The following is a 71,015-nucleotide window of genomic DNA, read 5'->3' on the forward strand; positions in this document are numbered from 1 at the left end:
AAGATAAGCAGAGTCTGAGGCTTCCCTTGTGGCACAGTGGTTAAAAATCCACCTGCCAATGCAGGGGACACGGGTTTGAGCCCTGGTCCGGGAAGATCCCACATGCCACAGAGCAACTAAGCCCGTGCGCCACAACTACTGAGCTTGTGCTCTAGAGCCCGTGAACCACAACTACTGAGCCCATGTGCCACAACTACTGAAGCCCGCGTGCCTAGAGCCCGTGCTCCACAACAAGAGAAGCCACCGCAATGAGAAGCCCACTCACCACAACAAAGAGTAGCCCCCACTCTCCACAACTAGAGAAAGCTCGAGCGCGGCAACAAAGACCCGAAGCAGCCAAAAATAAATAAATTTAAATAAATAAATTTTAAAAAAAGATTAAAATGACTCAAAATTTAAAAAAAAAAAAAAAAGGATAAGCGGAGTCTGAAGTACCCCTGTGAGAATGCTGGCTGACTCCAAGGAGAGTTGTGGCTGGAAACATAGAGCTGGGTGTTACTAGTATATGAGTAGCAGTTGAAGCCCAAGGCTAGATGAAATCATCCAACAACAGAGAATTGGAGGGAGAGAGGAATGAGAACAGAGATTTGGGGCCCAGCAATCATTAAGGAGTAGACAGAGCAGAAGTAACCGTAAAGAAGAAAGAATGAATGGTAGATCAGGAAAGTAGGAGAAAAGTTGGAGAGTATGGCTATCAGAAAGAAGACAAGGAGAAAAATAATTACTCAATGGATTAAGACATATAAAGTATGTCAAATGTATCATATTGATACTAAAAATCTAGTTGCTGTTAGAGGATGCTTGGCAATCAACTCATCATCCTGAAAACTAGTGAATAAAGAGGAAAGAATCTATTTATTTTGCTTTGTCTCTCCCATTCTGCTGATTTAGGTCCCGAAAGGGGAAAAGTCACAATTTTTATTGGACATATCCCAGGCTCAGTGTTATCTTGCCTCCTGGGATAAAAGACAGGAAGAGAGATGCTTTCCTGCCCTGGGCACAAGGGCACAGGGACACAAGCTGTGTTCAGGAGGATGTACTAAGGTGGGCTTTAAGGTGGTCCTGGGCAGGTTGGAGCACCGTAAGGAGTCAGGTGGGCAGGCAGAGCTGCTTACAACAGGGAAGAGGTTCCCTGCTGTCCAAGGCCAGGTCTCCAAGTGGAATCAGTGAGACTGGGCCTGTGGAATTCACTCCGGAGGCCCCCGGGTCTGGGTCAGGATTCTCTGCTCAAGTATGGCATACCGCTGGAGGAGGGCCTCGTAGACCTGGAGGGGTGGAAAGAGCAGTTTAGGATGGCGAAGGGAAGGTGCTCTTACATCTCTTTGCAACTTGCAATTTAAAAAATTCTACATCCCATGTATTTGCAATTTAAAGTTTTTGCTGGGCAGAAAAAAGGAAGTGTCAATTCACAAAAGAAGAAATGCCAGTAGTTCTCAAACCTATAGTTTAAGATCTTTAAAAAAGGCAAATTATGACAAGAAACCAGTTTTTGTTATCAAATCTACAAAATTTTTAAAAATTCTGATGAAGGTACCTGGAAATGGTTGTTTCATTGCACAGTTGGTAGCAGTTGGTGGTGCAATCCTTTTGTAAATCAATTCAACTTTATATTTGTATTAAGGGGCTTGAAAATGCCCATGGCTTTTGACCTAGTTATTCTACTTCTGCAAAGCTCTCCTAAGGAAGTAATCCTAAGTGTAGGGTGCTAGGCCCACCAAAGGTCCTCTTAGACACCACTAAATGTTCAGACTCATAAGACTACCATGGGCCACACCTTGGCCTTAAAAAGGATACACTGGAGAATCATGCGTGTTGGCACAGTGGCTGCAGGAGACCATGAACGGTTTGCACAGGTGTCCAGGAAAGGGTATCTCTGCCTCCCTTCCTCCTTCCCTCCTTGCCCGCCAGGTTACAGCTCAGGTGCAAGGAGATGAAATCCACATCTTACAGGTGCAAGAACCACCCTGGCTTTGAAACCTCACTCCCCACAGGAGTATCCCTTGTTAACAACTCCATAGACAAGAGCCATGCCCGTGAGAAGTCACTGCACTCAGGGAGCCCTGAGTATGACTTCCCCTTAGGTATTTATGTTTTCCCATTTCAGATGCAGTTTCCTAATTCAGGGCCATTTTGACATAGCAATGTTGCCTAGTAACACTGTTGACATTCCACTTTTATTGCAGAGCTAGAACATTAACCAAAAGTCAAATTCTCATGCAGAATAGGGAAAGGTTTTGTTAACCCTTTACCCACATAATGTTAATTATAATAATTGAAAAACTAGAAGCAACTGCTCTAAGACATGGAAAATGCTCGAGAAAATATGGTTCATCAGCCAGATAGAATATTATGCAGTCATTAAAAATAACATGTATGTTCCATGCAAATTGCATGATTAGTGTCTTAGTCCATTCTGGGTGCTATAACAAAAACACCATAGATTGAGTAGCTTATAAACAACAGAAACTTGTTTATCACAGTTTTGAAGGCTGGGAAGTCCAAGTTCAAAATGCCAGTAGATTCTGTCTGGTGAGAGCCTGATTCCTAGACAGTCATCTTCTTGTGTCCTCACATGGGGGAAAGGGCCAGAGATCTCTCTGGGGTCTCTTTTGTAATGACACTAATCCCATCCTGAGTGCTCCAGCCTCATGACCTAATCACATTCATAAATTCCCACCTCCTCATACCATCACTTTGGGGGTAAAGATTTCAATTCATGAATTTTTAAAATTAGTTAAAAAAAAAACAACACAGTGGAGGCTAACACAACATTGTAAAGCAACCATACTCCAATAAAAATTAATTAAAATAAATGAATTTTGGAGAAGCCCAAACAGTCTGTAGCAATTAGGAATTTATCTTTTTTATGTGCCGTTATCTCCCATTATATCCCAAACATACAAGAGATGGTGTGTTTGGATTCCTAGAGCTTAGCACAGTGCTAGGCACACAGTAAGAACTTCATAAATAGCTGTTAAATAAATGACTATGTGCAAACCAAAAAAAAAAAAGTATGTATACCTTTAAGAATATAAATTCTTAGCATAGTAAAAGTCGGTAGTAAAGAAATGTTTAAAAAATAGTAATAATATAACATGTAAAATATGTCAAACATGAAGAATATTTATGACAATGTAAACACAAATAATATAATAAATTGTATACTGTGAAAAAGAAAAGAATATAAATACTTACTCTGTAATGTAGAATATTTAAAGCAGGCTATAAAATTATATATACAGTGTGCTGTGTAATAAGATAAAACCAAAACCAAAAAACCAACAAGGGAAAAAGGACCAGAAAGAAACACAATCCCACGTTTTTCCTCTTCATTCTTTTTGTTTAACGCTGTTTTCATCTGTAGCTCTGTAAGCCTTGCACTTTAGGTCAGCGCATGTGGTCTTACACACAAGGCTGGCCAAGGGACCCAGATTTCCTTGGGACTCACATATACCACCAGGAGGTCATGCCAATCCCATTCCTTCTTTTTTTTTTTTTTTTTTGCGGTACACGGGCCTCTCAGTGCTGTGGCCTCTCCCGTTGCGGAGCACAGGCTCCGGACGCACAGGCTCAGCGGCCATGGCTCACGGGCCGAGCCGCTCCGCGGCATGTGGGATCTTCCCAGACTGGGGCATGAACCCGTGTCTCCTGCATCGGCAGGCAGACTCTCAACCACTGCGCCATCAGGGAAGCCCCCATTTCTTCTTAATTTGGTTTAATTGGCTCCAAAGTCAAGGCCTTTAGTAACTGATTACGCAACTAGGGCCTACTCTTGGTGCAGTTGGAGCAGCTCTGCCTGTGAACTCAGACATAAGAGGGCTGTGATATCCTCTCCAAGGAGGAAATTGTAACATTCAGTAGCGCCTACAGGGAAAACACTGTTACTGTTTTGAGTTTCCACTTGAGCACACAGAGGTGCCACAGGAAACAAACAGAGGATGTTGGCCTGCTCTCAAGGTATTTACAATCCAGTCCTCAAATAGGTCACTTATGCCAACAATCACAGACTGTCACTTCTTGCCACCTGGTGTTGAGAAGGATTCCGAGGTTACACTTGGGTTTAATGGTAAAGAGTTCCACGAGCTATTAGTGACTGGTCATGGGCAAGCCAGGGAGAGTGGCGGTACACACAGAGCATCTGCCGCCTGTAACGAGGCAGCTGCAGCTGTTTGTTGCCCTGCAGCTTACCCTCACTACCTTCTTCCTTGCTGGCCTCCTTCTAGAGAGGATGAAAGAGCCAGACTCCACTTCAGCCTTTCTAACAACCAAGGTTGACAGTATAACCAAGTGGTAGTCTCTTGGGGGAGTTGAGGGAAACAGACCAGTATGTGTCTCCCTGAAAAGCAAGAGTGTGTGAGGAGAGACTCCTTGCCTAATGCCACGCTCTGATTTCTGCCTGTGAATACAGGTGAGGGGGAACATGATGTTAGGAGAAGCTGCATACATCCTGTGGTCCTGTGGAGCATACCTAGTACAGCACTATCCAATATGGTAGCTGCAAGCCACACGCGGTCCTGAGCACTTGAAATGTGACGGGCGCTATCAGGAGGAAATGCACACCAGATTTCAAATCTCAGCCAAAACAAAAAAAGAAGTAAACTATCACATTAGCAACTTTTCTTACTGATCACATGTTGAACTGACAATATTTTGGACATATTGGGTTAAATACAATACATTAAAATTAGCCACTTATTTATTTTTACTTCTTTTTTCAACAATGAGACTACTAGAAAATTTAAATGACGTATGTGGCTCTTATGATGTTCTCACTGTCCACTGCTGATCTGGAGAACTTCAGAAAACCTCACCCGTAGCCCCGACACTGCTGAACCACTGAACCAACACGGCAACACCGTCAGACTTCCGGTTGTATAGTAAAGCCATGATAGGGACTTCCCTGGTGGTCCAATGGTTAAGACTTCGAGCTTCCACTGCAGGGGTCGCAGGTTCAATCCCTGGTTGGGGAGCTAATTAAGATCCCGCATGCTGCGAGGCGTGGCCAAAAAAATAAATAAAGCCATGATAGGCAAGGATTCTCTTTAACCCTCACAATTAGCAGGTTAAAAGTAGGCCAGACAGATGTCCCCACTTCCCAGATGAAGAAACAGAGGTTCAGAGATGAGGAGTGCCGCTCAAGGTCATGTGAAGGTCACATGGAGAGGGAGAGGCACGATAAGAATCAGAACCCAAAGGCCCTTTATCTCAAGGTAGGATCTTTCTACTTCATTGAACTCCCTCTTAAACAGAAGGGCACACAACAGAAAGTAATAGAAGCCTGGGCAGACCCATGTGTGTGGGTTATCTAGTCACCTGGATAGCATGAGCTTCTGCTTCCAAGATAAGCTGTGAGACAATTCTCCAGGGTGTTTCTATATGTCTTGTGACAGCTTTTGTTCCAGACTATCTTTTCAAGGGTGTTTGTATAGCAAACAGCCTTGGAAGATAGGGAGAGGGAAAATTTGTTTGCTGACCAGGATGATAAAGATGTCTCCTTTGGACAGGTTTGCTCGCAGCTCCTTTATAATGCGCAGGGTCCCTCATTTGTGACACAGACACAGGGTGTGCACAGTATCCACCTGGGTCCACTCCACGCCGCCCGATGGCACTTCAGGGCCAAGGAAAACTGAGGCAAACGTGAAGCTTATGCTGCCTGCTGTACTGTGAGTAATAAAGTCCTCTGTCTGTGTCACCCCCTGCTCCTGGACTGCAAGAACCTTGTGCAAACAGGAAGGGTGGTGAAATGGATGCTACGGCATACCACCCGGATTGCCCTGCAGGAACAGAGAACTTATTCTCTCAGCCCTCAGCTGGCAGCCTCCTTTGTGGATTGCTTTGGCTATAGAGAGCTGCCTTACCCCATCCTGGGGTGGCCTGCAGGCAATAACTGATTGACAAGGGGTATAAAGGCCCGTCCCCCTCAACACAACTGGGTAAAACTCCAGAGTCGTCCCAGCTTCAGAACTTCCTGCAGGACTGACTGAGGGCTCCACTGAGATCGCACTGCAGCTCACTTCCTGCCTCTGCCCAGCCCTGCCTCTTCCTTTTTCCTTCAACAGACGCAGATCCCAAGAGTGCCCCCTAATAAACCTCCTGTATCCTAATCAACAACTCAGGGTCTGCTTTCCAGGGAACCCAACCTGTAACAAGTGGGGTCTGCCTTCCCTCTGACTGAGTGAACACACAGTTTTCTTGGATCCAGATTTCAGATCTGAATGGTAGAAACCCAGCACGTCTTATGCTTAAGTGACAGAGTCTTTCAGTGGCCTCTGTAACCCTGTGAATTAGAAGGGCGCACCCCAAGGCATCTGAGCAAGGAAGATATGCCCAGTGAGCCATCTGATCCCTGGGGCTCTAAGATCAGCCGTATCTCTGAATCTCAGAGACAACCTGTCTTCTTTTGCTCTGTTTCCCTGACAATTAAAAAAAAAAGTAGATTTCCCCTTTAGTTGAGCGCATCAGCTATAATGTAGGTGATAAAGAAAAACTTACCTTTTGGAAAAAAGAACGTAGTTGATTTTCACGATGCAAATGCCACGAATGAACTCTGATGGTCTCTTACCTGAGACGCTCCTGGGGTTGGGGCAGCAGCTAATCTGGGATTTGGGGCTAACTTCACAACCTCTGAAAAGGGCACATCTGTTCCAGCTGCAAGGCCTACAAGGGAAAGCTCATTTCACGTCAGTGCCTGTTGCAAATGAAGGTGTTACCCGGAAACAGCATTTTATCTCTGGAGTGATAAAATGTTCTAAAACTGGATTATGGTGATGGTTGTACAACTCAGTAAAGTTAACTGAAAATCACTGAATTGTATGCTTAAGTATGGGTGATTTTTATGTTATATAAATTGGGCCTCCATAAAACCATCTTTAAAAAAAGAGAGAAAGAGAAGAAAAGTTTCAAGTGCAGGCCTCTTCTCAGCAGGGCTTTCTTTGTCTGAAGCGCATGTGGGGAGGCAGCTAACCTCTGACCTCTGACAGAGGGGAGGGCCCGCCTGCCTCTCCTCCCTCACGTGGCTCCACTCTCCGAGTCGATCACTGCATTCCAGCCACCCCAACTGCTCTCAATTCCTTCTGCTCAGAGCCTTTTCACTGTGTGGAATGTTCTTCTCTCTTCTCAGAAAAGCTGCCGCTACGAACACCCCTTCCAGCTCTCAGCACCATCCGCTTTCCTCAGGGCACATCTCACTACTTCTGCCACAGATTTGTTTAAGGTCCCTCCCTTCTCGAGCCGGAAGCTCTCAGAGGCCAGGACTGGGTCTCCACTGGAGCCCTGGTGCCTGGTACACTGCCCGCATACAGGAGGCACTCCATAAATGCCCACCAAGCAAAAGAGTGGCAGGGCTGGAAAAGAGAGAAGGTTGCCATAGGTGGGCAGGAAACAGTAAGGGATTTCCGGGCAATTTAAGGAGCAGTATCAGACTGAAGGGAAACTCAAGACCACCGAGAGGGGAGGAGGGCCCACTGAAGATGTGAGGCCCAGTTTTCTCTCTGAAGGATGCTGGAATATCCCAGCCCACAGTGGGGTGGGGTAGCCACCACAGAGACTACTTGAAAGACTCTTGTCCCCCTCCACTCACTCACAGACTGGCTTTCATCCCTGAACCCAGCTGGAGAGAATGGATGTCCACATGAAGTGGGAATTGGTGTGCTGGGACCTAGCTCAGGTTTTAGTCCTGGAGGGCAGAGCAGGGCAGTACCCCCAGGTAATGTCTGACAACTAAATAGGCATGGAAAAGGAAAAATAAGAGAGAAACACAGTGCCACACAGCGGCGGAGGCCCCGAAGGGTAGTTCCTTTTCTGCTTCGGCAAAAGGAGGCGTATAAAGTAAACCCCAGACTCCTCACGGGCAACGCTGAAGGCTGGAAGCTTATGGAATGGTGTTTTCAAAGTTCTGAGGAAAATATTTTAGAGTCCTTTGTCCAGCCAAGGTAGCGTTCTTTGGGAGGGTGAAACCAAGCCCTTGCTGGACATGCAAGCCCTCAGAAAATTATCACCTACTGAATTTCCTCTTAATTATGTATTCTGGCTGTATATTCCAACAACACCAGCATAGAAATGAAGGAAGAAGAAACTGCAGAGAGTCAGAAAAAAAAGACAAACATACGTAAGTGCAAATAAAAGCCAACATGTTGTAAAGTTTGATTAAAAACATAACAGCCTAGAAATAAACTGCCCGTTCCCTGGTGGCCTAGTGGTTAGGACTCCATGCTTTCACTGCTGTGGCCTGGGTTCAATCCCTGGTCGGAGAACTGAGATCCCACAAGCCGTAAGAAAAAAAGAGAAAGAAAGGAAAGAAAAGAAAAGGAAGGAAGGAAGGAAGGAAGGAAGGAAGGAAAGAAAGAAAGAAAGAAAGAAAGAAAGAAAGAAAGAAAGAAAGAAAGAAAGAAAGAAAGAAAGAAAAAGAAAGAAAGAAAGAAAGAAAGAAAGAAAGAAAGAAAAAGAAAGAAAGAAAGAAAGAAAGAAAGAAAGAAAGAAAGAAAAAGAAAGAAAGAAAAATTGCCCAATGATCTTGATACAGGCACAAGGTGGGGCAAGGTGGATAGGGTGGAGAGGGAGGGGAATGAAAGAGTAAGAGTTTAATTATTAAGAGAAGTCTATGGTCCCTGATTAATTCTCAATGTTGAAAGAAAACATACAAGTTTAAATAGGTGTGTTAAAAAGTTAAGGATAAATGTGTGAAGAATGCAACCGCTAGAGGGAAAGGACAACGCCCTTGAGTTACATGGGTGGCCAGAGGAGTGGCCTGAGCAGGCAGAGGACAGGGCAAGTCGACCACATGGGTGGAAGAATGCCCTCGTGGGCCTGTGTTGCTCCCGCAGTTTCAGGGAGGCCTCCATCAGAGCCTTGGTTCCCCACTGCCCCCAAGGAGCTGTCCAGGGTCCTGGACTGCTTGGCTCGGAAGCCTCCACCTTTGTCTCAACTTCTGCTCTTGTTGAAAAGATGGCTCTGGACTTTATCTACCCCTTCCTGCCCACCAGCTGTCCAGACCCATGCCCAAGTGCCCTCAACCAATGTCCCTGGGCTGAGTCTGACTCTGACCAGGCCTCATTTGGTTAGGACCCTGCCTCTCTTTCCCAGTTTAAGTAAAGCACAGAGGAACAGAGGGTTTGGGTTGGTTCCCCCCTGCTGGGAGGGGAGAAAAGTGAATCTAAAGACCCCAAGCCTCCCATGTCCCTAAAGACTGGGAACATCCCAATCTCCCCTTTCCACTGTCCTCAGCCCAGCCAGTGCCCCCACCGCTTCCAGAGGCATCTGGCGCCATCCACTGACCTACCATGGAAAGCTCGGTAAGCAGAGCCCACACAGGCTGAGTTGGCTGTGTCTATGACATACACTGGGGTGCCAAACACATCTGCCAGCACCTGGAAAGGACAGAAGTTCTTCCTGTGGTGAGTCATTCCTCAGAGGGAGCATGAACACAGACATGCATTTTCTGGGCTCTCTTTTCTAATACGTCTTCTGATACCTTCCATTCCACCTCTACTGCCTTAAAGGAAGTACACTTGGCTATGCCACCCTGGTGATAATAGGGTCAGGGTGACCTGGGAGAAGTCTCTAGTGAAGGGCCACAGCTCTCTGGGTTGTCCCCGCATTGTTTAACCGTTTTATCGAAGACGAGGAGAAGATTTAGAAAGTATGCTTAGCAACAAACAATCAAGGCGGAGATGGCTAGGTCTCAGACTGATATTAACAAGGCCAAACAAACCCACACTAACAAATGCAGGTCTTACAGGAATAAAGATAAAGTTTTCCACGTAGGTCCCCAAAATAAATTGCATAAATTTAGAATAGAGGATGTGTACTAAGGGGAGCTCACATGGAAAAGACTTGGGGGAATTAGTTAACCAGAGATATTGTTGATGCCCCATCTCGATCCCCTTACTGGACCGGTGTGCACCCTCACCCAGATGCTGTTGAGTATTGGCTGCTAATGGCTCACAGCTGCCCCTCCTCAAAAGAATTGCTCTTTACTGAACAGAGGCTGCCTCTCACAGGAGGTTATTCGTATCTCTTCCCACGACAGCCAGTTGGCCCTCTTACCCCAAGGTGGAAGCAAGTCTGCGGCATAGTTCATGGACCATATCTCCCCGTGGGATGGAGCTGAAGCTGACTCCAACCAAAACCACATCCTTGCCTATCCTTCTTCCCCTGCCCTACCTGGATCCCTCACTCCCTCTCTCCTGGGAGCACTCTCCCAACAAATCACTCATAGAATAATTTCCATTGCAGGCTCTGCTTCTAGAGAATCTTACCTAAGACAAGTATACTATTGTACAAGTCAACAGTCAATTCAGTTACTCCAACAGCTAAGGCAGCCTCGGGCTATACCCTAAAATTCTCAGTGTCCCAATAAGACACTAACAGCTCCATGATTTGGGGCTAACAGCTTGATTGTCAGATATCTGCAGGTTGATTCTACTTTGGGTCATATATGTCTAGCATAATGAAGGACCAGAAAGACAGTGACAAATTCTGGCAACTGTATTATAAGAGGAATGGCTGGGAAAATCAGAGATGTTTAAATTGGAAGGGGGAAACCTTGAGGAAGACAAGAACATTGGCATTAGATGTCAGAAGGTTTGCCATGAAGGACAGGCCCTTTCTGTGTGACTACAGAGGCCAGTGCTGGTATCAGAGAGTGGAGTTGTACAGGGCAGTGGTTTTCACTTGAGCGTAAGATAGAATCTGCTTGCCACGTGCGCTGTAAAGAGCTGGCTTCCTGGGAAAGAATGAGCTGTAAGCTCCCCATCCCTGCAGGAGCGGGAACAGAGGCAGTGTTACTGCTGAGTGTCTGGCTCTTAGAAGTATTAGACGTGGAAGAGGCCCTAGCTCAGGGCTTGCTACCGGCACTTACCTGCAAGATGTCTCTGTTGTGAGATGCTCCTCCGGTGGCCAAAATCTTTGTCTTAGGCACTGTAAGGAAAAAGAAAACAAAAAAACGGCTGTGACAATTCCCCCAAGACAGAAAAGGCTGCTTTCCAGAGTTCTTCTACCACAAAGAGCTAGTGTCAGGCCAATGCCTCTTGCTGACCACACAGGACTGCGTGGGAGATCTAAAGCTGGTTCTGTCCACGCATGTCCAACATGAAATTTGCTCGTGAGGCTGCTTCCTCATCCACCTCTTGGGGATGCAACTGCAGAGGGTACACAGGACAGTTCTATTTCTTAACCAGAGTGCTCTGTGAAACGTATTTGATTTATTAATATGTTTCACAATTAGCTGTATGAAGCATATATTCTACTGTATGCTTTTTTTTTTTTTTTTTTGCGGTACGCGGGCCTCTCACTGTTGTGGCCTCTCCCGTTGCGGAGCACAGGCTCCGGACACGCAGGCTCAGCGGCCATGGCTCACGGGCCCAGCCGCTCCGCGGCATGTGGGATCTTCCCGGACGGGGGCGGTGGGGGGGGGCACGAACCCACGTCCCCTGCATCGGCAGGCGGACTCTCAACCACTGCACCACCAGGGAAGTCCCCCAGGTACTCTCTTAATGGCTGAGGGTGAAGATGGGGGAGGCTGAGAGGTGGCAGCAGAGCCTCATAACATTTGTTTTTAAATACCTGCATAATAAATGAATACCTCTTCATTGTAAAAGAGTCCTGTGACACAGGAATATAGGGATCTAAGCGCTATAGATTACAGAGCGCTCTGTTTTTCTGCCCTGCCCCCGGCTTCTGCATCACCCCTTACACGGTCCATGGGGAGAGGTCGGGGCGAGGAGAACTAGCTCTGCCTTTGGGACGCCCCTCCCACACCGACACCACCTAATGCTTGGCCGGTTTTTCTGTGCTGGGAAAGTTTATGTGCCTCTGCAGGATCACTGTGCCATCTATCTTGTACTGCAGGTACAGCAAGTTAGCGCTTAAGGGCTCATCTCATTCTAGGACTTAATTTATTTATACTTCTTTGCATTTACAACTTTTTTTTTTGGCCACGTGGCATGCGGGATCCCCAATTGACCAGGGATCGAACATGTGCCCCCTATAGTGGAAGCAAAGAGTCTTAACCACTGGACTGCCAGGGAAGTCCCTGCATTTACAACTTTTTGATAGCATTAAATAAAAATATGTTTTTGTTTGTTTATTCAGCATTCTCTCCTGGTCACAGCACAGGGGATGTTCTTTCTTGACCATCTCCATTTTAACCCAAAGTGGAACTATGTGTCTTTTACTAGACTGTGGTTTATTATTTTTTATTGTGAAAAATATGCATACAGGACTTCCCTGTTGGTGCAGTGGTTGAGAGTCCACTTGCCAATGCAGGGGACGCGGGTTCAAGCCCTGGTCCAGGAAGATCCCACATGCTGCGGAGCAACTAAGCCCGTGGGCCACAACTACTAAGCCTGCATGCTAATGCCTGTGAGCCACAACTACTGAAGCCCATGTGCCTAGAGCCCGTGCTCTGCAACAAAAGAAGCCACTGCAATGAGAAGCCCGTGCACGGCAACGAAGAGTAACCCCCGCTCGCCGCCAACTAGAGAAAGCCTGCACGCAGCAACAAAGACCAAACGCAGACAAAAATTAATTAATTAATTAATTATTTTAAAAAAGAGAGAGTACCTGGGCCGGGAAAAGGGGAAGGAATGTCAGCGGCTAAGGAGACAATCCAGGACATGGGAAGATGTTCCAGTGTGATTCCATGTTGGAAAATCAAAACACGCTTCATTCACGACTGCAAGAAAAGTCAGCTGGGCATGATGTAAAGCACCATGAAGACTTTGACACACTTTTAGGTTTATATGTCCTCTTTTTTAAAAATTTATTTATTTATTTATTTATTTTTGCGGTACGTGGGCCTCTCACCGTTGTGGCCTCTCCTGTTGCGGAGCACAGGCTCTGGACGTGCAGGCTCAACGGCCATGGTTCAGGGCCTAGGCGCTCTGCAGCATGTGGGATCCTCCCGGATCGGGGCACGAACCCATGTCCCCTGCATCGGCAGGCGGACTCTCAACCACTGCTCCACCAGGGAAGCCCTATATGTCCTCTTTGTAGGTACAAAGGGAATAGGGCCCTGGCTTTATAAAAAATAAACTCATAATGGAGACTGGAAAAAAACAGTCCTAGATGGCAGGAGGGGTTGGGGTGAGGGGATGGGATTATAGGTAGTTTTCTTTCCTTTATTTTCCAAACTTGCTATTATAAGGTTTTTCTGCTCTTATAAGTCAACCTAAACAAAATGAAATATACATCGAAATATAAGCTGAAAAGGGACGATGGCTTTAGCCCCGCCCAGCTGGGTGCATATGTTTCACAGCGTCCAAACATCAAGAAAGTGATCCTTCCTTAAAGAAAGCAGAGGTAACCCCGTGGTTCAGAACCCAGAGTCTGAAACCAGACTGGCTTGGTTCAGAAGCTCTGGGCAGGTGATGTAACACTCTGAGTCTTGATCTCCTACTTTGTGAAGCAGGAGTAATACTGGTACCCACCCTAGAGACACTGTTGTCAAAAAACATAATGTGGGGCTTCCCTGGTGGCGCAGTGGTTGGGCGTCCGCCTGCCGATGCAGGGGACGCGGGTTCGTGCCCCGGTCCGGGAGGATCCCACGTGCCGCGGAGCGGCTGGGCCCGTGAGCCATGGCCGCTGAGCCTGCGCGTCCGGGGCCTGTGCTCCGCAACGGGAGAGGCCGCAACGGTGAGAGGCCCGTGTACCGCAAAAAAAAAAAAAAAACATAATGTGCTTAGGAACCAGGCTGGGCACACAGTACATGCTCAATAAATGTTGGCAGCTATTATTATCATGATCATCAGTTTTACTTCAAATGTCTTTTTATTCTTCTTGGATGTTATTAAAACGAGATTATGACAGTTCAGGAATGAAACTCTAGGGAATTCCCCGGCTGTCCAGTGGTAAGGACTCCACGCTTTCACTGACAGGACCCAGGGTTCAATCCCTGGTCGGGGAACTAAGATCCCGTGATCCCAGACTTCCCTGGTGGCACAGTGGTTAAGAATCCGCCTGCCAATGCAGGGGACACGGATTCGAACCCTGGTCCAGGAAGATCCCACATGCCGCGGAGCAACTAAGCCTGTGAGCCACAACTACTGAGCCTGCTCTCTAGAGGCCACGAGCCACAACTACTGAGCCCACGTGCCACAACTACTGAAGACCGTGCACCTAGAGCCCGTGCTCTGCAATGAGAAGCCACCGCAATGAGAAGCCTGTGCACTGCAACGAAGAGTAGCCCCCGCTCACCACAACTAGAGAAAGCCAGCGCGTAGCAATGAAGACCCAACACAGCTAAAAATAAATAAATAAATTTATTTTTTTAAAAAAGATCCCACGATGCCACAAGCCATGCAGCCACTGGGAGCACGATGCCTACAGTTCGTGCAGCCCTTTTGCCCTTTTAGGTTCAAGCGCATTCGTGCATGTGATCTTGTTTGAGAGGAACCCAGCAGAGCTGGCAGGACAGGTTTGATTCGGCCCTTAAGCTTGCTAAGAGGATAAGTAACCTTATGCTGTTTTGCACAAGAATCGCTTCAGAGGCACACTAGCTCCCTGGAGCCCAGGAGGGCCCCTCCGCCCTCACTGCCTCTCCCCTCACACTGGGCTGGTGGAGACAGCCCCCCAGCCGCCCAAAGTGCCCCCTCCTGATGACCGGAAAACCCTTCGTGCCAGTCATTCACGCCCACCTCAGCACCACCTCTGCCCTGCTCACCTGGGCTCACTTCTCAGGGACCCTGGAAGCCTTTGGAGACCTTGCGGGAATTTCTTTTTACACTCTGGGTGGGGGGATGGAGAGGAGTGGGACTGTTTATAAAGTTCATTCAATTTAAAAAATTCTGTTGAACTAAAACATACATCCTAACAAATGTACATACATACCATAAGCTGACAGCTTGACACATTTTCACAACTAAACACACCTGTGTAACCTAAGAAACAGCGTCTCACCAGCACCCCAGAGGCCCTCCATGCTCCCCAACAGGTAAACTACTAACGATCCAGACTTCCAACGACAGCAGATGGTTTTGTCTGCTTTGGAATCTGACGTCCACGGAACCTGCCACGCGTACTTTTGGGTTTGGCTTCTTCTGCTCAGCGTTTTCATGTGTGAGATTCATCCATTCTGTTGCGCGTGGCTAAGGCCGGTTCATTTTCATTTCTGTGTAGGATCAAGTCGCCTGAACACCCCGCAAGGCATCTATCTCACCATCGATGGGCACTGCGTTGTTTCCAGCATGGCATGCTAAGCACAGGGCCACCAGCAGTGTACTCCTGCACGTCTTTAGTGAACACATGTCCACATCTCTGTCTCGCATCCACCGGGAAGTGAAGCTGCTGGGTGGACGTTTATGCAGCTTTAGTAGATGCTGCCTAACAGGTTTTCAAAAAGGTTTACCTAGTGCTTATTTTTGAAGTATCCTTTTACTTATTTGGTTCAAAGGCATAAAACATATACTACATAGGATTGTCCATAAAAATATCATGAGGAGGCCTTCAAGCTAAGAGGATTCAGGGGTTTTCTACCTTCTCTTGACCACGGCTGGCCCAGAGGGACAATACATCTTGGAAACCTGGACTCCCTGGTCGGCGGGTCCAACCTCCTTCAGACGCCCCCCCTGCCCCCTGCCAGACCACTGCAGCGCCATCAAAAAGGGGAACTCGCTGACCTCCTAAAGCTGCCCACACTCCATAGCTCAAGTTCTTAGAAGTCCCTTCCTTCCCCATGGGCCTCCCCTGGCCCTGGTTCTGCCCTCTCCATTGCAGGTCTCTCAGTTCTGACAGTGGTTCTACATCCCCTCTCTTCCCTGTTCAAGCTGAAATGTCCAGAGCTGTGCCCCACAGGCACATGGGGCCTGCCCAGGCTAGAAGGTGAAGGTCCAGTGATGGCCCCAGCCCAGACCTTTCCCACCTGCGTTGCCCGTGTCCTCAGGATCCAGAGCTTAGGACATTTAGTCTGCAGGTTGGAGCGTAGGGTTACAGAAAGATCTCCCAAGTCCTATAGCTCCTGGACAAGGAGGTGAGGCTCCTGGGGACGCAGCAGAGATGCAGGAACAACCTGCCCCCTAGCCTATGCCTGTCCACAGTGCCAGTCGATCGCTTTCTCACCCCACCACCAGGAGCCAGGCTCCACGTCCCTCCTGCATAAACAGGGCCCTTGTAATGAAGCCTTAACAGACAGTGTCCACTAGGCCTGGCCTGAAGCCCAGGAAGGGCCTCAAGCACCTCAGGGTAGGAGCAGAACCCTTAGCGCCCACCCCAGCACACAGCCCGCCAGCAGCTCACTTACTGACTCGATAGCCCAGGCCCTCGGCATGGATCTTCTTGGCCATGAACTGTCCTTCGATCAGTGCTCGAATCTCCACGTCCCAGGGGAATGCTGAGACCTGATTCCAGGAGAAAGTGGGCAGAGTGAAGAACTCTCATTGTCCACTCACTGTGTGTGTGTGTGTGTGTCTGTGTGTATGTGTGTGGTGCGTATGTATGTGGTGTATGCGTGTGTGTGGTGTCTTTTTAACAGTAGCCCAGATTCAGAGCTCATGACTCAGGCCTCCACTGGAGCTCACCCATAGTTGTGCTCTTGAGCCACTAACTTGTTTGTCACACACTCGCACGCACACACACGTGCTCACGGCCTCACGCGTGTATCACTCTGGGGAGTCAGAGGATGGGAGAGCTCAGTTTCAGGCTGCCGAGGGTTCCAGTTCTGCCTCTGCCATTCAGCTCTATGACCTTGAATAAGTTAATGTAAATCTTATTGAGCCTCACTTTCTTTCTTTTTTTTTTTAACACCTTTATTGGACTATAATTGTTTACAGTGGTGTGTTAGTTTCTGCTTTATAACAAAGCGAATCAGCTATACATATACATATATCCCCATACCTCTTCCCTCTTGAGTCTCTCATTTTGTTAACAGAACTGAGGTAATGGGAGCACCTATGTTTCAGGGTTGTTAAAAAGCAGACAGCAGAGCCTGGTCAATGTAGCTGATGCTCATGAAGGGAGAGCTTGTGCTGAGAACCCACCACTGTGGCGCGCCCTTTGCCCTTCCAGCTAAAACTGAATGGCACCAACTCCAGCCTCAACCTGCTCCCCGGCCCCTGAGACCAGTGACTGACGCCACCGCTCCCTCCCTCAGGAACTGCTCCAACCCAACTCACCTGCTTTCAGTTCCTAAACTTCTCCCTCTGCCAGGACTCCGCCCAAGCTTCCCATGTGGGATCCCTCTCATCCTTCAAGTCTGCACCTAAAGGCCACCTCCTCAGGGAGGCCCACCTGGTCACCCTATCCAAGGCAAGTGCCTGGCACATGCCCTGCTTTCCCGTACTTCGCTTTGTTCCTTCCCGTCTGAGCCACATCACACACCGTAATCATGTGTGTGTTCGTTCACCTGCTTACATCCTCCTAGACACTGGGCTCCGTGGAGCAGGGACCCTGTTTGTCTTGTTTGCACCAATCATACATATCTGTTGATTGAAGAAACGAATGAAGAAAACTCCCTTCTTGATAAACCCAGACAGATTTACACAAAAGAGAACAGGCATGTCTTCTTTCTACGAGCAACAGAAACCAAACTGACCCCCACCAGAAGACTGAGATGAACTCCCTATACTTTAGACAAAGCTTTCCATCTACAATACAATACGTAATACCATCATCGGCATATAATCCAACACCAACTCTGTTACACTGATTAGACAGAGTGACTTACTGAAATTCCCCAGACACCTTTTAGGGTCAGAAAAGTCTCTGAGGTCCAATCCAAAATGTGGTGATGACTCTGGTAACCATCTCACAGAAAAGTCAATTCCAAGCAGCAAGTATCAACCAAATCCCTCCTGGGAAAGGTTGCGTGGTGGAGGGCAAATAAAATAGCGGCTTTAGGGCCAGAAAGGACTGGGTTTGACCACCTCCACCACCCAGGCCCTGGTGCCTTGGGTGAGATATTCAGTTTCTCCATCTGTAAAGGGGATGAAGATACCTAATTCACAGAGTTGCTCTGAGAGGTAAATGAGGAAGATAAAGAAACCCACATACATAGTGCCTGGAACTAAACTGTGCTCAATAAACGTCAGCAAATGTTAGTGTCTCCTGTGCCAGAGGCTCTTTCAATCAGGAGGAAATTCATCCTCTGGAGATGGGAGGTGTAGGATAAGGTTCGCCAAGGAAACAGGCTCCAAGATGCTTAATGACAGTCAGTGGGAGCACACGTCAGCTCAGGGAGAACACTTAGGTGTTCCACACTCCTCTTTGTGAGAAAGTACAGCGTCTGTCTTATATCTTGCTGATGCCCCAGCAATTAGAGTGCACCCTAGCACATCAAAAGTATTGTTTTATTATGACAAACCCACAGTCAACATAATACTCAACAGTGAAAAGGTGAAAGCCTTCCCACTAAATTCAGGAACAATATAAGGATGCCCACTCTCACTACTTCTATTCAACATAGTATTGGAAGTCCTAGCCACAGCAATCAGACAAGAAAAAGAAACAAAACTGGAGGGAAGAGGTAAAACTGTCACTATTTGCAGATGACATGATAATTTATATAGAGAACCCTAAAGTCTCCACACAAAAACTATTAGAACTATGGGCTTCCCTGGTGGCACAGTGGTTGAGAGTCTGCCTGCCGATGCAGGCGACACTGGTTCGTGCCCCGGTCTGGGAAGATCCCACATGCCGCGGAGCAGCTGGGCCCGTGAGCTGTGGCCGCCGAGCCTGCGCGTCCGGAGCCTGTGCTCCGCGACGGGAGAGGCCACAACAGTGAGAGGCCCGTGTACCGCAAAAAGAAAGCAAAAAAAACAAAACAAAAAAACTATTAGAACTAATAAATGAATTCAGCATGGTAGCAGGATACAAGTTTGTTTGTTTTTTGGGGTTTTTTTTTTGGCAGCACACAGGATCTTCATTGCTGCGTGCAGGATCTTTAGTTGCGGCATGTGGAATCTAGTTCCCTGACCAGGGATCAAACCTGGGCCCCCTGCATTGGGAGCGAGGAGTCTTAGCCACTGGACCACCAGGAAAGTCCCAGGATACAAGATTAATACATAGAAATCTGCTACACTAATAATGAAATATCAGAAAGAGAAAGTAAACAAACAATCCCATTTAAAATGGCATAGAAAATAGAACCTAGGAATAAATTTAACCAAGGAGCTTAAAGACCTATATGCTGAGAACTACAAAACATTACTAAAGGAAACCGAAGATGATTCAAAGAAATGGAAAGATATCCCATGCTTTTGGATTGGAAGAATAAATATTGTTGAAATGGCCATACTACCCAAAGCAATCTACAGATTTAATGCAATCCCTATCAAAATACCCATGACATCTTTTCACAAAACTAGAACAGTCTTAAAATTTATATGGAACCACAAAACACCCAAAATTGCCAAAGCAATTTTGAGGAAAAAGAACAAGGGTGGAAGCATAACGCTTCTGGACTTCAGACTATACTACAAAGCTACAGTAAAAGAGCATGGTATTGGCACAAAAACAGACATATAGATCAATGGAACAGAATAGCGAGCCCAGACATAAACCCACTCACCTACAGTAAATTAATCCATGACAAATGAGGCAAGAATATACAATGGAGAAAAGATAGTCTCTTCAACAAGTGGTGCTGGGAAAGCTAGACAGCCATATGTAAATCAATGAAGTTAGAATACTGCCTCACACCATACACAAAAATAAACTCCAAATGGCTTACAGACCTAAATATAAGACATGACACCATAAAACTCCCAGAAGAGAACATAGGCAAAATATTCTCTGACATAAATCATACCAATGTTTTCTCAGCTCGGTCTCCCAAAGCAAAAGAAATAAAAGCAAAAATAAACAAAGGGGATCTAATCAAACTTAAAAGCTTTTGCACAGCACAGAAAACCATCAACAAAATGAAAAGACAACCTGTGGACTGGGAGAAAATATTTACAGATGATGAGACTGACAAGAGGTTAATATCCAAGATATACAAACAGCTCATACAACTCAATATTGAAAAAACACCCAATCAAAAAATGTGTAGAAGACCTAAATAGGCATTTTCCCAAAGAGTACATACAAATGGCCAACAGACACATGAAAAGATGCTCAACATCACTAATTATCACAGGAGTCAGAATGGCCATCATCAAAAAGTCAACAAATAATAAATGCTAGAGAGGGTGTGGAGAAAAGGGAATCCTCCTACTGTTGCTGGGAATGTAAATTGGTGCAGCCACTATGAAGAACAGTATGGAGGGTCCTTAGAGCTACCATGTGATCCAGCAATCCCACTCCTGGGCATATATCAGGGAAAACTCTAATTGGAAAAAATACGTGAAGCCCCAACGTTCACAGCAGCATTATTTACAATAGCCAAGACATGGAAACAACCCAAGTGCCCATCAGCAGATGACTGGCTTAAGAAGATATTGTATATATACAACAGAATATATATTTTTAAAAATATCTTTTGGCCACGCCACACGGCATATGGGATCTTATTCCCCAACCAAGGATCGAACCCATGCACAACTGCGTTGGAAACCGAGAGTCTTAACCACTGGACCCAGGTAGGTCCCTATACAACGGAGTATTAGCCATAAAAAAGAATGAAATGTTGCCATTTGCAGCAACATGGATGGACCTAGAGAGTGGTATACTTAGTGAAGTAAGTCAGAGAAAGATAAATATCATATGATATCATTTATATGAGGAATCTAAAAATACAAATGAATCTATATACAAAACAGAAACAGACTTGCAGACATAGAAAACAAACTAATGGTTACTGGTGGGGGAGGGTGGTGGCAAATTAGGAGTATGGGATTAGATACAAACTACTTACTATACATAAAATAGATAAGCAACAAGGATTTACAGTTTAATTTACAGGGAATTATATTCAATATCTTGTAATAATTTATGATGGAATATAATCTGAAAAAAAACTGAATCATTTTGCTGTACACCTGAAGCTAACACGATATTGTAAATTCACAATATTTCAATTTAAAGAAAAAATTTTTAAATACTTGCTTTATCAATGGCTGAGTAAATGAATGAGGTCCCTAAAATTAGCATAATTTGATAGGCATTTGTTAAATAGTCAAAAATGGAGCCACTGTAGCTCCAATACTAATAACACACGTACCTCATGGTTTTCGGCACTAAACCTATGACGCCCAATAATTTCAGGGGTGATCTCCATTACATCAAAATAAAAACCTGAAACAAGACCAGGAAGAGATTAGTTGTCAGTGGTCAAAAACAAAAGATCAGCTTCTCAATAGCCTTAGAAAAAAGCAGGGTGAAATGACCCTATATCCCTGTTCCCCGGGACCCCCTATCCCCTGGAGACCTGTGAATATTCTCAGGTCCTTCTCTCCAGCAGGACGGAGGGCAAATGGAAAGGCCTAGGCTAGCTTTTCGTGGAGACAGCTCTTCCAGCTCTCATGTGGCCGCCCAGGCCAGGAGACAGCTAGCTGTCCAACTAACCCTAAAATACCAGCATGGGTTTGACCAAGGGAGGCACATCCCCTCCCTGTTCAAAAGGCCTGCCCCAATGCTGGGCACTTTTCCCAACAAGACCTCGTGTCTGGGGCAGAAAGCTGCATGTGGGCATGCACCAGGGCAGAGTGGGCACTGTGGCTGCCATCTCTGATGCTGGCACCAGGGGCTTCGAGGAGCACAGAAGATGCAGCTCTGGCCTGATCTGCCACTCCCCATCTCACTCAGATCATGGGGTCTCACACTAGTTTTAAGGCCCATGGAGCAGAAGTGCAGACAGTCAGGGCTCCCCTTGGCTTCTCCCTGGCCCTGCCCCTCCCCGCAGCAGCTGCTGCCCCTTCACAGACCCCGGCATCCCCAAACAGCCTACCCAGGTTTCCGCAGTTCCCCATCTCTGTGGACTGCAGCGCCTTAGAGAACTCGCTCCAGGAACTGGAAGCCAACTCATCGCGGATCTTCTCTCTCATGAGGGAGCCATTTTTAAAGCTGCAGAAGTGCACACAACCCTGAGGGAGGGACCTGGTGCTTGCTGACTGGACCCACGGGCTTTGGTGAAGAGTCCCAGGTAGAGGGGCTGCAGGTCAGGCTGGACCACAACCCCAGCCAGTGCACAGCAGGGATCTGAGGTTCCTCCTCAGGTATCAGACCCAGCGCATGTTCCTGGGAGTCACCAGGAAATGCACTTGTCGTGGGCTCTGTTTATAGGGGAGGTTGCCACAAAGGAGCCCCAGGGAGAGACACAGCTGTGGTTTCAGCACGTTGTACCACCTGGACAAGGGGCAGGGCTAGCCAGATTTACTAGACCTCCATATTCTCCAGTGGTTCTTGGAATTTCAAGGCCAAAAACTCTCCCTTAGTAGCTTCCAGCAGGTCCCCAAGTGCCTGTTTGGAGGGTGCAGAACAGACCCCTTCCATGAGAACCGTCAGGAAGCAGGATGTCCTTGCTACCATCGGTTGAAGGTCCACCATGTGCCAGACATAGCGTAACAACACTATGAAATAAACCTCTTATTCTCCGCATTTTATGAGCAAAGTGTGGCTCAGATATGCTACGGCGTCTGCCTCAGGCCACACAGGATACAGGTGTTGGGGGTGGGATCTGTATCTGGGTTTGGGAGAGACTTCCCCACCCAGCTCTGCTCTCAGCAAGACCCAGTGAGTCCCTGGGGTCTCAGCTGCCCCCAGAGCCTGCGCAGTGGAACGACCTGGGGGGCTCCACGTGGTGCCAGACCTGCCCGCACCTCCTCCGCCCCACCCGACCTACCACAGGAGCGCCATGTAGTGCTGGGGGTCAACCGGGTTGCAGAAGATGTGGCCTTCCAGGGTGGGCGTGGGCTCCTGGAGCCAGAGAAATAGGGTGTCGCTGGTGCCCAGGCTGACCTGCAGAGAGACGGGCAGAGGTGAAGCGGCACCGTCTCGCCAGCTCCACGCGCCCTGACCCCCATCGCTTCACTCCTCAGGCTGCTGACCTCGGATTAAACGCCACCTCCTCAGAGGAACCTCTGCTGACCCTCCCACACCAAAGTCCAAAGTCAGCTCCCCAGATTCAGGCTCCCATGGATCCTGCGGGCCGATTCTCTAGAACTTACTACAACTACCTCTAACTCGTGGTTCGGGTGACAACGGGTTTCCCACTAGAAGCAGAAGGGTCTGGGTTATGTCGTCATCGCCTAGGGAGCTCACAGTCCTCTAGCCCGAGGTCTGACCCTTCTGCCACTGTGCCCACCACGACCGGCCACTGTCAAGGCAGGCGGGGGGCCTGTCTGCTCAGCAAAGGCAACTGACCTTCTAAGAGAGGACCTGTGGGCAGGTCCTGGGGCCTGGGTCTCCCTATCCCCTCTCTCAGCTGCCTTTTGACCCTGGAAGCCCCTCTGATAGGCAGCAAAGATGCTGCTGAGACCCAGCACCCTCGTCCCCTGGGGCAGAAAGCTGACCCTGCCTGAGGGAGTGAGCGGTCACCTTACCGCAATGTCACCTTCCTCCAGCCTCATGCCTGCCAGCGACGCTGAGAACGGGAGGGGAGCCTGTGGTTAGCAGGAGGTCACATGAGAGCCACAAAGCAAACCAGTCACCCCCCCAGCCCGCCAGATGGGAGTGCAGCCCCCGTCTCCCACCCCAGTCCACAAGCTAAGGGAGACGCAGGAACAGGGTGAGGCAAGGGCTCAGGATGCCCCAAGGGCTACAGGGTGGAGTCTCTGTGGTCAGGGGCTCTGATTTGGACTCAGAAACCTCATCTAAAGGGGTCCAAACTCCCCACCCACTGTTAGGCACTCCCAGGAGTGCAGAGGGCCAAGGGGGCCAAGTCAAGACACCAGGATACACACGGCGGAGAAAGACAAAGGCGAGGCCGGAGTGAGAGGCTTTCCCCCACCTCAGTGGTATGGAAAGGGGCAAGGTAATGTTGACCGTCCCCTTTATGTGAGGCCCATGACCGTGATGTTTATCTGCCTTCCTCACTGATACACCCTGGAACTGAAAGAAGGCCTGCCATGTAGCAGCAGGCCTAAACGTTGAGCGAATGAAAGAATGAAGGATAAATGTGGGCAGGAACAGGTGTACTCAAACACTGCTGCTGAGTTATGATCAGCAGAGTGCCAGAGCCCTGGATTCAGGAATCCCACCTCTGAGAGCTTCTCCTATATGCCGCAGGGGTCCCCAACGCCCTACCGGTCCGCACAGCAGGAGGTGAGGGGCGGGCAGGTGAGCGAGTGGAGCTTCATCTGCCACTCCCCATCGCTCGCGTTACCGCCTGACCCATCCCCCCGCCACCCCGTCCATGCAAAAACTGTCTTCCATGAAACTGGTCCCCGGTGCCAAAAGGGTTGGGGACCGCTGCTATAGGGACAAGGGACAAGATAATGTTTGCATGGCCTAAACGGTAGAAGCCACGCCTACCTCCATCTCCCAGCTCCATCTAAGGGACATTGGCAAAGTAAATGCCAGGACAGTGGAAACCTAAACAACCACTAATGACGTTGCACAAAAATATTGCCTTGGTTGGTTAAAATAAACTGTTTATTTATGGGCAAAGGAAAAGAAGGTTGGAAGGACAGCCCTCAGAATTTTAACTGTGGGGCTTCCCTGGTGGCGCAGTGGTTGAGAGTCCGCCTGCCGATGCAGGGGACGCGGGTTTGTGCCCCGGTCCGGGAGGATCCCACATGCCGCGGAGCGGCTGGGCCCGTGAGCCATGGCCGCTGAGCCTGCGCGTCCTGAGCCTGTGCTCCACAACGGGGGAGGCCACGGCGGTGAGAGGCCCGCGTACCGCAAAAAAAAAAATTTTTTTTAACTGTGGTTATCTCTGGGTTAAGAGATTACGGATGAGTTTTTTTACATCCTTCCTTTGGTTTGTCGGTACTTAAAATTTTTTTCTGCAATGAAGAGGTATCCCTTGTGTATAAGAAAAAGCAGCATAGGACTAATGCATTACTTAAGGCAGCAGCAAAGTGAAGGTCAGGTTTAGGGAGGGAACGGCTGAGGGCTACCTGCCTGGTATCTCCAACATTCAGCCTGAAACCGCAGTCTAAGAGGACGGTTTAGGAAGCTGCTTCTTTGTTGTTCCCTCTGCAACATGCCCAGAAGCTCATGCTTCCGTGGTTCAAAAGCAGGCCCATTATTCTCCCTGACATTCTTCCAGTTGATAGAGTAGGTGTAAGAATATACATTTTTCTAACCAGACTCAGAAACTTAGGAAACAAACTTACGGTTACCAAAGGGGAAAGGTGGGGGCAGGGGGGAGGGAAATACTGGGAGGTTGGGATTAACATATACACACTAATATATATAAAACAATCAACAAGGACCCACTGTCTAGCACAGAGAACTCTACTCAGTACTCTGTAATAACCTATATGAGAAAACCATCTGGAAAAGAATAGATATATGTATAACTAAATCACTTCGCTGGACACACAACATTGTATAGCAACAATGCTCCAATATAAAAAAACAATGCATTTGTTTCTAACAAGACTTGACGAAGTTACTTTCATTTTGAAAGGCAAACAAACGTGGCCCACAAAGCATAGAATTGTCCTGAATCGGTGCTTGTGCACCATCTGTTACTTTCTGAGGGTGACTCGGCTTTTAGGGCAGAGAGGAACTGGGGCCTGGCATCCTCCAGGAGCCAGGGCACCAGAACATGCCCACCACAGGCCGGAGCTTCCTCTCAAATCAGGCGCCCAGGGGACAGAGCGACAGGCTTCAAGCCTTGCTCCTGCAGGAATTTGGCCACTGTCTACCAGCCTCTATCTCACCTCACCTGAGACCAGGAACATGAGGGTCCCTTCTCCAAAACCTGCTCTGAGTTTGGGTTTGTGCCTTGACGACAGGGCTCCGTGTGAAGTTCTACAGAATCTGTGCAGGGACGGGGAGGCCCTCGTCTGGCTCCTGGGGGTTCCCTGCAGATGCCAGAGTGGAGGTCACCCCAGAAGGGAGCGGGCACAGCCAGGACCCTGATGCAACCACAGGGGTGGCGGGGACATCCTCACTGTGCCCTCAGCTCCAAAGCAGACAGGCCTAAAGCAGACCTAGGAGCACCACGAGTGTTACTCATAGTGGTGGCAGAAACAGTAGTAACGGTGACTTAAATGTTTTTTCCCGGGCACAAAAATACACATAGATACTGCAGAAAATACGGCACATAAAATCATCATGATGATGAATGAATTTTAACAAGACCTTCAGCTCCATTTCCAGGCACACAGCTCCACTCCTAGACGCGTGTGCCTCTCTCTTTTTATTTTCGCTGTCCACATCCTCAATCTGTACAACCAGTAGGAGGTAAGTACAGGGAGGTTCACGGGTGTGGAAACCAGAGAAAGGGCTGAAGTCAGACCCCGGCCTCCACCAAACCCTTCCATATGTACCTGAGACTCACGTCCTTAGAGAAGGAATGGCTGCTTAGGATGGCAACTTGGGGTAGAGTTGCCAGATAAAATATAAGACGCTCAGTCACAGTTCAAGTTCAGAGAAACAATATTTGGGACACACTTATACTGAAAAATGATTTGTTATCTGAAATTCAAACATTGCCTGGGACATACTCATCCTACCTAATCATTTGTCCTTCCTCTGAATTCAAGTTTAACTGGGTGTCCTGTATTTGTATTTACTCTATCCAGCAACCCTGATTTGGTGGCCCATTAGGAAAAGGGCTGCAGAGGTGGGGTGAGGGGCAGCAGTCTGGTGGTACTCATTGTGACCACTTGGCCTTTCTTTAGAGACCTGTCAGCCCCTCCGGGAGGGGGGGCTCAGGAACCCCCAGAGGAGAAGAAAAGGGGGAAGAGGAGACAAGGGGCTTGGATGAAGTCGTACCTATAGGTCAAATGATGGGACAGAGACTCAAAGCTGGATCCCAGAGGAAGGGTTGGGGGAACTGAGATGTTTAGCTTGGAACAGAAAAGGCAGGTGAGCAAAATCCCACCCTTGGACGTGTTGAAACTGGAGGAGGTTTTGAACTGCTGCTAATTCTGAGGCTGAGGGTCTGGCACTCTAGCAGCAGCCACCAGGTACAGGCAGGCATGTAAATAGGCTGTATTTATTCTGTCCTTGAATTTGTCTTTTCTTCATTTTTCCTGTTTGTCTTTTCCCAAACTGATAATGTTGTAAATTATTTGTTTTAAATTAGAAATTTAATAAAAATTAATGGCTGTTGCTAAAAAAAAAAGACAAGAAAAGAAAAGGCAGGTGAGGGAGGGTGGGCACTGTCTTCCTCAATCGCTGATCAGGTTTCTTTCACCTGGAGGTGCAGCACTCAGTGGCTCTTGTGGGCAGAGTCAGAGCCAAGGTGGGGCAGGTACAGGCATGAGAGTTCAGACCAGCAGGCGGGCAGGCACCAAGGGAGGGAGGGCCCGCCCCGGCCAGGCTTCCCCAAGAAGCCCCAAGAAGCCGGCTGGCATTCTCCAGTGTCCCACAAGGACCAAGGCGGGCTACTGGGAGGGTGAAATCCCCTGAGGTACTCACCTGGGTTGTCCCCAGTGAAGGCCACCACTTTGCATCCTGGAGGGAACCCATAGCGCTGGACGAAGTAGGAAGAAATGGCCCCCTGAGGAGAGAAGGCAAGCATGCTCTGCTGAGGCAAACCCCACCTGCTCAGCACGACTGTCCACACCTCGGGCCACAGGAAGGCCACAGGCCTGGGTGGGGCCTACAGTGGCATCACACCTGGGACGTCCCTCCTGTTCACAGAACACCAGAGGAGCCCAGCACAGGGCCGCAACCACGCACGTGAGGTCATCCCACTGCCCTGAAGCCCACTTAATTTTGAGATTCAAGGCAACTAGAACAGACCAGTTCCCATTGTGGATGTAGCATTAAAAATAAAGAAATAACAGGAGGAAATCATTAAGCAAACTCATAGAAGTAGATAATGCCTTGCACACACGCTCTATCAGTCAGATTAAGAGTCATTGGACACGTTTGTGCAGAGGTCAACGTTCTAAAGAAAATAAAGCAAGGAAAGGCTTCCACCAGGAACCACAGCTCTCAGGGCCCCTCCAAGACCGCCTGTGGGATCAGAGGGCAGGGATAACTTCTGGACAGACCTACAGTCTTCAGAGGGCACGGTTAAGAAAAGAAAGCATTTTCCCCCCTTTCCCTGTCTTGGTTCCAAAAGTGTAAAAGAAATGATGGGATTTCCCGGTGTCTGGGAAGAACATTTTACTCCATCCAGCCAACTTTCGGATTTACATCAGAATAAAGCCATCTCCTGGGAGATAACTGTCTTGGCCTCTGTTGCCTCAGAAAACAGAGCCTGAGTCAGGGCTTGTGCAGGTGGCTTATTTGGGGAAGTAACCCCAGGAAATGAGAAGGGGACAGGGAAGAATGAAACAGGGAACGGGGGAAAGCCCACCCCAGGGTCCTCTGTGGAGCTGGTCATGGCTGTGAGCTGCGTCTGAGGAGCTGCATGAAATGCATGGGGGGGACTGTCCACCTGGGGGTAGAACAGGGAGCAGCTCTCCGTAGCTCCCTACCAGTGAAGGGCACACGTGGGGTGCTAACTCCCTGAACCTCCAGGCTGGCAGAGCACAACTGTGGAGTCCCAGAAGGCTCTGGGCAGAAGTGAGGCAAATGAGATGCAGCTCAGGCAAGGTTCTGCTAGGCGACACCTGCGTGAAGCCACAACAGCTGGCAAAAAAGTGGGCTGGGAGGATGCAAGGTGGGAAGCGTCTGCTACACTATATCTCCAAATATTTTCCTGCAGAAAAGGAGAGAAAGCCATATGGGCACCACCTTCAGAAAAAGGGATGACAGAAAACATGGATTTTGGTTGTTTCCCCCCATCACGTGGGTACCTATGTTACAAATGAAAATACACTTTTCACCATCAGTTTTTTTCCATTCCTCAAGCTGCTGGTGTCTGCACAGGCTACCTCTTGGAGGCATGTGTTCGTGGCATAAGGCAAACAAAGTCGGTTGCCGTGGACAAAACACCGCTTTCCATCTCACTTGAAACTAAAAGCTGTGTGTGGACTACCAGTCCCAGAGGCTTGGCTGTTTTCTGTCAGCCCTTCCTTTTTCTTTCTGCTGTGCATCAGCCTGCCTGGGTCCTGAACTGTCTGCTTCTACAGGGCAGCACACCCTTAATTTAAGCTCTGTGCGCTGGCCTCACGGCACCCTCTGGATGATGACGATTTGGCTTTGAGATTCTGCTCATGGTGGCAAAGGCTGTTTTCAGCAGGTCACTGCTCATCTCAGAAAGTGCTTCTGTGGTTGGGACTCCACACGTGAGGAGTGAGGCACTCGTGATAGCCTGGTTCTCCTGGTGGCCCATCCCTCCCAGCTCTGTGACTCTCCCTGGGACTCAGGGGCCCTTGTCCTTCCTTCGCAGCCAACGCCCTGCACCACCCAGGGGTTCTGCTTGCTCTGGCTGTGGGGGACACGCTCCCCGCCAAAGGGCCAAGTGCAGGGCCCAACCAAGAACTTAGCCGGCCAACTAGGGGAAACCAGGGCGTGGACAGCCAGTGTCTATTCCGAACGTGGGTGCCACACTGATGGTTAAAGGTTTTCTGTTTTTAATAAATTTATTTATTTATTTTGGGCTGCATTGGGTCTTTGTTGCTGCACATGGGCTTTCTCTAATTGCGGCGAGCGGGGGCTACACTTTGTTGCAGTGCGTGGGCTTCTCGTTGTGGTGGCTTCTCTTGCTGCAGAGCACAGGCTCTAGGAGTGCGGGCTTCAGTAGTTGTGGCACGCAGGCTCAGTAGTTGTGGCTCACGGGCTCTAGAGCACAGGCTCAGTAGTTGTGGTGCACGGGCTTAGTTGCTCTGCGGCATGTGGGATCTCTGGGACCAGGGCTCAGACCCATGTTCCCTGCATTGGCAGTTGGATTCTTAACCACTGCACCGCCAAGGAAGTCCCTGGTTAAAGCTTTTTAATTGAATTGTTTGGCTTTTTTGCTGTTAAGTTGTATGAGTTCTTTATATATGTATTGGATATTAACCCTTTATCAGATATATAGTTTGCAAGTATTTTCTCTCATTTGATAGGTTGCCTTTTCACTTTGTTGACCGTTTCCTTTGCTGCGTAGAAGCTTTTTACTTTGATGTAGTTATTGCACCTGAGTATAAGACACTGATACAGACATTTCGCTCTGAATAACATCAAATACTTATCTTGTACTAGACAAAGTCACCTGTGTGTGTGCCCGTGTGTAAATGGATGGGTGTGTGTGTGTGTGTGTGTGTGTGTGTGTGTATACTACACAGCTTCCCCAGTAGCTGCCAGCTCTCCAGTGAGCTGCGTCACTGGGCAGGGAACCTACCACAACCGAGCATGACGGCACCGGCAGGCCGAGCTTCTCCTCTAGATGAGGTGCACAGGCACCAAGGCAAGCCTGCGACCAGACTTTGTCCTGGATCCGCAACAAGTTCATTCCAGAACCTAAGGAAGGAAGGAAACAAGAAAGAGAAATCTCAAAAAGGGACCTTTTGTAAAAATGCACAAATCTGGCCGAGAGTGGATCATTCTTGCAGCAGACGTATACCTGGAGCTCTTTCCCGATGGAACGTAGACAATGTGACTGAGTAACTCTGGAACCAGAGAGCCATAGGTCAGCAGGGCCCTTAGAAACACAGGCCTCCACCCCCCCCAAACATTCCTCACGGGCTTAAATCCCACAGTTAGCCTGGAAATCCATTGCTCTAAGACCTGGCTGGGGGAGGGGAGCTCCCACCAATGTCACCTAGGATGGCTCTGCGTGTCCCCTGGGGTTCAAGGCTAGAGGCAGCCCTGGCACTTATGTGGGTCAGCTCTCAGGGATTTCCCAATCACATCTAACTTTTCGAGGAAAGCTCTCAGACGCCTCTAAACTTCCTCATGCTCGTCACTAAGATCAGCTAAGTCTTCCCTAAAACGATCTACTTCTCCCAAGGTTCCCCTGAGGATGGGGAGGGGGGAGAACCCAGAGCTCAGGTGGACAGCCCTCCTCCTCTATGGGCCCAGGTGGAGGCAGGCAGGTGGGTCGGGTGCTGCTAGAGCCCCATGCCCATGTGAGATGGTCAGACTGCTGGTAAATGAAGAGGTGACTTCTGGACAGTGAGGGGAGTGGGTGGAGACCCAGCTGAGGATGAAGCTCAGGCATGTCTAGAGCAACAACGTAACCTTCCCCAGCAGCACTTAGTGGCTGGCTGGGGTGAGTGTGGAGGACACAGGTGGATACAGGCTATTCCACGGGTAGGGCTCTGCTGGTCTGAGCTCCAAGAAGCTGGGTTCCTGTGTGGGACGAAGCTTTTCTTCTCCAGATTGTGAGTGAAGCTTCGGGACCACTCCTTAGTCACCCTCCGTGCCCTGAAAACTAGAGTAACGTCTGGTACACGACAGCACTCACACACTTCAGCTGAGCTCCCAGAGACTCGGAGCGACTCGAGGCTCTTCCAAGGCCACCCTCCCAGGCCTGGGCTCTTGCTCTGCATTCTCCTCTCTCCATGCTAGTCTCACCCAAGAGCTCCTGCAGCAACCTCCTCCCAGCTCTCCTTCTTCACTGGCATCGTCTGCATTTATTTATTTGTTTGTTTGTTTATTTATCAGAGTATAGTTGCTTTACAATGTTGTGTTAGTTTCTACCGTTCAGCACAGTGAATCAGCCATACATATACACATATCCCCTCTTTTTTGGATTTCCTGATCGTTTAGGTCACCACAGAGCACTGAGTAGAGTTCCCTGTGCTATACAGAAGGTTCTCATTAGTTATCTGTTTTATACATAGTATCTGCATTTATTTTTGTTAGGGTTTTGATTCCAGAAGCTTACCACTCTCATGAGTTCCCCAAATGTGGACAAAAACTTCAATAAGTAACTCCTTGTGGGAGCCAGGCTCCAAGATGATCCCCACTCATCCCCTAGTGTTCACACCGTTTGAGGTCCCCTCTCCCTGCTCCCGTAGGCCTGTGTGACCAGGGACAGGGATGTACATCACTCCCAAGATCATGTGAAAGACTCTGCAGCTTCTGCTTGGCCGCTGTCTCCTCTTACCCCTTGCTTGGGGTGAATCCAGCTCTCATATGGGGGAGGGGCTCACATGGCAAGGAACTGAGGCCTCTGGCCCACGGTCACGTGCGTGGCCTGGAAGTGGATCCTCCAGCCCCAGTCAAGCCTTTAAGTGACTGCAGTGCTGGCGGCCAGCTTGAGTGCCACCTCCTAAGAGACCCTAGGCCAGAACCATCCAGAGAAGCCACTCCCTGATTACTGACCTTCAGAAACTCTGTGAGATAATAAACATTTATGACTCTCGGCTGCTAAGCGCTGGGGCCATTTGTTACACTGCAAAAGATAATACACTCCCTTCTTGGCAACCGACGGTAGGGCTGGAAGACTGGCACCCACCCGGGTGCATGGGGCTCACACTGCCCGCACACCCGCTAAACAGACCCACACCATGGACTCCGAAGACTTACCATCACTGTAGTCAATGGGAGAGTGAGACCCAAGGAACAGAGAAGCAGCAAAACTACTGACCAAGGAAATTCTCTGCAGAAGAGAGAAACACAGTGAGATTTATGACTCACTTCCATAAACAACTGACTACTTCTGACACACACACAACAGGACAAGAGTTTTAAACTGGGGAGGGAGGTAGAACTTTTGGGCACGATGCCCCAGCAATGTGAGGGACTGAGTATCCCTCAGTCCTTCAGGGCATTTTGAGTGGCTGGAACACCAAGAAGTGACTCCTTAGGAAAGCCCCTTGCTCTGCAGTTTCTGACAAGCCATAAAACCGTCAAGTTCAAAATGGAAAAAAAAAAAAAAAGGGACTTCCCTGGTGGGAAGGATTCTGGGTTTTCACTGCCTGGGGTCTGGGCTCGATCCCTGGTCAGGGAACTAAGATCCCGCAAGCTGCGAGGCACTGCCAAAAATAAAAACCAACAACAAACCAACCAACTACAAAACCTTATAAAAAAGCCACGCTTAGGGAAGCAGGTTTTCACCCAGAATCCATATGCCAGGGAGTGTGGTGCCCTGATTTCCCTCCTCCATGTCTGTGGTCTTTATATCTAGTCACAGAGGAAGTGGGATGCGTGGCCACAGGATTCAGAAACAACAAACACAGTCTCAGGGGTTCAGAATGAGAAGGGAAAGCCGGCCCCTCAGAAGCCAGAGGCGCCAAACATGAACGGGAGGAATTGATAATGGATTCTAAACGTCACCCTGAGGGTCTCTGCTTCCACGTGGGAATCACGGGCCCTTGGACCAGGGGAGAGAATGCCGTCACCTCCTGTCCCCAGTTGGGCCGCCTTTGTGCCACACACAGAATTCAGAGAATTTTTATCAACCCCTCCACCCAAAACCTTCATTAACGGCTAAAGCTGCACAGTAATCTGGAACCTTGAATCATTAAATTAAAAACCGCATGTTAACGTCCAGCGTTTAAAAGGCAATTCGGTTTGACACAAGCTGATCATTTTCCAATTACTCAGAGAGGACAATCACTAGCCAGGATGTTGAGCTGCTTCTCAGGCAGCACTAGGTGCTGGCTTTCAGCAACTGTGGATCAAGGAATGAACCTGGGCTCCTGGCTCTGGTTGAAGGGCCACAGCTGGAGACATTGGTCCAGCCTTACAAATTTCCTAAGAAAACAGTGACCCCACACCAATCAAATGCAGGTAACCATCCTGCATTAACCACGGAAATTGAGCAGACAGAGCCTAAGGGCACCCAGATCTCCTACTCAGGTGGTCCCAGGAAGCCACCAGTCCCCCTGCTCCCACCCTGACCCTGACCTCCACCCTTCTGGTCAGGAGAGCCCTGGAATTCTCTTTCCCACAATTCCATGCTTTCCCTCCTCTTTGGAAAAAGCCTGACAATGAGGCTAGAATAAAAGCAAATTGAATATATATCATCTTTAATGTCTGCTAATCAATGTTTTTAGCCCATGCACATGAGATTCATTTATGCTAAGTTATAAAAGGAATTCAACTGCGACCTTCAATCAAAGAGGAATGTTTAGGGACTTCCCTGGTGGTCCAGTGGTTAAGACTTCGCCTTCCAATACAGGGGGTGTGGGTTCGATCCCTGGTTGGGGAGCTAAGATCCCACATGCCTCGCAGCCAAAAAACCAGAAACAGAAGCAATATTGTAACAAATTCAAAAAAGACTTTAAAAATGGTCCACATCAAAAAAAAGAAATCTTAAAAAAAAAAAAGAGGAACGTTCAACCAACCTCTGTGTGTGAGTAGGCCTCGGGGTTCTGCTGGTAAAGCTTTGCAATTTGGTTTCCTGTAAATCGCTGGAAAAAGAGTGCAAATTCTTAAAAACCCAAATCCTACAGGGAACGATCAACTTCATAAAGTAAAGTTCGTGTAGCATGCTCTGAAGATTAGTTAGCATAATGATAGCTTAAGGCCTCAAATCTGGAAATGTCTGATGTCTGCTGAGCATCCTTAGAAATAACCTCGCTCCTCACACAGGAGGGTGTCTGCTCTGACCAAGGGCACCCATGCAGGGGACTCAGGTATTATCCCCACCCACATTCTTCTCCCTTAAAGCAACCCAAGTGGGGTTGGTCCTATCCCCCAAACCTCTGCTCCAGGGAGTATCGAATTACCCCAGCTGGGCCAATAGCAGCCACCCTATGGGATGGGGTAGGACCATGGATGAAGCCAACAGGAAAGAGGCACTTTTATTTTTTTTACTTTCCCAGGAGCTGCACTAAGCATCTTACAAACACTGACTCCTTTCAGCTCCCAAACTACCCAAAATGTAAGTGCTATTTTTATCTCCAGGTTAAAGAGGCTGAAACTGAGGTGCCATCGTCACCCGCATACACAGCACAGCCTGGGTCACACGTCAGCTCTGACCTGGGAGGGCTGAGGCGCAACAGGAGGTCTGCCCGTGCCCGCTGAGCGGCACACGTGGCCTTGCTCAGAATGGCTCCACAGGGGTGGCACCCACACAGCCTCACGTGATCCCCACAGGGACAGGTCACCAGCCATGTCCTCCCAGACACCCAGGGAGAAGGCACCAGAGCCAGCAACCAGACCTTCCTCCTGGCCCAGCCCATCCCCAGCCCGTGGTGGGCATCGCCCACCTCATAGGCGCGGGACCCGGTGAGGCAGCTGAGAGCCTGGGCCCCACCCACGGTGGCCTCCAGCTGGCGGCACTGGGCTGTGGTGCTGGAGTCCATCCACACCGGGCAGTCACTGATGGAGAAACAGGCCTGGAAAGAAGGGGCAGAGGCACAGGCATGAGCTCCGCCCACTGACTCTGGGGGCCGCCCTGGCACTGGCAGTCACGCCCATCACAGCAGCTGTGGACGCCTCTTCCCTGGATGTGACCTTGGAATACCCATGCGCAAGCCCTTCATGTCCAAACCTCGGCCCGGCCTAGCTGGGTCTCTCCCCAGAAAGCTCAAGGTGGAAGGTTCTGGCGAGGACACTTGAGCACCACAGGCAATACCAGAGATGGGCGGTGAAGGGCCAGAGCTGCAGCAAAGGGCAGGTTGGCGGGGGCCTTGGAGCCTGGGAGAAAAGGAGACGCCAGAGCCTACCTTCCCAGCATCACCGGGAGGCATCACGTCCCAGGGGGAGATTCCTGAGGGGGGAACTCGCAACAGAGTCCTGCTGGGCTGGAGGGGACCAGTGTGATGTGGGCTGTTAGCACCTGAGCCTCTGTCCAGACAGCAGGGATGTCTGTGGCAGGCAGGCAGGGAAGACCATGCTCACAGGCCTGCTGCCCAAGCCAACTTCCCACACCCTTGAGGATGCACAAAAGCCCCAGGCTTCAGGGCCCACAGGATTCGGGGCCCTTCTCCCCACTAGGGAAGTTTCTCAGATTCCCACAGCACGGCCAGTTACCTGCAGCTGCTCGTGCAACAGGAGGTCCGGTGACAAGCTTGCCAGAACCTGGCTGGCCCCAGCCTTCCAGTACACGCTTCCATGTTGCTGCCGAGGGAAAACCCAAGCCCATGTTCACGTGGCCGTGGCCACACACCTGTGTCAGCCTCCTGGAGACCCAGAAAGACCCCAGACCACACGCCAAAGAACTGGACTCCAAGCCTGCCCCGCCACTTGTAAGTCGCAGAGGTCATCACCTTTATGAGACTTGGTTTTCATTTCTATAATATGGGGAGGAACTCTGCCCTGTCCACCTCAAAACTTGTAGGAAGGGTCCAAGAAAGAACTATCGGTCTGGATTCTGGTGGCTTTGTAAAACTGTACTTAAATATATTGCTCATAATACTACCTGACATTCACTCATTCATTCACTTACCCATTATTCATTCAACAAACATTGGTGGATCACCCAGATCGTGCCAGGCATGGGACAGATGACTAGGGTAGTATTGTTGCTACTCTGCAGGATACTGGAGTTGAGTCAGGGAAAAGGACACAAACGGACAAAACCCTGTTAAGTGCAGTGGCAGGGCTGTGGGAACACAGAGGAGGGGAGGGGCATCTAGCCAGCTGGGGGTGCAGGTGGGTAGAAGTGGATGTGATAATTAGGGAAGGATCCCAGAGTTGAGGGTGGAGGTGCTCCACGCAGAGAGTAACCACAGCTGAGAGAGGCTGGCAGGTGCACGGAAGGGGCCTGAGGCTGGGGCGGGGGGCAGTAGGGACTGGACGGGGAGGTGACAGCCTGAGCCTTGACATCCATGCTCGGGAGGCTGGGGTTTGTCTTGGGGTGATGAGAACTCTGGATTGGCAGGGGAGTGACATGGCCAGGGCTGAATGTATGAAAGGGCTTGTGGGAGTCATGGAGAAGGTAGGTTGGAGGAAAGGAGGAAAAGCAGAGGCCCAGAGAAAAATGATGGGTACTAGGCCTGGGGCAACAGAGGCGGAGTTGGAGAAGAAATGGCAGACTCAAGAGTAAGTACAAATCAGCAGCACGAGGGGACCCCCTGCATGTTGGGGTGGGAAAATGGAGGGGTCAGGAATGACACCTGGGTTGTGGCCCCGGTGGAGAAGGAGAACTCCCCAAGAAAGGACACCGGAGGAGGACATCGGGGGAAAGACAGTGTGCTCAGTGTGGGACATGATAAGTTTGGGGTATTCCTGGGACACCCGGCCAAGGGGGCTGGGAGGGACGGGATGTCTGGGAGGAAGAGGGTGTCCAGGCCTGGGGTTCAGGTGAGAGATGTGGACAAGATCACCAGGGACTCTGTTTAGTGTAACAAGGACACAATCAATACACTCCGGTTAGGTCAGGGGAAGAAGAGGCCTCTTCAGAAGCATCAGTAAGCGCTCTCTAATGAGGATGTGAAGACACGCTAATCCAGCATGGAGCAAAGTGATTCGGGGGATAACACTGGACTTGAATCCTGACCCCTCCTAGCAGCTATGTGACCTTGGGCAAGTGACATCACCACTTGGTGCCTCTGTTTCCCCATGTAAATGGCAGTGACAATAAAAGCAGCTAAAGCTTAAAGTTTTCTTGCCCTGTCCTATGTATTTAACATTCACATTGACCCTACGGCACATGGATTAAGTTAGTGCATGTCAAATGCTCAGTACTGCACCTGCCATACACTAAGCGCTCCATTGTTACTAATATCTCTACTACTAAAACTGCTATCATTATTAGCCTGATTTCTGACTTTGCTTTTACTTCCAAGAAACAGAAAAGCAATTTTGTGCCCTCAAACAGTCATAGTACATTCATGTCAAATGCTTCCTCTTCCCCTTAGAGGACCTCTATCCAGTGCCTCCTCACCCTGTGTCCTATTTTGTATAACGCTTAATTGTAAGAACTGTCTCAAATCCTTTTGCAAGAAGGGAAGTGATATATCCACCAAGGTGAAACAGCTATACGGATTTTCACTGCAACAAAATGTGCGCCGTGGCTTTCAAGAACAAGCAACTTCCCTTGAGGGAAGCTGTCACCTCAGCACCTGCACCGCTGCCCAAGACAGATGCCCTTATGCCATAGACGGAGGCTGCAGCAAACAAACCTGGCCGGCCCCAGACAAGGCGAGGACTTGAGAGAAGTCAAAGCCCGAAGCCTTCATCTTCTCCAAGATGATATCCAAAGCCTGAGAAGAAACACAGAATCCACCGTGACTGTCCTGAACCACGGAACCAGGCTAACACACAAGCCTTCATTTGGACTGTAAGTGCCTGCCCTTCCAGCGGAGGCAGAGAAGGAACTGAGGACTCGGGATTTGGAAGCACTAGAATAAATACATCAATTAAACAAGTAGGCATCAAGCAAACAAAAAAGTGAGCTATGCTAAAAATATTTTAAATAAATGGAATCAGAAACCAGCACTCCTCAAATTTTGCTTCTCCCATTGGTGACTTCCAGGCACGCAGGAAGAGCAAAAACGAGGTGGCTCAAATTTCTGTTTCTTTTATCTGCATTTTCAACCCACCATATTAGTGATATAACTTCACTGCAATGGAGAGGCAAAGAGCAAAGCAGAGGCTCCCATCAGAACAGGGCTCCAGGCCCAGACTCCTGTGTCCGGGATTACAGGTTGGAGGGAGGAGGTAAAGATGGTGACCATTTGTCCCAACCCCCTATTTCCCCGTCCATCGTCTGGTTGGAACTGCCTTTCTGGCAAGACCCCATGTGTGGGATGGATGGTGCCACCCAGCAGAGCTTGACACTTCCCCGGGAATTAGATACGTACTCCAGGCTGTGTTTTCTTCAGGGTACAGAAGCCACTGGAGCTTTGGCCTGACCCTCCCACCCTCATCCTATGCCGGGAGGGCTCTTTCACAGTCCTGGCTGCGGCTGCCAACTTGGCCCTGCTTGCCAAACCTCAGGCAGGGAGTGGGGCAGAGCTGGGGAAGGGACTGGCAAAGCTAGAACGGGTCCAGTTCTGGGGGCCCCTCAGGAGTAGCAGTTATCCTGGTCCCAACCCCAAGCCTGGCTCTCTACTCACTTGCCACCTCCCCAAGTTATGGCCTTGGCCCATCCGAAGTCCCTGACATCCTCAGTGGGACCTCCAGACAGCGACTCTTGCCGGTTACCCCCACTGCCACTGCCCTGTGCTCCGGCTCAGCCCTCTGAAGTATTTCCCCGGCAGCCTGTGCGGCGGAAGTTCATCCTTTACCCCCAATCCTCCAGTATGAGTCAGGGTTAGGCCGATAAAAAAGAAATCATCCTTGTTACATTAACAGAAAGAAGTTAGTACAGGGAATTGGTTAAACAGGTACTGGAGGACTGAAAAAGCTTTGGCCAGACACATCCAGTGCTGCCTTCGGCTGGCCTCTAGTTTCAGGGTCTCAGGTCCCCTGCAGCCCATGAGGCAGCCCTTGGCTCCTATCATACCTGCCTGTGCTGTCCACACACCCTGGCCCTGTGGCCCCGTGGGTCACCCGGATGTGGCAACAGGCATCTTCCTTTCTCGCTGGTCCTGAGCGAGCAGGCCTGGTTGGGATGGATCTGAGCCTGACTGGGCAGGTCACAAGCCACCATTCTGAAGGCCCCTGACCCTGGGGTTAAAGAGTCTGGCAACTGAGCACTAAGAGTAGAGCCCAAGGGGCATGTTTGGATCTCAGGGTTCAAGCGTGGCCACAGGGCCTGAAATCAGGGTGTTTGGGAAACGTTTGCTCTGTGGCATTTTAAAGATGGTCACTGGCAGGACTTTCCAGCTGCTCTGGCTTCAGAACCTGGAAGCCCTCTGTGAGTCCTCTCAGCTCAGGAGTACTGAGGCTGAGTCTGGCCCTAGGACCATGCAGATTCCACTTCCCTAGGAGGACCTCTCAACAGAGGCTCTCATGGGCTGCCACCTTTGGGCTTCCTAGCAAATCGCCGAGTCTGCTGGTAAGATGGGCTGGGAGAGGAGAGGGACAGGAATCCCTGTACTTACCTGGACCCACATCAGGACTGGAGAAGTCACTGTCAGCCCATCCTCGTGAACATGAACTCCACCCTGAGTCCTACAAGCAGAAGAGAGAATGTGGGATAGAGCCTCAGGCGGAGGCCCAGTGATGGCAGACCCTGGATCCCTCCCACAGAAGGAGAAGCACCCTCCCACCCCTGCAGCCTTGTGTGGGAACTCTAGATTGAACAGGGAAGATGCTGGGCAAGATGGAGAGAGAAGGCATGGAAATTGCCTGGTGTGGCCCAGAGGTGGCAGTTCTCGGAAAGCACCAGCAAAAACAAGCCTTCTAAGTATAAGGGGTTCACCCTGCAAGGCGGTCACTTGGAGCAGTGGGCATGAAAGGACTGGAGAAATTTGGGGTTGGATTAGAAGCCCTTCCAAATCCACTTCATAATCTTGGAGTGAGGAGGCCTTTTAAACAATGACTCAAAACCAAGAAGCAACAGAAAAAGAGACTGAGAAATTCAATGACATAAAAAACAAAAACTCAAGTATGGCAACAACAGCAATAACCCAAGCAGAAGAAAAGAAATAATTAAAATTAGAACACGAGCCAATGAAAATGAAAAGAGAAAATCAATGAAACCTAAAGCTGATCCTTTGGAAAGATCAATAAAATTGATAAATCTCTAGCCAGGCTCATCAAGAGAAAAAAGAGAGAAGACACAAATTCCCAACATCAGAAATGATAGAGGGGTCATAACTACTGTTCCCATAGGCATCAAAGGACAATAAAGGAATATTATGAACAACTCTATGGCCACAAACCTGATAGGTTAGATGAAATGGACCAGTTCCTTGAAAGACACAAACTACCAAAACTCTAACATGGGTGGCCTGCAGTAATATAAAGTATGAAAGCAAGGGCTTCCCTGGTGGCGCAGTGGTTAAGAATCTGCCTGCCAATGCAGGGACACGGGTTCGAGCCCTGGTCCGGGAAGATCCTACATGCTGCGGAGCAACTAAGCCCATGTGCCACAACTACTGAGCCTGCACTCTAGAGTCCGCAAGCCACAACTACTGAGCCCACGTGCCACAACTACTGAAGCCCCCGTGCCTAGAGCCCGTGCTCCGCAACAAGAGAAGCCACCGCAATGAGAAGCCCGTGCACCACAACAAAGAGTAGCCCCGGCTTGCCGCAACTAGAGAAAGTCCGTGTGCAGTAATGAAGACCCAATGCAGCCAAAAATAAATAAATTAAAAAAAAAAATATATGAAAGCAAGGTGGCTTCCAACCTCAGCTCAAAGGAGACACATCAGCTGGGGGAGAAATAGATGGCAACACAGGTGATGGGCAGTGAGAGGGAAAGGCCAGCAGAGAAGGCTTCAAGAAGGAAGTGACATCTAAAATAGACATGGAGGGAAACTTCTACCAGGACCTCTCTGAGACACCTCAAAATCAACAAATCCACAGCTGTTATGGACTGAATTGTGTCCCCCAAAATTCATAAGTTGAAGGACTTCCCTGGTGGTCCAGTGTTTAAGACTCCATGCTTCCACTGCTGGGTGCACAGGTTCGACCCCTGGTCGGGGAACTAAGATCCCACATGCCACACAGCACGGCCAAAAAAAAAAAGAAAGTTTCTGGAACTGAATAAAAATGAAAATACAACTTATCAACTGAAAAAAAAAAGATCAGGACATAGATAACATAACTGGGAGACACCAGGGGTGCACTCACACAGAGAGACAACCATGTGAGAGGCAGCAAGAAGGCAGCCATCTGGAAACGAAGGAGAGAGACCTCAGAGGAAAGCAAGGCTGCCAGCACCTTGAAATTGGACTTCCAGACTCCAGACCCATGAGAACATAAATGTCTGTTATTTAAATCACCCAGTCTGTGGTATTTTATACTGGAAGCCCTACCAAACTAATACAAAACGTAAACTCATGATCTTTCTTCTGGAAACCAATTCTCTTTCATAGTCTACCATCCACCCTGAATGCCAGCCAGAAGCCTCACCTTCATATCTCACATTCAATTCTGTACCAAGACCTGTCAATTTTACCACCCAGCTCTCTCTCCTCCAGTCAACATCATTTCTCATCCAGATGATCTTGAAAAACCTCCTCAGTGGTATTCCAACCTGTATTCTGGCCACATCCCACCTGCTTTCCCACTGCACCAGAGAGATCTTTTCAAAACACAAATAAAACCATGTCATGCCTCCCCGGCCCCCCCATTCCTATGGCCCTTCAGTGGGTGACCATAGCTTTTAGGATAAAGACAAACTCTATTCCATGGCCTATATGGCCCAACCCAGCTTCTACCTCCCTCTCTGCTCCCCAGCCACTTGGCCTTCTTCAGTTCCATTAATGAGCAGTGCTCCTTGGCACAGGGCCTTTGCACATGCTGTTCCTTCTGCGTGGAAAGCTCTCTACCTTCTATCACCTGGCTAACCCCACTCATTCAGATCTTGGCTTAAGCACTACTTCCTTAGGAACATTCCCTAAACTACTCTCACAAGTCTAGGTCACATTCCTTTACAATAAGCACTTGAAGAAGTGAGTTTCTTTCCTTCAATGGCCTTCTCTGAGTTTATAAACAAACATTCTTTTGGTTTTTTTTTTTTCTTTAATCAATCAGTCTTTGATTGATATCAATCCCCCCCACTCAATGGGAAGCTCTGGGAAAGCAAGGACAATGTCTCTTTTTCGTTCACCACCCCAGCGCCCAGCATAGTTAGTGCTTGGTACAAAGTAAGTCTCAACTGATACCTACTATACATATATGAAGCAATGAATGGAATTGGAAAGGAATGCAGAAGCGTGCATTCTAGGCATAGAAGAAAGATGCTGAGAGATTTATTAAGACAACCCCTCCTGCAGTTTGAGGAAACCAGAACAGTGTGGTTTATAAATGTAAAAGATTGAAGGAGGGGGAGTTCCCTGGTGGTCCAGTGGTTAGGACTCACGCTTTCACTTGGTGGGGGGGTGCCCAGGTTCAATCCCTGGTGGGGGAACTACAGTCCCGCAAGCTGCACACGGCACAGCCAAAAAAAGGTTCAGGGAGGACCTCAAAACCAACCCCCAACACACACATGCACACTGGGTACATACCCAAATTCTAGAAGGTCTCTGTCAAAATGCACACTGTCCTCATAGAAGACATTCAGCTCTGCATCAACTGCAACAACTTTTACCTGGAAGGCATTAAAAAAAAAACAATGTATAGAATTTTCCTCAGCTTCTACACTGGTTCAGGGATATGAACATCACCAAGTGAAGCCCAGCCCCCTAGAAGTGGTTCAGTCTGGAGACCTCCTTGAGGCTGGGGTGCATCATTGTAACCGTGGGAACAGAGGTCCCATCTGGGGACATATCCAAAGACTTAGTAAAATGGAGAAGCTGAGGCTAAGCAGAAACACCCATGTTGCTCAGGGAATTTTTGCCCTCCAAACAGCCAAAGCCAAGATGCTCTAAAGGTAGATGTCCATAGATAAACTGGTTCCTGTGCCAGGCAAGGAGGTCTGAGAAAGTCCTAGAGTGGAAGGCATGGGAGGCAAGGTTTTGAGATGTCTCTTGGAGGTCCACGCTTGCAGAGATCTGAGAGGCAAGGTCCCTGGTCTGTTCCCACAGGCCATGGTCAAGGACCAGAGACACATGCCCCAATGGAGCAGACCTCCAAACTCAAGGATACAACTCCTTTCCTGGACAGATGGAGAAACTGAGGCCTAGCAGGACAACCTGACTTATCCAAGGTCCCACAGGACTTTGATCAGGGATTGATTGGCCTTGCTCCCTTGACCCATCGGAGGAGGGGGATTTCACTGCAACTGTGTTGATTTCCCAAGTTAAGGAGGAGCCAGCCCCTTGGCACCCCAAGCCCAGTTTGAAGACAAATTTTGACTCTGCTTGCCTGTCTGACTGGCCCTGAGAGCAGCACAGCTGGGCACGTTGACCCAAGCACGCTGGTGCCAACCAAGGGCTGTCACAGGGCGGAACAAAGTTCAGGTGTGCACTGTGCCCATTTCACTTAAAAAAAAAAAAAAAAGCTTCTAGCGGTGATCTGGTTGCAGTTCACTGGTTCTGCCTGCGTGTCTACCCGTCTGTCTGGTCCTCTGTTTACAGTAGCTGAGCTCCTTCGGGTCCCTGTCAATCTGTGCCCATGACGGCGCGCGAGCCCTTCGGGTCCCCCACAGCCTTCCGGGCATTTCCCCGCCACGTGCCCGTGGGTCCCTCGGGAGAGGGGGTGGACGCCCTTTCTGGGAGTTCCGGGGTCCAGGCCGGGAGGAGGCGCCGGGTCCCCGGGAAGCCCGAGAGGGAGGCGCGCCCGCGGTTGTGGCCCAGGGTTCCAGGCGCCCGGGTCCCCCGACAGCCCGCCCGGCGTCGCGGAAGAGGCGGCCCCGCCCGGCCGACCCCGGGCCCGCGCCGATACCTGCTGCGTGCTGAAGTCCCAGCCCAGGCAGCAGCGGCGACCGGCGTGCTCGGCCATGGCCGCGGAGGTTCCAGGAAGCGTGTCGCTCTGCCTGTCCTTCCCGCCGCCGGACTGCCCCCGCGCCCCAACGCTCCGATGCGCCGGGGTCCGCCCCTCGCCCCGCCCGGCCGGACTCCGGGACCCGAGGCCCCCGCGGCCTTGCGCTCTGGCGCCGCCTGCTGGTGAACAGGGAGGGGACGCACCGCGGCTCGGCCTCCGCCTGCGCTTCGCACCTGGGCGACCGACGGGTTTCCCCTGCGCAGCTCGCTCTCTCCAATCCCGCCCCGCCCCGCTTCCCATCCAAATGTGCTCCCTGCACAGGCCCGGCCCTAACGCTGCCTGCCTTCTCTCGGAGGACGCCTGGGCCAGAGGATTCAACCTTAAGCCGGCTTGTCCCTGTCTCTGGGGGCCCTGAGCCTGGGGACTTACATGGCCGTCCCTCTCGGGTACTGCAGTAGCTGTCCACTCATAGTGGTGAGTTAGGGGGCACAGGGAAATGTGCCCTGGGGTTGGAGGCATGGGGCTCCAGCAGGCCCTGTCCTGACCCAGTAGATCTGAGTAGTTCCCCAGCTCTGACGTGTGCCGCATCCCACCTCTGCATTTATCCCCAGTCTGACGTGTGCCGCATCCCACCTCTGCATTTAAAGTCAGAGCTCCTGAGCCACCTCGCCCCCACTTCCCCCGGAGGGGGCTCCTTCGTCACTCCTGCGGTCAGCTGGTATTCCAGGCACAGTGAAGGGGGATGAGAACCAAAAGTAGACTCACTCCTTCTCTTCCTGGAGCTGAGGACCCCTTCTCTTCCCCTCATTCCACCTAGTGTGTCCCGCAGAAGCCTTCCCAACACCCACCCAGGTGCTCCGCCCAGGACCCCCCAGCGCATCAGAGCCCCTGATGCAAAGGTCTTATTACCCACATCTCTCTTGCTGAACTTGAGCTGCTTGGAACCCAGATCCTCTTCTTAACCCAAGGTCCCAAGGTCAGTGGCAGGGCTGGACCCAAAGCTAGTGAGTTTGGGTGCAGAATTTACATGTTTAACCACTAAACAAGACAATTTGCTGGGCAGCCTTGCGAGAAGGCCCGTGGCAAAATATAAAAGTCTCTTGAAGGCTGAGGCAGCTGGCTGTTTCTCAAGCTGCCTCACAGGAAGACCTACTCTTGGTCAGGGGTGCCGTTCTCTACGGGTTGTGGCATCTCTACCCCATGCTGGTGACTGGTGACTCATCCTTTCTCTTGATGTAACAGCACTTTCACTGTGGCCACAAAGAAGACTACAGGTCTGAGAGCCCATTTGCCTGTTTAAGGAGACTGTACACCCACGGTCTGATCCTCTAGCAAGGAATAAAGATGGAAATCTTAATTCCAGGTTATCAACGCGTCTCATACTGTCTTCCCTGTTGATGCCCTGAAAAGGCCCAGCCAGTAGTAGAGGGGTTTCAGGGAACCCTTGGGAAATGCTGCCGTGGCCTGAGGCTGGCCTTTTGCTTATCAGCTCCAACCTTGAACCTGGCTCCCTGCACCAGGGATTTAGGAACAAAGGAGAAACTGCCCTGGAGGTGTCTCTTCTCCATGACCAGATTGTCCACAGTGCCTAGCAAGGTTCCTTCCCATATCAGGCCCTAAGGACGCCACAGCCTGAGGGCGAGGCAAACCCACAGGATCAGATGGGCGTGTAAGGATGGTCACTCAAGATGCTGTGTGTGGAGAATGGGGGCAAAGGGGAGGAAGGAAAAATGAGTTAGAATGTGGCTGCAGGAGGCCTGAGCTAGGGCTAACACCTCAGAGGTGCTGAGGATGGAGACTAGATGGATTCCAGAGATACTTAGGAAGCTCTGGGAACATTGTGGATTGCGAGAGGGAGCAGCAAAGGTAATGCTCAGGTTCCTGGCTTAGGTGACCTGGTTGGATAACCACTGATGCATAACAAAACACCCCCAAACTTGATGACTTAAAACAATCATCTTTTCTTGTCTTTCAGATGTCAGCAGGTCAGCTGATCTAGGCTCGTCTCAGTTAGAGGGGCTCTGCTCCATGTGTCTCTCATCTTTCCTTTCCTGGGACCAGAAGTGTCCTACGGGCACACTCTTCTCTTGAGAGCAGCAGGGCAGGGAATTCCCTGGCCGTCCAGTGATTATGAAACAGGAGGGAAGGGGGCAGGGCACGGCCTTTAAAAGCATGACATAGCCATAGGATATGATGAAAACTGGTTAGAACCAACTAGGTCCAAGATGGCAGAATATTCGACTTCCAGTGGACCTTGAGCCTCATCATATGCTCATTGTAATACATTAGCATAAGGTAAGTGACACACCCTCTAGCGCCATGACAGTTCTGAGGCCAACTATCAAAGACCAAAAAAGTGGGCGGTGGCCCAATTCCTGGAAATCTCCACCCCTGCCCCAAAATAGTTGGAATAATCCTCCCACTCATTAGCCTATGAAATTACTCAGCCCCAAAAAACTAACCACACCATATTTCGAGGTCGCTCTTGCCTTCTGAGATGGCCCACTCTCTGTCTGTGGAACGTGTTTCTCTCTAAATATTACCTATCACTTTGTCTCTCACCAAATTCTTTCTGAGTTGAGACACAAAGAACCTGAGCCTCAGTTAGTCCAGACACCAGCTGAGTGATTCTAATTAAAAGACCGTGGGTTTGGGCTTCCCTGGTGGCGCAGTGGTTGAGAGTCCACCTGCTGATGCAGGGGACGGGGGTTTGTGCCCCGGTCCGGAAGGATCCCACATGCCGCAGAGCGGCTGGGCCCGTGAATCATGACCGCTGAGCCTGCGCGTCTGGAGCCTGTGCTCCGCAACGGGAGAGGCCACAACAGTGAGAGGCCCACGTACCGCAAAAAAAAGAAAAAAAAAATGGGCAGAAGACCTAAATAGACATTTCTCCAAGGACATACAGATTGAATTGAGTTTTCTTTGAAGCTAGGTGTTTGTCAACTGAATATACTACATCATAACACAGAAGTCAGTGAAAACTAATCTATCTGAGAGTAAGCACTAGATATAAACTTTTCAGAGAAAGAAAAAAATTTCATTTAGTAAATATAATAACGAGAACTCATTGTAAAATAGGAAAATGGAGACAAACATAAATTCATTTCCTATACTCTGGTCACCAATGAAACAACAGCAAACTATCTCTTCATTCTTTGAAGTCTGCATCCACAACATGGATTTTTCTCAAAGTTAATTTTTTTTTTTTTTTTTTTGCGGTACGCGGGCCTCTCACTGTTGTGGCCTCTCCCGTTGCGGAGCACAGGCTCCGGACGCGCAGGCTCAGCGGTCATGGCTCACGGGCCCAGCCACTCCGCGGCATGTGGGATCTTCCCGGACCGGGGCACGAACCCGTGTCCCCTGCATTGGCAGGCGGACTCTCAACCACTGCGCCACCAGGGAAGCCCTAACCTTTTTCTTTGAGAAAAATCCTGAAGAAATATGTTTTCTGGATAAAGATGCACTGTTTTTAAATTCCAATATATTTTATCCTGTTTGTGTAAAAATAGCTGACTAGTTTTTATCCAACCCACCTAAAGCTGTGTTCAGTAGTACTGATGCTACTGAAACTGTTCAGGCTGATATATCTCCTTCTAAATGAGTAGTTTTAAGAGTGAAAAGTTAGGAGTGTATTGCTAGCTTTAATTCCTATCCCTTCCACTTCTAGGACAAAGATAAAATCGCTGAATCAATCAAATGTAATCAGAAATTGGGAAATGAAATAGACAAATCAGGGACTTCCCTGGTGGTCCAGTGGTTAAGACTTGGCGCTTTCAATGCCGTGGCCTCAGTTCGGGGAACTAAGATGATGTGGCCAAAAAAAAAGGCAAATCAATTATAATTCAGGTTTACTAATTTATTATATCTGTCTGAAATTTTTTAGAAGATGTCATCTTGAGATATGTCAGAAATTAAATAATTCTTCTCTCTGTTCTATCTCAAAGGTAGTACAAATTTTTTGTAAGATCAGTGGGAAGCTGTTATGATTTTTTTTTGAATTTTATTTTATTTTATTTTTATACAGCAGGTTCTTATTAGTTATCCATTTTATACATATAAGTATATGTATGTCAATCCCAATTTCCCAATGGAAGCTGTTATGATTGAAAATAAATGTTTGGAACTATAGACCTCAGCAGGGCAAACGTCATACAGTTTTGTTTATCCAAGTCTGAGGGTGAGGGGTGTCCTGCCTCCAGTTAAATAAGTAACTCATGCAGCTGGGATTAAGATTTTTAAAAGCTGATTTTGTGTTTATGTCTGGAGAAAACTTTGATGTTTCAGCAGATTCTAAAGAGCTCTGAGGAGAAAAGTTCTTATTTTCACCAAAGTATGCATAGGCCTGCTGTTTCTGTGTTTGTACTCACTTCAGAAGCAAATTTGATTTAGGAAAATTAAATGTTGGTGTGGATATCTTGCAATTTTCTGGTTTTACTGCATTCGTCCCTTGGGGTCTGAATTTCCTCTACTCCATGAGTGTTTAAAGCAGATAACTAAATCCTGTAGTTCTGTATATGTGAAAGGAAGGTCTGGAAAATATACTCCCAGTTATTAACAATTATCTGTTGGAGTGGGATTTAGAAACTGGTGGTTAGGGGGTGACTTTTGCATTTTAATTCACTCTGTATTGTTGACCTTTTAACTTTTAGACTAAAAGAATAAGGAAAAAGAAAACAAGCAAACATAATAGCAATAATGGGATGGATCTCAAGCTGCTTAGGACTTTTAACTCATTCAAAGAGTCAAAATACAACACGCTATTTAGAAAGCAGGAAAATGAAAACATCCCTATCAGAACTTTTGGGACACACATACTCAGAGATAAATGCATATTCTTGAACGCTTTCATTAAAGAATGAAAAGAAATGAACTAACCCCATGCAGTGGGTAGAACTGTGTGTCTCCAGAATGTTCAAGTTAAGTCCCAGTACCTGTGAATGTGACCTTATTTGGAAATAAGGTCTTTGCAGATGTAATCAAATTTAAATGACTTCGTACTGGGTGGGCCCTAATCCAATGACTGGTATCCCTACAGGAAAAGAGAAATTTAGTCATATATACAGATATACACCCAAGGATTCAGGGCAACTACCAGAAGCTAGAAGAGGCATGAAAGGATTCTTCCCTAGACTCTCCGGAGGGACTATTGACCCTACAGTAATCTTGATTTTTGGATTGTAGCCTAGAGAACTGTGAAAAAGTAAATTTCCATTTTAAACCACCCAGTTCGTGGTACTTTTTTCAGCAGCCCTAGGAAACTAATATACCCCATTAATTCAGGGGCTATAGAAATTACTCAGCATTTCGATGTACTTCCCTCTATGTATAAAGAAATGCCTGAATTTTACATAACCACTGAAGTTCCATAAACTGCTTACTTCCCTAAACATTATGTCACGGACAGCTTTTCATGTCAGTAAATATAGAGCTTTATCATAAATTGCATTAATTATTTAATCTGAACAGTAGTGCCTCTTATGATCACTTAAAGTTTGTTTTCAAAAATTTTGTATTTTTAATGTAACAAAGCTGCAGTGAACATCCTTGTGCACATATATTTTCATATTTGGATAATTATCTTCTCCTTTGGGTAGATCTTGGAGGATTCCTGAGTCAACAGGTATACAGAGTCTAAATATTTGCACATCTTGCCAAACTCCACTCCAGAAAAGCTGCATGATGTGCCCTTCTACCCTCGCAGTGCAGGAGAGCACCTTCTCTCTGCTCCTTCACCGCTCTGCCTTCTGCTAATCTCTCTTTTGAAAAACTAACATCCTGGGCTTCCCTGGTGGCGCAGTGGTTGAGAGTCTGCCTGCTGATGCAGGGGACACAGGTTCATGCCCTGGTCTGGGAAGATCCCACATGCCGTGGAGCAACTAAGCCTGTGTGCCACAGCTATTGTGCTTGTGCTCTGGAGCCCACGTGACACAACTACTGAGCCCACGTGCCACAACTACTGAAGCTCGTGCACAACTAAGCACAACTAAGATCCAAAGGAGAAAAAAAAAAACTCTTAGAAAAATAGAAATAGTAAGGAACTTCCTTAATCTGATTAAGGCTATCTACAACAAATTTACAACAAACATCACACTTAATGTTGAAATGTTTGCTTTCTCTAAAATGAGGAGTTAGACAAGGATGCCAGTTCATACTACTTCTTTACCACAATGTACTGGAGGAACTAACTACTCCAGTAAGGCAAGAAAAAGAAATATAAGATATAAACATTGGAAACGAAGAGATAATCTATTTAACAAGGCCGTGGATATAAAATCAATATACAAAGGTCAATTGCATTTTTATACAACAGCAGCTAATGGAAAATGAAATTAAAAAACAAAACTAAAAGATAGCTTTTAAAATAGCTTAAAAAATATCAGGTACCCAGGAGTAAAGAAAGAATACAAGACCCCCTATGGAGAAAACCATAACACTATAAACTAAAACTTTACCAAAGGACTTGAAGGAAGACCTAAATAAGTGGAGAGAAGATCTAGCATGTTCTTGGATGGGAAGACTCAACATTGTAAATTGTTCTATGGATTCACCATAATCCCAGTGAGAACCCCAACAGGTGTTTTTCATTTTTGTTGTAGAACTTAATGACCAGACTCTAAGATTTATATGGAAACGCAAAGGGCCAAGAGAAGCCAAGACCCTTTTCTTTTGGCTGCGCTGTGTGGTATGTGGGATCTTAGTTTTCCGACCAGGGATCGAACCCACGCCCCCTGCATTGGTAAGCCCAGAGTCTTAACCACTGGACCGCCAGGGAGGTCCCCCAAGACCCCCTTAAAGAAAAACAATGTGGGAGAACTTGCTCCTTTGGACATCAAGACTTCAATGCACCACAGTACCCAAGATCATTGTCACAAGAAGACAAACAGGCCAATGAAACAAAAAAAACCCCAGGACTTCCCTGGTGGTGCAGTGGTTGAGAGTCCACCTGCTGATGCAGGGGACACGGGTTCGTGCCCCAGTCCGGGAAGATCCCACATGCCGCGGAGCGGCTGGGCCTGTGAGCCATGGCCGCTGAGCCTGCGCGTCCAGAGCCTGTGCTCTGCAACGGGAGAGGCCGCAACAGTGAGAGGCCCGCGTACCGCAAAAAAAAAAAAAAGAGAACCCAGGATCAACTCCACATACACAATCACTTGATTTATGATGGCACTGAGAACAGTGGGGAAAAGACCATCTTTCCAACAAGGAATCGTGGAAAAATTAGGCATCCATATTTTTAAAAATATGAAACCGTAAAAAAAGTTTTAGATAGAGTGAAAGGGCAAATCAAAGAGGTAGAAGCTATTTGCAACCACATAACTGACAACAGACTCGTCAAGAACCTATAAAGTACTCCTGCAAGTCTGTAAGAACAAGAGCAGACAACCCCAGACAAAGATGGCCAAGAGGGACTTCTCTGGTGGTCCAGTGGGTAAGACTCTGTGCTCCGAATGCAGGGGGCCGGCATGCATGCCGCAACTAAGAAGCCCACATGCCACGACTAAAAACAAAGAAAAAAAGATCCCGGGACTTCCCTGGTGGGGCAGTGGTTAAGAATCTGCCTGTCAATGAAGGGGACACAGGTTCGAGCCCTGGTCCGGGAAGATCCCACATGCCGCGGAGCAACTAAGCCTGTACGCCACAACTACTGAGCCTGTGGTCTAGAGCCCGTGAGTCACAACTACTGAAGCCCGAGCGCCTAGAGCCCGTGCTCTGCAACAAGAGAAGCCCACGCACCGCAACAAAGAGTAGCCCCCATGCACCGCAACGAAGAGTAGCCCCCGCTTACCGCAACTAGAGAAAGACTGCACGCAGCAACGAAGACCCAACGCAGCCAAAAATAAATATATAATAAGTAAATAAATTAAAAAAGGAAAATAAAAGATCCCACATGCCACAACAAAGATCCTGCGTGCCGAAACTAAGTCCCAGTGCAGCCTAAATAAATAAATAAATATAGAAAAGAAAGAAAGAAGCAAAAATGGCCAAGAGGGACTTCCTTGGCAGTCCAGTGGTTAAGACTCTGCACTTCCAATGCAGGGGGCGCAGGGGGCACAGGTTCGATCCCTGGTCGGGGAACTAGGATCCCACATGCTGTGTGGCGTCGCCAGAAAAAAAAAAATGGCCAAGAAACTTGACCAAGTACTTCACAAAACAGGGAATCCAAGGGTCCAATAGATTTATGGAAATGGAAGTCACGTGTGTAGTTTTACGTTTTCTGCCAGTCATGTTAAAAAGTTTTAAAAAATAGGTACAATTAATTTTAATATTAACTCAATATATCCAAAATGTTATCATTTTTACACATAATATAAAAAATACTGGTGACATTTTTTGGGTTTGGTTTGGTTTTTGTACTAAGTCTTTGAAATCCAGTGTGGTTTTTTTTGTTTTTTGGGGTTTTTTTTTGTGGTACGCGGGCCTCTCACTGTTGTGGCCTCTCCTGTTGCAGAGCACAAGCTCCAGACGCGCAGGCTCAGCGGCCATGGCTCACGGGCCCAGCCGCTCCGCGGCATGTGGGATCTTCCTGGACCGGGGCACGAACCCGTGTCCCCTGCATCGGCAGGCGGACTCTCAACCACTGCGCCACCAGGGAAGCCCTCCAGTGTGTTTTTTACACTCACAACACATCTCAACTCCGACTACCCACATTTCAAGCCCTCAACAGCCGTATCTGGCTAGTGGCTAGCCTATGGTCTGTTAAAGTATACAATGCCAAACTCTAGGTAATATTAGCCATTGATCAGATAAGCAAACTAGGTCCTATCTGGAACTGACTGATAAATCCTGGCCACCTAAGGAATATCTAAGTCGAGTAGGGGTGTACTAGGTCTTACCGACAGTCACCTCTTGTGGCCATGCTGTCCCATCAGTTTTCTGTCCTGACCCATCTCCTCCTACTGTTCCCTGCAGTACTGGCTGAATCCTTCCAGCAAAGCAATGTGAGATAAGGTGTTTAAACATAGCTAATATGTTGGCCATCAGAGCTCATAGACAGGCCTCCCACAGAAAGAGCAAGGGAGGCCTTTAAATTATCCTGTCGTCCTGTGAGCAGAAACTTTTCGAGACCTCTTTATCTGGGCCCTTCAAACCCCTATTTGAAGGCAATCCTGGGAAACTGGGTAAAGAACAGAGAAATCAGAAAATGATATTTTAATACATTTAGAATGGATAAACAAGGTCCTACTATATAGCACAGGGAACTATATCCAATCCCCTGGGATAAACCATAATGGAAAAGAACATAAAAAAAAAAAGAATGTAAGGACTTCCCTGGCGGTCCAGTAGTTAAGACGCTGTGCTTCCCTGCAGGGGGCCCAGGTTTGATCCCTGATTGGGGGAACTAGGATCCTGCATGCCACGCAGCGTGGCCAAAAAAAAACAGAAAAAAATAAAGAATGTGTATAACTGAGTCACTTTGCTGTACAGCAGAAATTAGCATAACATTGTTAATCAACTGTACTTCAATTTAAAAAAAAAGAAAATGATATTTTAAGAGGAAGGCCTGGCACCAGCTTGTTGCTGCCCTGAAGCTTGGGAGCACACGCCCAAAGCAGTGTGCTTGGGTTAGGGTACCAGAAGCTGTGCCCTGCTGCCCTGCTCTCCAATTCTGCCCGGGAGACCCCAGGCTCCATGAAGGCGGACATTCTTTTCTCTCCTCCCCTCAGAAGCTCCAGCGGTTAGCACCTCCCTGCAAGCTAATAATGATCTTCCAAATACACTGAGCAGGGACAGAAGAGCCCGCCCCTACCCTCAGGGACTCTCCTCTCAGGGAGATAGGAGGTGGAGCTCAGGGCCTGACCCAAAGATTTCCAGGTCTGACCAGTGGATGAGGAGTCCTGGGCCCTGCCTCGAGGGGGACCCCCATGCTGGCTGGGAATACAGACTCACGCTCAGGGCAGTCAGGACTGTGAGCTGGGGCTTGAGGGCTTATTCTCAGGGTGGTGGAGGTCAGAGGTCAGCCAGGATGGAATCATCAGGGGAGACACCCCCCAAGGCCGTGCTTGGGCGAATTTCTCATTATTCCTTTACATTCCACCCCTGCCTTGGCAGGTGAACACACACAGCGGGGCTGTGGAATCTGTCCTCAGCCTGCACCTGAGCGGGAAGACCACCCACACTAGCGGACGCCTGGGCTAAAAAGATGTGGGCAGCGTGGAGGCGAGTGGCGCCCTTGCCCACTCCCGGCCCTCACAGACACGGCCCACCCACACTCCCCAATCAGACAACTCCTCGTCCTCAGAAGTCAGCTAAGACATTAAGGACCCTGAAAAGCCTGTCTGAACTACTCTCCTCCTGGCTTGGGCCTCTGGGTCCTCCAGACATAGCCAATTTTGACCTAGTCATCTCAAGTCCAACATGGTACCTTTATTGGAATGAATCACACCCTAGCTCCCTGAGAAGGGGCCATTTTTGGATCGCCAGGGCTGGCCTCGGGGCAGGACTGACCCTGCCCCCACCAGGCTGGACTGGGACCGGAAGTCATGGTCTGAGATCCACAGCCCCAGATCCGGCCACTCAACTCCAGCCCGAAATCATCTGAGGGCCTGGCCCTCAGTCCTCCTGTTTGTCTATTTCCTCTTCTCCAGATTGCAAAGACAGGTTGGAGAGACTGTCTTGGTCCACATTTGTCATCGTGGCGTTGAAAATGGTGTTCTTGGCCACTTCCTCTGTCACATCGTCACATAACATGTCCTCGCTCAAGGTCCTGAAGAAACCATTGGAGAAAAACTCATGAGCTGCCTCTTTTTGGGAGCTGAGAAAAGCAGCACCGGCCAGGCCTGGCTCTGCACTCCTGAGAGGTGGGTCTTTCCCACGCCTTGGCAGGTCCCCAGCCAAGCTTCGCCATGAGCCCGGGAGGGACCCTCACCTCCAGGAGCAGACCTATTCCATCTCCCAACCCTAGTCAGACCCTTCACTCTTCTGCATCTTTGGGACGCTGTCCACCATCTTCATCACGAGCATTTACTGAGCACTTGCCTCGAGCCACTGTGCCAACCACTTTATTATTTTTTAATTAATTAGTTAGTTAGTTATTTTTGGCCGCACCATGTGGCTTGTGGGATTTTAGTTCCCTGACCAGGGATCGAGTCCCAGGCCCTCTGCATTAAGAGTGCAAAGTCCTAACCACTGAACCGCCAGGAAATTCCTCCAACCACTTTATATGGGTGTAACCTTCCCAAATCCCTATGAGATAGGAAGGCTCAGCTCCATGTCTTTACCTCTCTGTGCTTCAGTTTCCTCACCTATAAAATGAGGGATAGTGACAGGACCTACCTGTCACTATTGTAGGTGGTGGTTGTTAGGATGAAATGTGAAAAGGCATGTATCTAGAACAGGACCTGACACATGGTAAATGCTCCATACAGGTTAGCTATTATTATTACTATGTTATCATCCCATTTTGCACATGTAGAAACTGAGTCTCAGAAGTATTATGTAACTTCCCTGTGCACATGCTAGGAAGTGTTAGCAGAGATAGAAATCCAGACCCTTTGGCTCCAGAGCCTGTGTTCTTACCTACTATGCTGTCACTCTGCTGCATGGCACTCCCCCTCTCTACAATGGGGCAAACGCCTATTCATCCTTCAAAGCGCTACTCAAATATCACTTTCTCTGGGAAACCTGCCCCAACTCCCCAAACTAAAGTTCCTCCCTCCTGGGGTCCCTATACGTCCTGTACATCCCTCTGTCAGAGTCCATTGGTGATAACTGTTTGTGTATCTGTCTCCCTATAAACTACGGCTTGCTTAAGCCTGGGGACTTCTTACCAGCCCTGGTACAATGCCTAGCACAGGTGGTATCAATGAGAGTTTGAAAAAGGAGGCAAGGAGGAGGGGGTGGTGGGGAGGAGGACTGAGGAAGGCCAAAGGCCCCTGTGCTATTAGCAGAGGGCACTGTAGGACATGAAGCAGCCTCTGCCCCTCCCTGTTGCTCAGGTCCAGGAAGAGAGTTCTGGGCTTTGCTGGCCCAAAACCCAGAAGGGATGGTGCTACCAATCATAACAAGCCTTCTCCAGTGGTACTAGGAGACCTGAGACCAGAAGTGCCCATGAAGCAGTTGGGTGGAGCGCATTTCCCACATGGGGTCCTGGGCTACTGGGGCCAAGAGGCCAGAGTCGTAAATCAAGACTGGGTCCTTTGTGAGCACCTGGGAGTTCAGAAATGAATGGAGAGGTACTCAGAAAGCTGGTTCCAAGCCAGTCCCCTGTGCCCTGGGAGGAGAGGGAGCCCTGAGTATTTCGAAGGGCGTCACCCCAGTCCAGACAGGCACCAGGGGATGAGGAAAGAAGAAGACGTGGCCCAGGCTAGGTCAGGAGAGCCAGGCAGGATGGGAGCCGGCAGAGGCTGAGCTGGACAGAGGTACGTGGCAGCATCCAGTAGAGCTAGGGAGTCTGCTGTGGACACAGAGTAGCCCTTGTATCATAGGCCCTTCTGGCAAAGGGGCAGGGATGGACAGTGCTTGAGAACGAGGCCCTGTTCTGACCAGAGCCCAGGAGCCTCACACACCTACCTTCTCTCTGGGGGAAGGTGCTTCAGGCTGTCAGGGATGGGCTGATCTTGCATTTCTGGCAGCTTGACACAGAAGAACAAAGCCACGCAGGCTGAGATGCAGCAGAGAAAGACGGGTAGGATGGCGATGTTCTGGCTGACGACTATCAAGGACGAGATACCTCCAGCCGCCCAGACCAGAGACAGTAGCCCCAGACCTGTCGCCCCGGAAGGGAATGGTGAAAGTTCATTTGGGGGCTTTTTGGGCCCAGAGACTGGGTAGGGTGGAAAAAGGTTTTAGGGAAAACCCCGCATCTCCACCCTGTCCCAACTCACTGTGCAACCCTGGAGAATTTAGTTCTTTACTGTTGCAAGGTAGGTAGTAGTTTCTTCATGGGTCCAGGAGTGGGAAAAGTAAGACCACACACCATAGCGTGGGTATGCGGGGGAGGGTGGGGAGGAGGATACTGTAGCCATCACCAAGGGCCCCCGTGGAGAAGGGCCTGAACCTCAGAGCGGCCCAGTCACATTTCAGGCAGTCAGTGCAAGTCAGGAACTGGAGTCTGACTGCCGAGGTCCAAATCCCACTTCTGTCACCTGCTATGTTTGACCTTGAGCCAGTGCCCTTATCTCTCTGATGTCCTGTCTGAAATAGGGTTAATGATGGTGTTAGGGGGATTTTTTTTGGTGAGGGTTAGATGGAGTAACCCATGTAAATTGCTCAGCAGGGTGCCTCTCACCAGGTGATTGCCCCATCCCAGCTGCTGTTATTCATCTTGCTATTGCCCCACACTCCCCATGCCCCCATGGCCATCACCCACCAGGCCCCCTACCTGAGGACGGTGGGGAGGAGCTCAGAAGTGTAGATGTAGAACACGGTGACCGTGGCGGCCAGGCTGAACTCTCCAAGCACGATTATCAAGACCAAGAGGGATTTCAACTCTGTGGCCAGACAATGTGGCCATCCTTCCCTCGGGGCAGGTTGGGGGGCCTGCTCACCGGCCCTCCCTCAATCCCTCTTAGAAGGCATCTGAAGGTCCACCCAGACCACCTGGTCAGCTGGCCAGCAGACTCAGAGGAGGGTCAGTCTGCTAGAGGCCCAGCCAGGCTGGGAATTAGTACATCTGCAGTGGGAGAGTTGGTCAGTGGAGTGGGGACCTCTGTGGCCTCTTAGGCCACCATCTACTGTGTGGACTCAGCTGTTGCACCTCTGCCTCCCTGTATTCCACATGTTCACCCAGCTTCACCCACCCCATGTCCAGCTCTTCCTGAAGCATCCACTCAGCCCCAGGCCTGCGCCTTGTGTGCCGGGCTCCCTGCTCAGGGCTCTCCCCACTTCCCCTTCATTCTCTGCAAGCCTGGTCCCTGGGGCCTGAACAGCTAGACGTTCCGGGATGCCCAACTCCAGACACGTACATTGGAGGAGGAAGAAAAGAGCCTGGGAAATGCCCTTCCTCAGGCCTGGGGAAGCTGGGGGCTGGACCCCCTGCTCACTGACCTGGAGCCAGGAGTTTCAGCTCCTTCCCTATCAGCCTCTGCTGGACCCTGCCCCAGGCCTCCCCACTCCCCACTTTGGGTCTGGCTTTACTTGGCTCTGGGATGAAACCGGAGATCTAATTTTATATATTGGGGATTTTCCTCCTAGTTTCTCTCACACATGTGAGAGTTTCAGACATTTCTGCTTGACTCATTATAGACCCACTTTTTAAAAAAAACACCAGACAATAGAAATTGAACAATGGCTTTGTTTCCCCCATCTTGTTTTAGCCTGTCAACACTGTCAACATCTGGGAGAGGAAGAGTCCAGGTCAAGACACACAAAATTCCAGACCCCAGGGAAAGTGAGGGAGCCCCTTGAGGTGGACCCCGCATCCAGGCTCCGCCATCCCGGCCCCAGTGGCTGAGGGGGCTATTGTGGTCAGCAATTCTGATCAGGTGAATGAACACTGACATCTTTTTTTCTTGGCCATGCCACGTGGCTTGCGGGATTAGGATTAGCTCCCTGACCAGGGACTGAACCTGGGGCCCCCTGCAATGGAAGCTCGGAGTCCTAACCACTGGGCCGGCAGGATATTCCCAACACTGACATCTTTTTTTTTTTGCGGTACGCGGGCCTCTCACTGTTGTGGCCCCTCCCATTGCGGAGCACAGGCTCCGGACGCGCAGGCTCAGCGGCCATGGCTCACGGGCCCAGCCACTCCGCGGCATGTGGGATCTTCCTGGACCGGGGCACGAACCCGTGTCCCCTGCATCGGCAGGCGGACTCTCAACCACTGCGCCACCAGGGAAGCCCCCAACACTGACATCTTAATGTCCACATCCTCAGCCCCGCCACACTCTTCTAGCCTTGTGACCTGGAGCATATGCATTGTCTTAAGGTTCTCTGAAATTCTGAAAATATTGCCAGCCCACCCTCCCATTTCCTTCCCTAGTTCTGAGTTGACAGGGCGCAGAACACTGTGCCCGCCCTGGGAAGGAGGGGCCTCCATGCAAGAACTGTTCCTGAGAGTTTGGCCCAATGTTACACTCAATCTTCAGTGGGCAAGTGATTTTTTCCTGGTGAGACTACAGATGAGACAGGGCAGCGGTAGCAGTTGAAGGACTACTTTTGCTGCATCTGTTCACATTTAATTATTGACAGGAGCTGGAATCAGGCAGAAGAAGGCTGCCCACTCTCCTGCACAAGGACGATTCCTCTGGACAGCACGTCCTCCCTTCCCAGGTCTCTGGGAGCTGCAAGCGCCCTGTTTGGGATACCCCCTCCCCTCCGAGAGGGCAGTGCTCTAGAGAATGGCCCCTGCTCAGGACATGCAGGGGCCTCTGTAGGGCAGGTGGGGTCTGGATGCATGAGGCTAACTGCCAAGGTGTTTTGTTGGCTGGATAGGGGCAGGAGGCAGGAGGCAGGGGTTTGAGGAAGCCGGAAGGCAGGGGTTGGCATCAGGGAGGTGAAGTGGGAGGTTAGGGGAAGCTGTACCTGAGGGGAGCAGAAGGCTAAGGAAGCACATGAGGGCACCTTGGAAGAAAGTCAAAATCAGGCTTCGCTTCCTGTTCAACTGCTCAAGGAGAAAGATGCAGCACAGCCGGGCGGGTACCTCCATCATGCCAGGAATCACGTGTGTGAAGTGGATGTTCACTCCCAATTCCTTCATCCTGAGGCTCAGCATATAATAGTTGCAACCGACAGCAAAGCTGGAATTCACTGCCAGAAGAGAGACACTTAGAGGAAAAGACACACACAGAAAGCCGGGGCCAGGAATCAAGACAGAGGCAGAGGAGAGCGCAGCAGGGTGGCAATGGAGGAGAGAAAGGAGCACAGAGATCTGGGCTCTGCAGGCTGCACCAGGGTCCTCAGGCCATGCTCCCCCTGCAGCCTGCCCACGCCCATCGTCTGCCTGTACCCCTGGCCTGCAAGGCCGTTTGCAGTCCCTGCTGGGTACTCACCGCATGCTGCACATCACCAAGGTCACCTTGCGGAGGTGCCTGTTGCAATAGAAGTCCAGGATAGAGGCCGTAGTCACCTTCTTTCCAGGCAACTGCAGCTACAGGACAAGCAGGACCAGCCAGAGGCAGGGCCGAGACCCCAGCTTGCTCCTTCCCCCAACAGGACTCACGGCCCCCCTGCCCCCCACAGGGCCAGCCTGGCCTCTGTCTTTCCCCTGGCAGGGCTTGATTTTGCTGTCACCATACTCCTCAAGCAGTGGGCTGGGGACACCCTTTGGGCCGAGGTCCTACCTGAAAGGATGAGGAGGGAAGAGGCCCCTGCCCTGGTCCCACTCTAGGCCTGAAGCTTCTTACCTTATCCAGCAGACTTAAAGGAATGGTCTTGTTCACACCAGCTGCATAGCACAGCACCTGCTTGGCCTCTTTCAGCTTCCCTTTCATCATCAGCCACCGTGGGGACTCTGGGAGAATCCTGCATAGCCCGCCCCTCTCTTACCCATCACTCCAAGATGCTCCGCAGACCCAAGCTGGCACCATCCCAGCCTCAGCGGTGGCCATCCTGCTCTAGCATGAGGTGACTCAGATGTTGGAGGCCCTGAAGGCGACCATCAACCTTGGCCTCCCTCGCCCACCCTCGGCAGTCAGCCCGTCCCCTGCCCAAGCCATACACAGTACCCACTGCTGCTCAGTGACACCCTGCCCACTGGCTGCCTCTGCACTACAGCTTCCTTTCCTCGGAGCCACCTCTAAGAGCTGTTTTCTATCTTGGGGGTTGTCCCCACCTGCCAGGCATACTGTCCTCCCCGTCTACACCTGCTATTAGAGCCTCGTTCTTGTAGTTGGGAAATTCTCCTGTTTCCTCTCCATCTCCTAATAGCCTGGAGAGTATAGGGAAAGGATCCCAGGTTTGACCCCAGGGCCCAGCCCCTGCCTTGGTGAATAGAGGTCTCCACTCTGGCCCATCTCCCCGCCACATCTCCCATTGCCTTTGACCTCAAAATAACCGTAGGCCCCCAGTTCTTCCTACCAGGTTGAAGAATCCATACAGATTAACATTTAAAGCACTTCTTAAGTGCCCTTATCTTATCAGTTTGTTAATCACCGCCGCCCCCCCCCCCCAAGCCCTGATCTAGTATGATTATTCCCATTTTATTCTCAGTCTCTGGGAGTAAGGGCTTGCCCAAGGTCACAGAGTCAGAGCTAGTATGAAGCCGGTAAGGCACTCTTGACAAACTATGCCATCAGCCCCTGCTGTGTTCTTGCAACTGTCCCTCCTCCCGCCTCAGCCTGGACTCTGTGGCTGGTCACTGTACACACACACCCAGGGCTCTAGATACAAGTCAACCCCTCTACCTGCCCCTGCTCCTATTCCCCCCAGACCCAGGGGCCAGCAACCAGTCACCCTGTTATCCTTCTCCACTCTAAGGCTGCAAAACTGTCCTCAAGAAAGTCACCAAGGGTCTTCCCTGGTGGCACAGTGGTTAAGAATCTGCCTGCCAATGCAGGGGACACAGGTTCGAGCCCTGGTCCAGGAAGATCCCACATGCCGCGGATCACCTAAGCCTGTGCACCACAACTACTGAGCCTGCGCTCTAGAGCCTGTGCGCCGCAGCTACTGAAGCCCACGCTCTCTAGGGCCTGCGTGCCACAACTACTGAGTCCGCGTGCTGCAACTACTGAGGCCCGCCCTAGAGCCCGTGCTCTGCAACAAGAGAAGCCACCGCAATGAGAAGCCCGCGCACCGCAACAAAGAGCAGCCCCCGCTCGCTGCAACTAGAGAAAGCCTGCATGCAGCAGTGAAGACCCAAACGCAGCCAGAAAACAAAACCAAACAAACAAAACTCTGTCTCTGAAATTCAATTTGGCACTGGTGCACAGAGGCCGAGTTTTTGGCATCAAGGCTGAGGAAGAAGAGAGGCATCAATAGCAGGGACAAGGCTGAGGGTAAATAGGGGAACTGAGCAGAAGTCCCATGATGATAAAAAGGGTACGAGCCTCCAGCTCCACTGGGGAGCAGAGCAGCCTGAGCCGGGCAACTCACTGGCTTTGGGATCCCTCAGGGAAAAGGTACCTGACATTTGAGCATGCAGTAGTAGTGGTTCTCAAAGTGTGATTGTAAGGTCGGATCTTAACAAACGGCACCGCGAAACAGAGGAAAGCTTCAAGTGAGCTTTATTAGGGAGCGCTCCCGGGTGAGGTTCACTGTTCCCAGAGAAAGGGGGCCAGAGAAATCGCACCCGGGCGAGGGTTGGGCAAGATTTTATAGCGGAAGAAGGGAAAGGGGTGTGGTGAATCCGGGAGGGCGCAGGGTATTCCTTATTTGGTGGTCTTTTCGGGTATCCTGGGGGACCGTTAGTCCCGCCCCTCGAAAGGTGGGAAGGCTGGGCCGGGTGCAAAGTCCTCAGGTCAGTTCCTGGAACTGGGTGGTCCGGAAAGTCTCCAGGTCAGTTTCTGGAACTGGGGGGTCCGGAGAGTTTCGGTCTGATGCAACCTGTGAGTCTGATTGTGTTCCCCTGCCTCGGGCCAGTTGGCCTTACAGTGATCAGTGGATCAACCACATCAGCATCATCTGGGAACTTGCTGGAAATGCAGGTCTTCAGGCCCCATCCCAGTCCTACTGAGCCAGAAACTCTGGGAGCAGGGCCCTATCCTCAATGTTTTAACAAGTCCCCAGGTGATTCTGATGCTCCAATCAATTTGCAATCTCTTGCCCTAAAGGATTACCAGTCAACGAGCTCCTGTGCAGTTTTCCCCATTAGCTTCTTAGTGACTTACTCTTAGATAGGAAATGATGGGGGCTTCCCTGGTGGCGCAGTGGTTGAGAGTCCGCCTGCCGATGCAGGGGACACGGGTTCGTGCCCCGGTCTGGGAAGATCCCACATGCCGCGGAGCAGGTGGGCCCGTGAGCCATGGCCGCTGAGCCTGCGTGTCCGGAGACTGTGCTCCGCAACGGGAGAGGCCACAACAGTGAGAGGCCCACGTACCGCAAAAAAAAAAAAAAAAAAGAAAGGATGATCCAAGGTCACCAGATAGTAAAGAAAACCTCTTCAATTAAAAAGGGCCCAAAATAAGTAAAAAAAAAATGGACCCCAGAGGACACAGATGATGTAGGGGACAGGAGAGAAAAAAGGAAACTCTAACTTGTATCCTGAAAACCACTTGAGGACTTCCCTGGCAGTCCAGTGGTTAAGACACTGTACTTCCAATGCAGGGGCCACGGGTGTGATCCCTGCTTGGGAAATTAAGAGCCCACATGCCATGCACGGCGTGGCCAAAAAAAACCATTTGAGAATGTTTCGCAGTTTTATTTTCATAAAACAAATTCCAGGGCTTCCCTGGTAGCTCAGTGGTTAAGAATCTGCCTGCCAATGCAGGGCACATGGGTTCGAGTCCTGGTCCAGGAAGATCCCACATGCTGCGGAGGAGCTAAGCCTGTGCACCACAACTACTGAGCCTGCACTCTGGAGCCTGAGAGCCACAACTACTGAGCCCACGTGCCACAACTACTGAAGCCTGTGCACATACAGCCCGTGCTCTGCAACAAGAGAAGCCACCGCAATGAGAAGCCCGCGCACTGCAATGAAGAGTAGCCCCCGCTTGCCGCAACTAGAGAAAGCCCGCGCGCGCAGCAACGAAGACCCAACACAGCCAAAAAATAAATAAATAAAATAAAATTTAAAAAAATCCAAATGCTATCATGAAAAAAATGAAATCAGAGGAAAGGAAGAGTGGTATAATCGAATGTAACGTGGCACTTTTTTGCCTGGAATTTCAGCTAAGTCCCGAAGCTAGTAAGAATGGCTGATAACCTCACCTTCTAAAGAGAGGTGTTACCACATGCAGGAGAGGACTTATTAAAGAAATAATAATAATATAAAACAGCCCAGCAGCCACCTCCCTTAGCCACCGAGAAAGGCTGGAAATTTCCTGTTCATGGAAGTGAGAAGGCACTAAGCCTGGTGAAGGGCACTGCCTTAGAGAAAGGGAGTCTGTCCTTCCATTCTCTGGCTGGAGCTTGCTGATTCAGAAACTTGCGGGCTTGCCATGGTACCTGTACTCTAGACAGAAGAGTTTCTGGTAGAGTCCTTGTGTGTCTCCTGAATTTGGAGGACTTACACAAACCCAGAGATTGGGGTCCCTTCTCCCTCTGGGTATGGTCAGGCAGGAGGTTGGTGTGAGCAGCCCACAGTGGCAGCCTGCGGGGTGGGGGCCAATGAGTTTTTAGCCAAGTGGACCCTGATGTCTTGAGGCACCCCGTGTGCTAGGGCGAGAAGACCTCTGCAGAAAGAGGCTATGAGGTGAACTGCTAGGGACAGGAGCTGGAGGAAGTCACAACGACAGTGCCTGGAGCATTTGGAAATGCCAACACTCTGAAGACCCACAGATGGGCTCCTGGGGCGTTTGAACATCTGCCCTACGGAGGACACTGACCATTGATGACACATCTTTTGTCGTTTTTCTCTGATGCTGGGAACCTGGAATATCAGAGCAGGGAGACAGAGGAGGAAAGCAAAGGTCAGAACAGACTAGGTTGAGCTACCTAGCCACCAGGGAGAAGGTGTGAACTGGACATAAGACCAAGTTTTAAATGGGGACACGACTGGATTTTTTAATGACTGCCAGTGAAGCTTAATGATCAAAATGAGACTTTTTCTTACAACCAAGAATGATGGGAAAGAGACACAACCTGCCCAAGATATTGTCAAGTGTCAGGCGAGGGACAGCTGACAGCACATGTCTGCAGGTAGTGGTTGAAGAAAAATTGTGCCCCATTCAATAAGCTGTCTACTCATAGAATGTAGAACTATGTAGACATCAGCTGGAAGAAAGCCCTAAGGGAGATCAGTGTGATGGCTTCTGGGAAAGGATCTGAGGGCTGAGGGGAGCTGAAATTGTTGACTTGTTTTCCATCACAAACCTTTTGATACTACTTAATTTTTAACCATATGCATCAATTGCATTAATTACATTTTAAAAACTGTTTTAAGATCAAGTCATGAGGGGGTGGTGGTGGGATGAATTGGGAGATTGGGACTGACATAGATACACGAATATGTATAAAATAGTACTTCACTTTGCTGTACAGTAGAAACTAACACAACATTGTAAAACAACTATACCTCCCCCCCAACACCAAAAAAAAAAAATAGATCAAGTCATGCAACCCTCTTTCCCAGCTACATGCCATGCTACCTGGCATCAACTGGGTCCAGGTCCTCACACTCATTAGGGGTATCTCAACGACTGTTAAAGCTGGTCTCCAGCTTCTGCACAATTTGGAAGGTCTCCAAGCCACCTATGTGCTCTCACTTTTAACTGGTAACCCCAATTCTTACAATCCATATTGTGTACGGTGCAGTGGTTAAAATGCAGGGGCTTTGGAGCCAGACAGGCTGAGTCAAATCCCAGGTCTCCCACTTTTTAGCTGTGTGACCTTGGGCAAGCTATTCTGACCCTCTGAAGCCTCTTCCCTCACCCCTCCCTCCAGCCTCTGGGACATGAGACTCACGCCCATCTTGTCAAGATAACATGTGATCATGTCAAGGTTCAGTATGATCATTTCTTCACCCAGAACTGCCTAACCCTTAACAAGGTGATTTCAGCTTGCTCCCTCTCACCTCCCTATCTGCCTTCTCTTCCGTTCCTCTCCTTTTTTTTTTGCGGTACGCGGGCCTCTCACTGCTGTGGCCTCTCCCGTTGCGGAGCACAGGCTCCGGACGCGCAGGCTCAGCGGCCATGGCTCACGGGCCCAGCCGCTTCACGGCATGTGGGATCTTCCTGGGCCGGGGCACGAACCCGTGTCCCCTGCATCGGCAGGCGGACTCTCAACCACTGCGCCACCAGGGAAGCCCCGTTCCTCTCCTTTTGCCACCTGCCCATAGTAAGCAGTGCCATCTTGCTCTTGTGCCCAGTCCCTCCTCATTACTCCTCCAAGTTTTGCTCCATCAGTTGTCCCTTCATAGCTTCAGTCTTTCAGGTCTGTGACTCCCCTACAATTAAAAACATCAGAGACCCTTCTCTGACTCTGCCTTAGCTGCCCACAGACGTCCTCACTTTCCCCCTGCCTGCCTCAGCCCAACACTGGGAAAGTGTCACCTCCTGGATGGATATATTTTTTCAGTTCCTCCTCACTCCTCAACCTCCTGCCGCTCTGCGGAAGCCACGTCAAGGTCACTAAGGCCAACAGACCCTTCTCCAGCCTCACCTTTCTTGCCTTCAACCCTGACCATTCCCTTGTCCTCGAACTCTTGCCTTTCAACACCTTTCCTTCTGGTTTTCTGACCACCTCTCTGACATCTCTTTGAGGATATCCTCTGATGCGGTTAATGCTGGGGTTCCAGAGGCTCTGCCCTTGGCTCCCCATACACTTTCTCCCAGGGAAAATCCCACCCACTCCAGCCCTTCAAGGACCCTCCACACCCCTCAACCTCCAGCCCAACAGACCCACCCCTGTGCATGCCCTGTATTCGTTTGCTCACCAGATATAAGAGATGAAGGGGAACACAGGTGCCCCACTCACCAGAAACAGCAGCCGCCAGTGGGGAAGGCTGTAGGCAAGTCCTGTCAGGAACATGACCCCCATAGCAAAAAAGCTGTGTCCCAGGATGATGGCGTGGGCCCGGTGCATGCCCACTAGCCACTCAGTGACTGTGTAGAGGCCAAGAGGACAAAATCATAATCAGCTCAGGGTACCCAGGACTGCCCCTGCCCCCAGCCTTCTGAGATGCCCCAGCCCTGCTCAGGGACTGGGTTTCTTCTCCCTGCTCAGGATCCGGGTCCAGAGACAGCACTTCAAAGCCAGGCATAGTGCCTCTGCGCCCCCAGGGCACACTTGCCTGGGCTCCAAACCACAGACATAGCCTCCAGTCTGTCATCAACTTGGCTGTTCCCTTGGAACACCTCCCCGTGACCACACGCCTGTCATTGAGAAGCTCTGGCCCTGGGTACAGCACCTCACATGTGGCCTGACACAGGCAAGGCGAGACATCACTGTCCTTGTCTTGGTTCTTAGTGTATCAGTGTTTTGGCCACCTAGACCCCGGCCTTTGTGGAGGACCCAGTTCCCTCTGGCTGGGCTCTGAAAATTTCCCAATGAGAAACGGGAGCAGGGTTTCCCAGCAGGTTCCTGTTGGGCACTTGGGAATTTTGCATCACACAGGCCTGGGGTGGAATCCCAGTTCCTTCACTGACCTGCCGTGTGACCCTGAGTAAGTCGGTTAACTTCCTGAGGCTCAAGTATCCTCCTGAGCTAAAGGAGTAATAGATTAGTGCCTACCGAACAGACAGCTGCCAGGATGAAAGGAGGCAATACATATAGAGGGCTTAGCAGCTACCTGGCCCAGGTGGGGGAAGCAAGGGGTATGAAGTGGGGATGTGTGGGGTACCAGGGGGATGACAGTGCAAGGGCAGTGTGGGCACAGACTCTCTGCCATCTCTAGGCCTCCACAGCCTGCCTGACTGGGCCACAACTCCCCCTGTCCTGCGGGCTCCCAGTAGGTACACGCGCGCCCCGCCCCCCCCCTCACTTAAAGACGCGCTGCTGATGGTGTAGCCCACCGCAGCTGGGGACACGCCAAAGCGGAAGAACAGATATTGGTGAAAGCTGTTGACAAAGGCTGTCCCGAGGCCGAAGATGATCAGTCCCAGCAGTGACAGCAGGATGCTTGGGTGGCGGCCCAGCCTGCGCGCGTGGAAGGGAGGGGAGACTGCGCCAAGTGCATGGACCTAGGTAGCTGGCCCCAGCCCGCTCCCAGCACCAAGACCAGGCCCCGAGCCGTACACTCGCCTCCGGAGGGCCCCTACCCTTGCCTCCCCTAAAATGAGACCCTTCAGCTCTGAATGGCCACAAGGAGGAGGCAGGGAGGGGTGTCCCGGGGACCAGAGGGAACTCTGGAAGACTTACTTGTCAGTTATGAACCCGAAGAGGAAAGACCATGTCAAGAGTCCCACCAAGTACATGTTCTACACGATTTCCGGATTCGGTTCCTTGCCACACACCGAGTCAAACTGGGGGTTCTACGCAGGGATTGGCCACAGGCCTCCATCCAGGGCCTTCTAGGTTGAGACTGAGCCTCCACCCAGGGTGGGCCTTTAGGCAGAAGGGGCCTGGGACAGGGGCAGGTAACTGTGTGCAGCATGCCTCAGCTCTGTTACCTCTGCATCCCATCCTGCATCTGGCAGACTCTAGGAGTTAGGCCTGGAGAGAGGGACCAGAGACACAGGCCAAGAAGGGGGCTGGGTGAAGAGGTAACCGAGCAAAGGCTAGAATCACCCAAGACCCTCTTCCAAGTACAGATGCTAGGCCTCACCCTAGAGAATCAAACTGGGCAGGTCTGTGCTGTGAAGGGCCCAGGAAGCAGCTTAGGCTGAGAAACTCCATAAGAGGTACAAGATCAAAGATGCTTCTTTCCCCAGTTCCCTAATTTCTGTGATTTCAGAGGGCAGAGCCACAACTACAGAAGCAATTCCCTGGGCAGGTGGCAAACCCTGCCACCTGACATCTGCGCCTAGTCCCCAATCTACTCTAGCTTCCTGGCTAAGACCTGTAAGACCAGGGCTGGGCAGCAGGAATCCTGTTTCTGCCTTGGCCCAGCCTCTGAGGGTTGACCTTGGGCCAATTGCTTCCCCTCCCTGAGCCTCAGTTTCCCCACCTGTTCAGTGAGGGTGAGGGCAAATCTCTGGGGTCCTGGGTTAGCTACAGATAACTCTGGACAAGGCATACCTCATTGATCAGTGATCGCTTCTTGACCTCAGGATAGATCCACCCATCTTGACATGAGTCTCTGTGGTTGAGCCCAAAATGGATGATAGAATCCAGAATCCAGTCCACAGGCAAGTACATGAGGCAAGTCAGGAAACTGCCATTGGGTGCTCGGGGCAGGGTCAGATTCAGCCGCTCAGACTCCGTCAGGTTGGGGCCCACTGCCAGTATCCAGCTGGTGTTGCAATAGGGCTTCTGTGGTGTGAACATGAAGATGTCAGCAAACAAGAAGAAGGTAGACAGGATGTTGGGAATGAAGGTGAGGGCCACCAGCCTCCGCTGGAATGTGCCAAACTCCCCTACTGCATCCACGATGGTGGTAAACTTATCGTCTTGCTTGGCTTCCATGGCCCTCAATCTGCGTAATAGCATGTCCAGAGAACAGGAACGGGGGCTTTCTGCTGCCCCATGTTGGTGGAAGCTCCTGAGATGATGCTGGGATTTGAACTCTACCTTGAAGTTGTTTTCCTTTGCCATCTGTTCAAAGAGAGGATGCAGCTCAGTCTTCACTGACACCACTTTTCAGATATCATAGACCAGCGTGGGAGGCACTGGCCAGAAACTGGCTTGAAACAGTTTGGATCCCAACCTTGATGTTCTCTGTACTTCCCTCCTTCGCTTCTGAAATTTCTTAATTTGTCCCCCATTGGCCCACCCATCCCTGATGTGTATAGAGCACTTAAGATTTTTTTAATGTTTTAGAAAACGCTCTGCTTCTGTTATCATGAATGACTAAGTTCTGAGGAGCTCTCCTGCAACTTCCCCACAATGGAAACTTTGTTTACACACACACTGAGGCACCACCAGTCTTGCAAAAGGTAGGAGAGGTCTCCAGGGACCATTCCTTAAAAAAAAAAAAAAAACAGGGACTTCCCTGGTGGTGAAGTGGTTAAGAATCCGCCTGCCAATGCAGACGACACGGGTTCGAGCCCTGGTCTGGGAAGATCCCACATGCCGTGGAACAGCTAAGTCCGTGCACCACAACTACTGAGCCTGTACTCTAGAGCCGCGAGCCACAACTACTGAAGCCTGTGCGCCTAGAGCCCGTGCTCCGCAACAAGAGAAGCCACTGCAGTGAGAAGCCCGCGCATCGCGATGAAGAGTAGCCCCTGCTTGCTGCAACTAGATAAAGCCCGCGCACAGCAACGAAGACCCAATGCAGCCAAAAATAAATAAATTAATTAAAAAACCAAAACACACACACACACAAATCTGGCTCTGAAGTGGCCATGAACTGAGGCCAAGGTGGGTGGCTGCAAGCCTTGATCACAGAGATGAGAAGACAGGGCTGGTGCCATGGGGCACCAAAATGGTAGGGTGACAGACAGCAACAGAGAGCGAAGCTGGAATGGCAGGCGGAGGGGAGGAGTGAGGCAGCAACACTGACTGTAAGGATATTACCTTGGAACAGCAGCAAAGTGGGGAAACTAAGCGGGGCTGAAGAGGTCCTGGGTTGGGGCACCCCTTGGCTACCAGCAAAAGCAGATGCAGGTCTTCTCTGAAGGAAAATTTCTCCAAACTAAGCTTGCAAGGCTCTCACAGATTAAGATCAAGCCAAGGGCTCAAAACAAATATTATCTAACCCATAAGAAATTAAGTCATTCTGAGAGTAAGAGATGGAAGTTATAATTACAGAAATAGACTTATAACCAGAGGCAAAAAGCAGACACCTTTGGAGGGAAGACACAACTTCTAAAAATAAAAACTATTGAATAACAACTTGTTGAAATAAACACACTAAAGGGAAGGTTAAATAGATTCGACACAAAGATGAATTAGAAGATAGAAGATTTAACGTTCATCTAGTTGCAGGCCCAGTGGGAGAAAGAGAGAAGCGATATTTAAGGAGATAAGAGCAATCTATTTTCTAAAATTTGAAAAACATGAATCCTTAGAATCAGGAAACAGTGTATCCCAAGCAGGATAAATAAAAGAGAAACCCACTGTAACAAAGCTGCAGAACACCAATGACAAAGAAAAGATTTTCAAAAACATCTAGAGAGAAGATAGATCATGGACAAATGAGCCGTGTCTACAGACTTCTGTTAAGAAACAAAAGTTGTGGACAACATATTTGGAGGAATTTTATCTTAAAACTGACCAAACCCATACTTGTAAGATAAAACACCTGAATCATTGAGGATCCAAGTTGTGATCTCAAGTCTATGACATTTTCATAAGGGTAAAATGTTACCACTACT

The 71,015-nt window shown here is 49.7% G+C and overlaps 2 protein-coding genes across 3 annotated transcripts; both read right to left on the reverse strand.

Annotated features, from left to right (window-relative positions):
• Positions 1–1,187: 1,187 nt before the first annotated feature.
• XYLB (xylulokinase) lies at positions 1,188–44,182 on the reverse strand. Of its 2 annotated transcripts, XM_065885082.1 has the most exons (19): positions 44,089–44,145; positions 42,771–42,853; positions 39,696–39,765; positions 37,830–37,910; positions 35,737–35,823; positions 34,971–35,099; positions 34,104–34,169; positions 32,341–32,413; positions 30,209–30,327; positions 27,409–27,490; positions 23,412–23,452; positions 22,712–22,827; positions 21,818–21,933; positions 21,092–21,165; positions 16,235–16,331; positions 10,859–10,917; positions 9,278–9,365; positions 6,563–6,657; positions 1,188–1,265 (listed from the first exon to the last, which is right to left on the reverse strand). In XM_065885082.1, exons 1-19 carry the CDS (start codon positions 44,143–44,145, stop codon positions 1,188–1,190), a joined length of 1,611 nt encoding a protein of 536 aa, XP_065741154.1. The 2 variants fall into 2 exon arrangements, with proteins under 2 accessions (XP_065741154.1, XP_065741153.1); XM_065885081.1 differs by lacking the exons at positions 1,188–1,265; positions 6,563–6,657 and adding an exon at positions 6,809–7,343 and having other exon boundaries at positions 44,089–44,182.
• A 10,493-nt stretch (positions 44,183–54,675) lies between these two features.
• SLC22A14 (solute carrier family 22 member 14) lies at positions 54,676–69,291 on the reverse strand. Its single transcript, XM_065885931.1, is given in 10 exon segments — positions 54,676–54,829; positions 56,635–56,836; positions 57,444–57,554; positions 59,587–59,801; positions 60,054–60,151; positions 60,408–60,525; positions 66,533–66,701; positions 67,580–67,734; positions 67,957–68,060; positions 68,776–69,291. Coding segments are annotated over 10 exon segments (1,842 nt in total).
• Between the last annotated feature and the right edge of the window lie 1,724 nt (positions 69,292–71,015).

This window comes from Phocoena phocoena, chromosome 10 (assembly GCF_963924675.1).
Source record: "Phocoena phocoena chromosome 10, mPhoPho1.1, whole genome shotgun sequence".
Lineage (NCBI taxonomy): Eukaryota > Metazoa > Chordata > Mammalia > Artiodactyla > Phocoenidae > Phocoena > Phocoena phocoena.

Bases quoted from the DNA above. Each gene is read 5' to 3' on its own strand.
- XYLB (XM_065885081.1), bottom strand. From the start codon at position 44,145: ATGGCCGAGCACGCCGGTCGCCGCTGCTGCCTGGGCTGGGACTTCAGC. The intron at 37,911-39,695 runs GTAAGTACAGGG...GTTTCTTCTCAG, and splicing joins CAGTCCTGATGTGGGTCCAG to GCTTTGGATATCATCTTGGA. The intron at 35,100-35,736 runs GTAACTGGCCGT...CCTTCTTTCCAG, and splicing joins TGTTGCACGAGCAGCTGCAG to GCCTGTTTCTCCATCAGTGA.